The sequence below is a fragment of the Quercus lobata genome, chromosome 4, assembly GCF_001633185.2.
Source record: "Quercus lobata isolate SW786 chromosome 4, ValleyOak3.0 Primary Assembly, whole genome shotgun sequence".
In the NCBI taxonomy this organism is placed as follows: Eukaryota; Viridiplantae; Streptophyta; class Magnoliopsida; order Fagales; family Fagaceae; genus Quercus; species Quercus lobata.
The window spans coordinates 20621151-20693239 of NC_044907.1; the positions used below are offsets into that span (position 1 = coordinate 20621151).

At 36.1% G+C, this 72089-nt stretch overlaps 3 protein-coding genes across 3 annotated transcripts; 1 reads left to right on the forward strand and 2 right to left on the reverse strand.

Moving 5' to 3' along the window:
- The first annotated feature begins 6623 nt into the window (after positions 1–6623).
- On the forward strand, positions 6624–34338 carry LOC115986768 (LRR receptor-like serine/threonine-protein kinase EFR). The gene is made up of 4 exons (XM_031110047.1): positions 6624–7199; positions 30595–32615; positions 32843–33237; positions 33997–34338. Exons 1-4 carry the CDS (start codon positions 6700–6702, stop codon positions 34015–34017), a joined length of 2937 nt encoding a protein of 978 aa, XP_030965907.1. The 5' UTR covers positions 6624–6699; the 3' UTR covers positions 34018–34338.
- Positions 34339–43283: 8945 nt separating this feature from the next.
- Positions 43284–48119, reverse strand: LOC115987522 (probable LRR receptor-like serine/threonine-protein kinase At3g47570). The gene is made up of 3 exons (XM_031111093.1): positions 45144–48119; positions 44498–44909; positions 43284–43627 (listed from the first exon to the last, which is right to left on the reverse strand). The coding sequence occupies exons 1-2, from the start codon at positions 47830–47832 to the stop codon at positions 44533–44535; spliced, it is 3066 nt and encodes a 1021-aa protein (XP_030966953.1). The 5' UTR covers positions 47833–48119; the 3' UTR covers positions 43284–43627; positions 44498–44532.
- Positions 48120–56117: 7998 nt separating this feature from the next.
- LOC115984803 lies at positions 56118–57112 on the reverse strand. The gene is made up of 3 exons (XM_031107804.1): positions 56729–57112; positions 56386–56648; positions 56118–56334 (listed from the first exon to the last, which is right to left on the reverse strand). Exons 1-3 carry the CDS (start codon positions 57110–57112, stop codon positions 56118–56120), a joined length of 864 nt encoding a protein of 287 aa, XP_030963664.1.
- Positions 57113–72089: the final 14977 nt, after the last annotated feature.

The following is a 72089-nucleotide window of genomic DNA, read 5'->3' on the forward strand; positions in this document are numbered from 1 at the left end:
AAAAAGCAAAAAATTAGCTTATAAGCTATAGTGGAGAACCTAATTACAAGGCTTTTTTAATTATAAGCCACAACCAAAAAAATGTTTGTTGATAAACTTCAAGTTTCATTCAAACAAAAGGAGAAGAAATAACTGCAAATTAACAAATTACAGCATAAAGACTCTTTAGAAACTTGGGAATGCTTTGTTGTAGTATGAGCTGCAGAATTACACTATATTTTGACCCAATGAAAACAGCAATATTACAGACAAAACACAGTGCTTTTCCTCCCACAAAAGTAGACGAAACACATCATTCGCCAATCCCACCAACACCTCTAGTCACAGCCGTCCAACTAAGGTACCTTTCAAACTCCAACAAAGTCCAATACTCTCTCTCTCTCTCTCTCTCTCTCTCTCTCTCTCTCTCATTCTTTTTCTTTGATTTCTCAAAATTATGGTTGATTTTGATCGGTTGAGTGCTTGTATGATACTAATACACGTAACAGTACTGGGGTCTAACAATGCGAATAAGTCATGCCCATTTCCACAACTTGAATGAACAATTCATGAGTAGACTAAACGAAACACAATGTGAATGTAGGGCCATGACCATGAGCCGTCTCTGGAGTCTTGGATCAGAAGAAAATTGTATGGACGAGACTCATGAACCATTCCTTTCATTTTTTTTCTTTTTCTTCTTTTGTTTGTTTGTTATATTTTGATTTTACACCACGTGAACGAAGGGCCATGACCATGACCATCGGTTCGGCCGTTTTAGCAATGTGGTGAATAGCAGATAAATTTAATGTGTGTGTATATAGTTATAAGGGCATGTATGATTTGAATTTTTCAATGGGTTATTTTTATTATTATTATTATTAAATAATCAAATATCATGTTTAATTGTGATCTAATTAATCTGGTAATTTAAAATTTTGTTTTTGAAAAGAGAAATTCAATCAAGTTACTTATATTTACTAAAAGATTTACTAGCTGAGTTTCAAAGGACAAAATGGGCTTCTGCCCTTTTCAGCCAAATTAATTAGCCTTTTGTCATTCTTTCCAAACTAAATAGGGAAATACCTCTCTTTTGAAACTCGACTTTCTCAAAATCGAGTTAAAAAAAAAAAAAAAATTTCTGGATCCCTATAGTGACGTTTTTAAGGACTTATAGTGACGTTTTAAGAACCTATAGTGACGTTTTGTAACTTGATATCTAGGAAATCGAGTTATTGGCAATAAAATTGCCTATAACTCGATTTCCTGGATATCAAGTTACAAAACGCCACTATCCTTAAAAACGTCACTATAAGTCCTTGAAAACGTCACTATAGGGCTTAACTCGATTTTGAAAAAGTCGAGTTTTAAAAGAGGGGCATTTCCCTATTTAGTTTGGGAAGAAGGGCAAAAAGCTAATTAATTTGATTGAAAAGGGCAGAAGCCCATTTTGTCTGAGTTTCAAACCTCCCATGAAAGAAAAATATATTGGTGTCAAAATTCTTTGCTCCCTCTTATTATAAATAAAAAGAAAACAAAACTAAGGCTATGGATAAATAATTTTAGAGTCCGTTTGGAATCTGCTTATTTTGCTGAAACTGAATTTGTTGAAAATACTGTATATAAAGATAAAAGTTAGCTGAAATAGTACAGTGGGGCCCATGAATCGTATCAAAAAGTGCAGTGAAACCTATGAATAGTAGTAAAAATAAGTTAGCAAAAATAATTTTTGCCAAATAGACACTTAAGGTCTGTTTGGGATCCGTTTATTTTGCTGAAAGTACTGTAAATAAAGGTAAAAGTTAACTGGAATAGTACAGTAAAACCCATAAATAGTACCAAAAAGTACAGTAGGGTCAATTGAAAGCTCAGATTTGTGTGAAAACACACAGGCTTGTTTAGACCCCAAAATAAAAACTACGACTAGATTGCTATTACTCAAATTTAACAAAGTACGGAACAAGAGTAAATATGCACAATGAACCGATTACACTACTCTAAGCCATATCCATCCACAATTAAAAATAAAATGAAAGTTCAATGCATAGGAAAGAGAGATGCAAACACAAGATAACACCAAGATGTGTTATTAAAGAATAAATTGAAGAACTCGGCAAAAAATCTCTCTGTGACCCTCCAAGTTGTAACCAATTCACTAGAAAATAAAGTTGGAGTACACAAATAACCAAAAATCCTCCAAGCCTAGTCTACTCCATATACTTGAGCCTTTCAAGCTCTTGCTACCAACAGGCTTCTGGGAGTCTTATCTTATCTAACTTTTCGAATTTCACAATTCAACCCGATTGCATCCGCCACTAAATAGCTCCTTCCAATGCTTTCTAATAGTACCAAAATCTCACTTAACACTCAGATTGGGTATGGTAAGTGTTTGGGCTAAAAACCTCTCAAGAATCTAAAGATGGAGAGGTAGGAGTTGGAAAAACCATAACAATCTCTAACTCTCAAGTGTATTTGCTAGGGTTTTTCTCTAAAATGTATTTTTGACAATTCGTGGGTAATGAGAGTATTTATAATGTGGGTAAAGAATTTGGTAAAGTACTTTATCTTTTTTCCAAACAAAGAGTTTCGCAGGTACCCCTCGAGATGGCCCTTCTCGTGAAACACTCGCGAACTTGACAACCTGGCGTGACTCTTCAGCTTCCACTTATGTGCTTCACATGTGGCCTTTTCATGGGTTACTCTTCTTGTTAGGTAGTCGCAAACTGTATTGATTCATCTTTGAAGCTTCATTCTTCACCGATCTCTCACACTCATCCTTTACAAATAAACCCACATAAATATAGGGAAATGATTGAATAAATTATAATCAAATTTGGTACAGAATTAGAGACAACAAAAGCTAGTTGGAAATTACAACTTTACACCTATGAATAGTAGCAAAAATAAGCTAAATAGTAAAATAAGCCGGCTTTTTAATTTGGAGTCAAACACACACTTAGTATGAAAGTTTAGTCATTTTAATGATTGGTAATTGGGTGTTATTAAGTGTTGTTTGGATTTATAGGATAAATTGAATTGTTTTCAAAGTTTTGGTAGTACTTGATATTAGCTCTACCCCAATGGTAATTTTTGTAATTTACCCTTTATTTATGCTCTATCAATTGAAAATGGTGTACCTGTGCCAGTGAACAATTGCCAGTTGCGGTAATTTGAAAGGGCTGAAGTGTGTCAACTTTCAACGTTAGAATAATTGAAGCCTCGGCTCAGATAGGGGAATCTAGTAGTGGTGGTTTTGGAAAATTGGTAAATATTAGTATTATGGAGCATTAACTTTGGTAAAAGTACATTATAGTTATTGATTTGAGTAAAGACTATTTTAAGCAATAGAATTTGAGTAAAGACTAAATTAGGTCATTGATTATAATAATAATGTTAAGGGGTCTAATGTGGCAAGAGTCTTGTAAATCAACTTATTAATGTTGAGGGACTTATTTCGTTATGTACATATAGGGTTCTAAATTTCTAATCCCTTCACCCTCTACTAGTAAATAAAAAAGAATCTCTTAAAAATGACAATCTCATTTTATGTATGTTTTCGTTTAATAAAAATTCATATTTGGTGGGTTAATGATAATTTAGAATGAATATTGACAAAAGGTGCACACTTTTCTATATATAACAAGTCAGTAACCTGAGTAATGTATAGAAAATTTTTATATAATATCATCTTTTTATTTCCTTTATTATTATTATTATTATTATTATTATTATTATTATTATTATTATTATTATTATTATTATTTTGTCTAAAGATGGAATTTCAAATATAAAAACTTTTAAACCAGGTTTATAATATATTACATTAGTATTATTATTTTCGTATGTATTCTAATAAGTATTATAGTTTACTAAAAAAGAATGATATTTATTCCACATTGGTTGTGTGTCTAATGTCCGACGTTTATAACCTCAGTCTATAACTATAAATGTTAAACCCTTTTGTAGTTATATTCTGGTTATACAATGTATTATAAAACCGATTTAAAACGCTAGTATTACTATCGTTATATGGGCTTTGCTAGATGGACAACATGGGCTAATGGACAACCAATATCTCAAGCCCAGATTATATATTCAAGTATTGAAAAAAAAAAAAAAAAAAACCACAAACACATACAAAACCTTGTAGGGTCCGTTTGGTTAGAGGATGGAAAAGTATGAGGTTCAAAAATATTTTAGTTTTTCTCATTTGTGTTTTGTTGGAGATGGAAAATTAGATGGATGAAAAACTTTTTGTTTTGGTTGAGAAAAAAAAAAAGGGAGAATAGAAAATAGAGTTTATATAAATTTACTTATATACTTCTATTAGATTAAAAAAAAAAAAAAAACACATACTATATATTTTTTTATTAAAAAATTGCGCATAAATAAGAACTTCATTAAAAAATAAAATAAATAAAAAAGAGATGCACATAATAACCCAAAATATATAAGAAAAAAAATGAAAAAATAAGGAATGGTAAGTAGCCCCCCCCCCCCCACAGAAAAAAAAGACAAACAAAAGAGATGAACACACGCACAAGAAAGAAGAAGGAAAAAGAAAAAAAAATTGATAGAAGAAGAAGGGAACAACGAAAAGTAGTAGAAGAAGAAATAGACGAAAATATAAAATAGAAATAGGAAAATGAAGAGAATGAAAAGGACAAAAAGAACCATTTAAGCATAGTTAGAGAGGCATTTTTGTCCAAAGATTTTGTTCCTTTTTTTTCTCCTAGTTTCTCTCCAATTTGGGGAGATTATGTTTAGATGAATCAAGAAAGAAAACTCCTAGGCTTCACTAAAATCTCTCCCATTTTCCCTCCTCAATAAAACAGCAACTCCAACAATTTTCTCTTTACTTTTCTCTCGTTTATTTTTCATCCATCCACTTTTCACTCCAACCAAATGCTCTCATAGAACTTTTGTGACAAAGAGCTTCAACTGATTACTATTATTATTATATAGTATTTGACAAATAACAGTGATAAAATGCTTTGAAGATGTTTCACGTTTTTAGTAATCAAATTGATAAAGGAATTTTAGAGTATGTTTGGATTCGGCTAAAAGCGTTTGCATCTGTGTTTTTTTTTTTTTTTTTTTTTTCACGCGTTTTAGGGTTGTTACGGCTACTATTCATGCACTATTCATGTACAGTAGATGAAAAGTTTGACTTGTCAAACCATTTTCAGCCAATCAGTGCACACCGTGCATTGTTCATGGACCCACAAATTTCACTTTTCAACAACTTTTTCATTAAAAATAGGTCCCATGGTACTATTCACATATTTAAAAATTATTTTGCTATAGTGTTTTTTAGTTTTCAGTTTTCAGCTATATCCAAACAGAACCTTAGATGTTAAAAATCTTATGCGATCAAAGATGACATAATAAAAGTATTTTGCGTTTGGATGAATCCAATTAATTCAAATAATGTAACCTTCAAATAGCAGCTGTAAATTTCAAAAGCTTCTAAATTCTATAACCTACTCATTATTGTATGGTAAAATTATAAATTGCATGTATATAAAGTTTATCAGAAATCTCTTTCTCCCTCTTTATTAATCTGTGTTTATTCTCAAAACAACTAATTATTCTTAAAGTCCATCTAATTGAATCAGAATTGGTTTGAGTTTTCCGTGTTTAAATACTTGGGTGAAACATTGACATGGTCCATGGTCTTTGTCGTTCTCTCTTTTTTTCTCTTAATGGCCCCATGCATGAACCAATCTTACGATGCATGGGAGTCAGGATGGGTCGACTCAGACCAGAAAGTTGTGAGTGTAATTTGGGCATAAAACATGGCCCCATGCATGAATGACAGAATCCCGAGTTTTTTTTTTTTTTTGTTTTTTTGACTGGGTAAGTGTTTATGCAGGGGATAGAACCCCTGAGTTAGTAGATCATTGGGAGATCGGATACCACCAGGGCTAGAAGGCCCGGTGGTGACAGAATCCCGAGTATTGGCTCCAATCATAAGTAGGACTTTTATTGATTTGAACTGTGTTATCTAAAAAATTACCTTTTAAATGCATCATTTGCTTCCTAAATTTTAGACCATCAACGATTTTAGACATTGAAATTTAAAGTTATTACTCTTAGTCACTTTGATAGGGTGGTTAAAACTCTAACATGTCGTCACTTTATTTTATTAAGTAAGATTGTCACTTTAGGTTACAATTAATTTTGTAATTAAATTTGATTCTAAAATAATTACAATGATATTGTTTTAAAGAATAGAGTTTTCTTTAACATACTTTTCTAGAAACCCCAGTTTGATATACCTAATTATTTATTATTGTCCACGCGGTTCCTTACTGTCTCTAATATTGTCCCACACGGTTATTTGTTTGGTTCTATTATTCAATTTAGAAGTGGCCCGAACATCACTATTTCTTGGACTACTTGTCTCCTTTCCCTTGCTATAAATTTGCTTCTTTTTAAGCTGCAAAAGCAGCGAAACAACCATACATACACATCCATTTCAAAATTTGATAAACTGACGTCTTAGTTAAACAAAAGCCTTTTCAACCACATTTCATGGGGCCTAGTTCACACCTGATTTCAGCTCCACAATCATCTTCTTTTTCCATGCACACGTTCATCCTTCTCTGCTGCTTTGGCTTTTTTTTTTTCACCTCTGTGCTTGGTAAGAATAATGAGACAGACCGGTTGGCATTGCTCGACTTCAAGGCCAAGATTAGTAAAGATCCTCTCGGGGTCATGAGCTCTTGGAATGACAGCATCCACTTTTGCCAATGGAAAGGTGTTTCCTGTGGTCGTCGACATCGAAGGGTCACTGTGTTGAACCTGCAATCTCAAAAACTGGCAGGCTTTATATCCCCAAATGTTGGAAATTTAAGTTTTTTGTGGAAGCTAAACCTTGAAAACAATAGCTTTTATAATAAAATTCCTCCAGAAATTGGCCGTTTGAATAGACTTGAAGTCTTGCTATTGAGCAATAACTCAATAAGTGGAACAATTCCAAGCAATTTATCCAGTTGTGCCAACCTCACATTGTTTAATGCGGCTGGTAATAATCTGGTTGGGGAAATCCCCACAAAGCTTGGCACTTTGTCAAAGCTCCGAATCTTTGCTATTCATAAAAATAGTTTGACAGGAATTATCCCACCTTCTTTTGGAAACCTATCATCTCTAGAAGGTTTTTGTGCAGCATATAATAACCTGGGTGGGAGTATCCCTGATTCTTTTGGCCAATTGACCAAACTTAAAATCTTTGCTGTGGGAGTATCCCTCTATACTTGGAAACCTTCAGAATTACAAATTTTGGATTTATCTCAAAACAATTTCATTGGGAACATTCCATCCTCTCTTGGAAATTTAACAAATTTGTTTGAGTTGTATTTAGGAGACAATAATCTTCAGGGAAGCATCCCTACAAGTCTAAGTCAATGCCAAAATTTGATATCCTTAGTGGTATCATATCCTCGCAAGTTATTGGTCTCTCATTTTCACCAAATAGCCTTGACTTGTCTGGCAACCAATTCACTGGTGTCCTTCCCATGGAAATAGGAAATTTGAAAAATTTAGAACATTTGGATATTTTTGAAAATATGTTGTCAGGTAAAATACCGGCAAGTCTTGCAAGTTGTGTAAAGCTAGAATTTCTTGCCATGAGAAGAAACTTTTTCCAAGGGGTTGTTCCTTCATCTTGGGAATCATTAAGAGGTCTTGAACATTTAGACTTTTCTAACAATAAATTTTCTGGCATGATTCCAAAATTTTTGGAGACCTTTGATTTCTTAAAATTATTGAATCTCTCGTACAACCATTTTGAGGGTGAGGTACCAACAAATGGAGTTTTCAAGAATGCAAGTGCGACTTTGATTAAGGGAAATGGTAAGCTTTGTGGGGGCATACCAAAGTTTCAACTTCCTAACTGTAGCAACAAAAAATCCATGAAGAGAAAGTTGACTCTTACATTGATGTTAATGCTTTTCAGGCTTATTGGAGCAAATTTGGTCCTATCATTTCAATTTCTTTGTTCTTTAAGAAAAAAAAGGAAAGAAGATACCTCAAGTGATTCCATAAATCTGATTATGAATGTGTCTTACCAAAGTCTCTTGAATGCTACTGATGGATCTCTTCTGCTAATTTAATTGGTGTGGGTAGTTTTGGGTCAGTGTATAAAGGTATTCTTGATCAGTATAAACATACTGTTGCTATCAAGGTGCTAAACTTAGGGTGCCATGGGGCTTCCAAAAGTTTCAAAGCTAAGTGTGAGGCTCTAAGAAATATTAGACACCGAAATCTTGTAAAGGTACTCACGGTGTGTTCAGGAGTTGACTATCAAGGTAATGATTTTAAGGCATTGGCATACGAGTTCATGGGAAATGGAAATCTAGATGAGTGGTTACATCCAACTCCAAGAAAAATTAATGAGGCACTTGAGAAACAAAGGAAGTTGAGTCTTCTTCAAAGATTGAATATTGCCATTGATGTTGCTAGTGCATTGGATTATCTTCATCATCATTGTGAAACACCAATTGTTCATTGTGATCTCAAGCCTAGCAATGTTCTTCTTGATGATGAAATGATTGGACATGTAAGTGACTTCGGGTTGGCAAGAATCCTTCATGATATCATCCACGATTCTTCTACTAATCAATCAAGCTCCATTGGGGTTAAAGGAACGGTTGGTTATACTCCTCCAGGTAAATATATTTTACATGTCTAAAATTTAACTCTTTTTCCTTTTCTCATATTTCCTACTATAGAAGAATAGAATGCTTATAACAAAATTTTCTAGATATCTTTTTCCCCCTTAATTTTTATTTTATCCCATTGAAAAACATGCTTTGAAACTCTTAGGATCTGTTTGGTATGTGTGTTTAAACAACCATTTTCAGTTTTTTTTTTAAAATACATGAGGGTGAAAAAGTGTGTGGAAATACGAATAATGTTATTTGAAAACGAAAAACATGTGTTTAAACTTGCATACCAAACGGGGCCTTAATATTTTTTATTTCCCTTTTTTTATGCTATGAAATTATGTTTACTACATTATATGTTACATGCAATTGCAGAGTATGGTATGGGAAACAAGGTATCAATATACGGTGATGTTTATAGTTATGGCATATTATTATTAGAGATGTTTACAGGAAAAAAGCCTATCGATAACAGTTTCCACGATAGCTTGAATCTTCATGACTTTGTCAAAGCAAATTTGCCAGAACGAATATTTGATATTATAGATCCTATTCTTCTCCCAAAAAGACAAGGAGGGATAAGGATGAATGACACTTGCAATGAGAATCGAAATGGGAGTCTCAAAATTCAAGAATGCTTGATTTTGATACTTGGAATTGGAATTGCTTGCTCCACAGAATATCCAAGAGAAAGGATGAATACTAGTGCTGTTGTAGTGGAGTTGAATTCAATTCGGCAAAACCTTCTAAGAACCTGGATGCGACAGGTATTTTTTTTTTTTTTTTATAAAATCTTTGGAAGATATAATTTGGTAATGTATTTACCACAGCACGTGATCAAACTTAAAAAGGCCACTCCAAATGTTTTAGGGAATATCTAGGGGATCATATTGCGATTTGAAATTTGCCTTCCATTTAATATTTCTTTTTATTGTATTAAACTGAGAAGATTGGAAGCTACTTCTATAATAATTAAACATATGACTTTTGTTCTTTAAATTGCTTGTTCCAATAAATAAAATAAAATAAAAATCCAAAATGGTCTAAAATTTATTTTCATTTGGTTGATTTCCACTACCGGAGGGATTAAGATCACAAGGAATTGGCTTATATCCTATTACTCTATACAGAGGTCTCTGAAATAAGCTTAAATTATAGCCACATGTATGGAATTTCTCACACAGACATTTAAAGACTACAAAGTTAAATAATTTGTTGTAAAAACATTCCTTTTTTATATTCTAGTTATCTTTCAAGTAAATGGGTTGCCAATTCCATACTAATTGAATGAGATGGCAAAAAAAATTTTATACTTAAATAACTAGGTTGTAGGTAATGAGTTAAAGAACGTCTTTTAAATTCTTTTTACGGTAGAAACAACTTCACTCCTTGCATAGTTTAAAAAGAATTTTGAAGCTTATTATTCTAATTAAAAATTTATCTTTCCTCACCATAGGTGCACAAGACCAATGATTAATTATGAAGGCCAACGCCTACCGTTTATTCTTATAAAAAAAAATAATAATAATAATTATGGAGGCCAACACTGCTTGAGAATTCAGCGCATTTGGTACCTATTGCTGCATTTGGAGGTAACATAATATACACTTTGTTCGTTCGTTGGGTGAGCTAATTTGAGTTTGGCGCCATCTTCAAGTGTATTTGTCGCTTTTTGGTATATTTGGAGGTAGATTGGGGTAATATGCATTTGGCTTTTTGTTTTTTACTTTTTTGGTTGTGCTATAATTTTTGTTTAACACTTGAGGCTTGAGAGAAGTCTCGTCAAGGAATATATATATAAAATTTGTGCGTTATTGTGTCTCTTATTCGTTCAACTTTTATTCATTCCATATTCATTCTTGTTTTTTTTTTTTTTTTTTAAACTTTTATTCGTTCCTATTATTTTTTCGTGAGTTCCCACTCAAATTTATAATAATTTTCAAACAAAATTTTATGTGGGAGAACTTCTAGATGTCCTTTTGCACAACAAACTAATATCAAAATTTTTGCTACCACAACACTTTATCCCTATGCTATTTAAAAATTAAGAAGATGATGCATGTTGGGGAGAGAACACCTTGGAGAGACTCTTTTGTTGAGAGATTAATACAATATATAAAGATTCCACTTAACCCTAGAGCTAAAACTTATGAATTTGGGTCCAATTATGTTATTTTAACCATCACCTCTTTATATATGGGCCACAAACAAGTCTTACTAGCTTCTTCTCCTTATGAGCTTTCTTCCACTTGTTCATCGTCCATGGGAACCCTGTGTCAACCACAAATGCTCATCCATGGACCTAGCCCACACGTTTATGTCCATCAAAACCTTACGCCATACTTGTGCAATGCTCACTTGTGTGTGTTCCAAGTATAGCACCTTCTCCCCAACTATAAAAGGGGCCCTTGTTAACCTTGTCACCTTGCTGTGCACTGGCCTCAGCTCTAACACCACTTGCTAAAGAGAGAACATCACGGGGAGACTCCTTTGTTGAGAGGTTAATGATATATAGGAACATCACTTAACTTAAAAACTTAAATTTAAGAGTTTGGATTCAAATATATTATTTTAACCACTCATTTTTATCATTATTATTTCCTTCTCAGATCTATAATAATTATCTTATGTGGGAGAACTTCTAGATGTCCTTTTGCGCAACAAACTAATACCAAAACTTCTACTACCACAACACTATCTTTGTGCTATTTAAAAATTAAGATAATGATGCATGTTGGGGAAAAAACATCTTGAGAAGACTCTTTTGTTGAGAGATTAATATAATATATAAGGATTCCACTTAACCTTAGGGTCTGTTTGGATACAAGTTATTTTGCTGAAAACTGAAAACTAAAAACACTGTAGCAAAATAATTTTTAAATGTGTGAATAGTGTCGTAGGACCCATTTTTAATATTTTTTTTCTAAATAAAATGGTTGTGGGACATGTGAACAGTGCATGAATAGTGCACAGGTGGAAAAGTCAAAAATCACGGCTAAAAAAAAAAAGAAAAAGAAGGAAACGTGAAAACTCAAAACGCAGACACAAGATAATTCCTATCCAAACAAACACTTACAGCTAAAATTTATGAACAAGTCTTACTATCTCCTCCTCTTTATGAGATTTCCTTTCACTAGCTCATTATCCATTGAAATTAACCACATGTCAATCCCGAACACTCATCCATGGAACTGGCCCACATGTTTATTTCCATTGAAACCTTATGCCACGCTTGTGTGATGCTCACTTATGTGTGTTCCAAGTATGCGCGCCTTGTCCCCAACTATGAAAGGGGCCCTATTAACCTTGTCACCTTGCTGTGCACTACCCTCAAGCCTCAGCTCTAACACCACTTGCTAGAGAGAGAGCAACTTGGGGAGACTCCTTTGTTGAGTGGTTAATGTAATATATGGAGACGCCACTTAACCCAAAAGGTTAAACTTAAGAGTTTTGATCTAATTATATTATTTTAACAACTCATTCATATTATTATTAATTAATGTAAGACTTTACTCACATATGTATACTCAACAATAATGTCTTTTGAGACAATATTAGAACAATGCTAACCAGTCCCAAAAATGGTTCTCACGCATAAAATTAAGGTATCTCTTGAAGCATCGTCATGTTTGAATTCTATTGGCAACCCCTTAACTTGGTTTTCTTCATTAAGGAATTTTCCTAACACAAAGGACTGGTTTTCCATAATGATCGAAGGCTAGAAATTCTAAACCCTCTTGACCCTTAATGGCTTAATTATGCAGCTTGCATGAACCAATCCTACGATGATGGGGAGTCAGGATTGGTTGACTTGGACCTCTAAGTTGTAAGCGTGCATGATTAATAGCTCCTAGAAAGCTAGAGCTGGTGAAAGTCATTGGTGTGGTGTGTGTTGCAAATGCAATCAAGACATTTCTTGTAAATCTGTGACGGACAAAGAAAGACTTTGGTGTAACAGGGACAGGACTTCTTGGTCAAGCAATAAGTGCTTTGGCTTCTTCCTCTAGGTTCACTATCACACCCTTGTGAAGCATTAGAGATATTTCCATGGAGAATCTTAGCCATTCCATCATTCCAACCCCGATAATACGCTAACGTCAAGACACCACATCATTTTTTTTGGTTGTGAATGAAAATTCCACAGGTCTCAATCTATTTCTAATTCAGCTGAAGTAATTAATTAATGTACATTTTTTTTTTTTGTTAAAATACAATTTTGTCCTTCAAAATTTTCCCGAGTGGTTAATTTAATTTGGTATTTAAAATTTGAATACTATCAATTTGTTCTCCATGTTTTCAAATGTGATCAGTACAATCCTTCTATTGACTACTGCCACCATCAAGTACATATATGACACAATTTTTGTTTAAGTTTTACTAACAACTTTATTTATTTATTCATTTATTGATGATCATGGACTCATGTGCAAGTTGGAAGGATTTTACCAAAACAATGTCACGTACAACGTCAAAAACTAATTGCCGAAACCCACAGATATATATCCAACATTAGTTCTGCCTTCGTCCTCCTTAGTTCTGTCTCTCCCATGCCTTTGATTCGTTTTGATGCCAGATCTAATTTTGTTGACGTATGGGACGAGAGGAAATTTATAATTTATGAGAAGTACCCCTTTCTGTCTTCATTTCCCTTGTCTTGGGTGTTCAAAAACCTTCTTGAGTTCTAATTTTGCTTTCCTTCCTTCCACTTTGCACAACAATGCCAGAATCTTGCATGTTTGTTGATTTAGACCTTCTAAAATAGATTGTTTAACCTAATATATTAGCCAAGTGATTACTTAAGTTAATTATGAGATCTAGGTTAAATACTGAAAGATCGTATCATGCATACAACAGAAAAGTAAATAACACACAGATATGATCATCCAGGAAAACCAATGAAACGAACTGTTTCAAGGTAAAAAGCTGGGGAGGATTTGACCTAGCCATCTTCAAGGTAAACAAATCCACTAATAGAGAATTGAAGTTTTTCCAATAAGATTTAACCTTAAATATATTGCTGCCTCCATAGTAACTTACTGTCATGATCACAGGCAAGCTTCGAATCCATAGACTATTTCTCTCTTGGGTTTGCAACAAACAAGCTCCCATGCATATGACTTGAGATCCCACTCAAAGGTTTCAGATTACCACTTGTTGATCTTGAAGCAACTAGATTCCACCAGTACCTAATTGTAGATCTTGTTCCGATAGACACTTGTAGAGTTAGAAGATACAAAACCTCGTAGATCTCACAGGAGTAACTCACAAGTCTTCCAAGAGTCTTCAAAATGTAGTTAGGGTTTTCATTTTATACTTAGGAATGTTAGACTGAAAACCTAAACTTTTTCGCGGGCTTGGACCTGATTTAAATTTTGCAGAAATTATTTTTCTGCGATTTTGGATTGGTTGAGCCTAATCTTTAATCGATCGAGCTTCACTCTGTGGTCTCTCTTTTCCTGTGCTTCGAAGGTGGCATCATGTGAACACTATTAACCTATCTCTGTTGCGACTTTTTAAGGGACTTGAAAGAGCCTCCTGTTGTTGAACCATCATTAGCTTATTTCTCCTATGGCACACTTCAGTCGTTCTTGTGGCTTGTTGTCGTCTTTAGGCTTGTCTTTCGATCCGGTCCGAATCTCTTGCTTTGGCCTTTGAGATCTCTACATTTGTCCATGTAATGTCCATGATCACGGTGGTAGCGGCAATACTTTTTCTTATTTCGGGCATTGGGTGAATTGCTCAGTGACTTCTGCCACCTAAGTTGATGGCCGTCCTTAATCTGCATTAAAACTTGGTCAATGGGCATTACCAAGGGTGTGAAATTTACCATTTTTTGAGTTTTATCGTCCCTCCGCTTGTTCCTGTCATGGCTGGATGAGTGATCTTTCCTTTCCCTCTTTTGCCTTTTTGGGTCATCTTGAGCACCTTCTTTGGTTGTTTGAGGTTCTGCCACCTTTATCACTATGAGAGCATCTCCTGTATTCATATGCTTTTGAGCCTTTATCAACAACTCTGTCATCGACGCTGTGGGACTTTTTGCAAGCGCCATTACGAATTCTTTGGACTTCAACCCAGCCTAGAACGATGTCAATTGTACCTTGTCTTCAGCCTTGTCCACTTCCAGCACCTCTCTGTTAAACTGCTTCACATACGATCTTGATGACTCCCTTTCTCCTTGTTTGATTGTCAACAAGTGATCTGCTGGTTTTTTTTGGCACTGCCCACTTACAAAGTGGCACACAAATATGCTACTTAGTTGGTCGAAGATGGAAGATTGTGCTAGCTTGCTAAACCATACTCAGACTGCTCCTTTAAGGGTGGTTGGGAAGGATCGGCACACTATTTCATCTGGGGTTTGTTGTAGGCTCAGAGTCTTCATGAAGGTAGTGATATGATCTAGCAGGTCTTTCAACCTGTCATATGACTCAAGTTGCGGGAGTTGAAACTTTGGTGGCAAAGGGCAATCTAGGACCTTTGGCGTGAACGGTGAGTCAGTCCTTACCATCCTGTTAGGGTTATATTTTATTGTAATTGACTAATCCTTTGACAAAATACACTTTGCTTGTAATTAATTGGGTAGATCTAAGATGGGTTTGATAGGCCAAAAACGAATTGACTCCTTGTGATTAATTAATTGATTAATTATCTAAATTTATTAATTAATCAAATTAACATGCAAAAGCATGGTAGCATAAACAAATCACCAATAAACTAACTATGCAACGGAAAATAAATAACACAGTGATTTGTTTACAAATAGGGAAAACGTAACAGCAAAAACCCCACTGGATGATTTTCAGGTCACCACTCTCGAAATTCTACTATTATTAAAAAAGCCGTTACAAGTAAAGGAATCCTAGTACCTTATACCAACCTACAGTTGAACCCTTACTCCAATACCCAATTAGACTTATTCTGTAGTGACAATTTCCCCTTTTGATGCACAGCTCCCAAGTACGTGACTAACCAATGTGCGGATCCCAGTACACGACTTCAATTACCAACTAGAGAAAGTTGTTAGCTGCAAAGTTCTTCTGTTCATTCTAACAATGAAAATCAAGAAGATGCTTGGTCACAAAACCCTACGGTGCACATACACAACAACTTTTTCACAAGAATGATGAATTAGGGCAAAACTTTTTCTCCGATTACAAATTGCTTGAACAAACTTTGCTCAACACTTGTGCAACTTGTGTATGCTTTGACGGCCCTTAAAATAATCCTTTTATATGTCTAGGGTTAGAAAAAAAAAAAGCCCAAAAACATAATCACGGATTAGAGTCAAAACAGAACTGGAATTCTATATTTCATAAAGCTCGACAGTTACCTGTCTGTTGAGATGCTGTTGAGCAGCTGTCGAGCCACGGGGCTAGAACATCTTGTTAAGATCGATGGATAGCTAGCTATCGAGCTTTAATGAATAGCACTTCTTCAGCTTGAATCTTGGACAGACTTACATGCTTCAACACTTGATCTTGAAACATAGTTTCTTGAAGTATTAAACACATCCTAGATCTATCCAAATACAAATAAAGTGCGTTTTATCAAAGGATATGCCAATTACATAAAATAGTGACATATGTTCCTAACAAGTGAATCACATATGTCCTAACAGGGTTTATTATTTCAAGAAACATGTTGTTCAAGTCAAGTGTTAAAGATATGAAGATTGGTCCAAGAAACAAGTGAAGAAAATCTGTTTATTAAGTCTTGACAGATAGCTTGACAGATGCTTGCTATTGAGATTTAATGTAAAACTCGATAGATAGCTCGACAGCAGCTTGATCTATTGAGATTTATGATTTTTAGTTTTCTAGATTTGAAATTCGACTCAGGCTTGAATATTTGTTTAAGGTTTCTTTTTTTACAACCTTAGATATAAATATAAGACTTATTTTAAAAGCCGTCACACATGGATACAGAGACCAAGAGACTTATTTTCTCTGTGTGGAGCTACTGCATTTGTACGCCATAAAGTTTTGTAACCAAGTGCTTCCTGATCTTTATTGTTGATGAAGTGAAGAATTTTGTAGCCAACAACATCTATTCAAGTTGCTGGAGTTAGTCATGTACTAGGATCTATGTAAAGGGTTAGTCATAGATTGGAGGTTTGTGCATCGAAAGGAAAGAATGCTATTATAAGATCAAGTCTAATTGGGTATTAAAGCAAAGGTTCAACTGTAAGTTGGTATTTTGGGATAGGCTAGGGTAGTTGGTAAGATTCGTTGTACTTGAAATTGCTTGATTGTTACTTAGTGGATTCTTGGGAGTGGTGACCTTAAAATCACCCCGTGAAGTTTTTGCCTCGCGAGGTTTTCCCCATTTGTGAACAAATCACCGTGCCAAATTATTTTCTGCTACACTTAGTATTTTGGCAATTTGTTGGTGTCGTCACATTTTGCATGCAAATTGAATTTAATTAATCAATTGGGTAATTGAATAAATAATTGGGGTCAAGCTATCTTAACCCAACATATCCCATCCAAATTCTTTGCTGTTTTCTCCTTCATAGCATTCTTGAGCTCGTCCACTTCCCTCTTCATGCTTCTTAGGAGGTTGTTGCTTGCCTCATCGGACCATTCTGTTCTCCTTGAGTCGTCCTTTCCTTGGCTACCTTCTGGGTCTTGTGCTTCATCTTCATTCCTGTCGTTCTCGATTCTTTTTGGTAAGCAATTTTCTTCCTGTTGCAACTGTTGTCTCATCTCTTGGTTTTGCTTTTTGAGTTCTTCTCATGGTTTTAAAAATCGGTATGGTGAAAGAACCGAAAAATGAGCTACTTACTGGTTTTACGAACCGATGACATCATAAATAATTTAATTATTATTTATTTAAATTATATAAATAATTAATAATTTTTTAATATACTAAAACTACCAAACCAATAGTAATAAATATGTTTCCTTTTAAAAAAAATACAAGTATATAAGTATATAACATCTTTTTAAAAAATTTAAAATAATAACATTACAAAACAATCATCCTTAACATAATAAACTTTCAACAAAACCAAATAAATAAGTTCATTAATCATTACATTTACATCCAAATGGCAATAACAAATAAGTTCATTACATCCAAATAGCAAATAAGTTTTGTAAGGTTGAATTTAATCAACCATCTTGTTGGCTTTATTACGTGCCAAATTTGCTTGTATTTCAGTAATTAGTAACCCTATATTTAGGTGGGATTCTTGTAAGGGTAGTGAGTGAGATAGTGTGAAGAAATGCTAAAGAGTGTGCAAGAAAAACAGGGACTCGCAACTAGATCTCGCGGGTGACTCGTGGCTACAAGCCGCCAGAAGCTGCACATGTGCCATGCATGCCAGAAGTTGAAGCGTCATGCCAGCTGGAGCACTCCAGGACAAAATAGGACAACTGGTAGTTCAGTTATCTCGCGGCTGGAACTTGCGACTCAGTCAAGTTGCGAGGCCAAGGCGTGAACCAGCCCTGTTTTAAAAAACCTGACTCTTCACATTCCATTCTTACCCTAGTATAAATTCCCCTTATACCCACGAAAGAAAGAGAGCTTCCAAAAAGAATTTTGAGAGAGAAACCCTAAAGAAAAAAAAAATTGATTCATCCATAATCTTCATTAAAAGACTCTTCAAATTCCTCAATTCTCTTCCTCTCCATTGTTAAATCCTTGAAAGGCTTATTACCAAAACATTTTCTCACCATATCCATTTCTGTGAGAGGGCTGTTTGGTGCTTTAGGATGTAGCTAAGAAGGAACCAATTTCACATTGGTTGATGCTATGGTCAAGTAGCGGAATTCGGGAAGCTAGAAAAAAAATAGGTTTGGCACAACCTCATTGGAGCAAGAAGCTTGGAGGGCTTAAGTACACTGGGTAGATTAGGCTTGGAGGGTCTATTTTGTTCATGTATCCCAATTACATTTTCTAGTGGATTACTTACTACTTGGAGGGCGATGAAGAGGTTTTACGCCGAGGGCTTCGGTTTCCTCTTCGATAACACATTGTGTGTTGTCCTTGTGTTTGTATCTCTCTTCCCTTAATCTTTGCCATTTAATTTATGCTGTGGATGTGATTTTATTTGGTTTAGATTGTTTATCAATTCTGTATTAAGCTTATTCATGTTCCGCACACTTATTGTTTGTCATAAAACTTGAATTGGTAATTCTGTTATTGGAGGTCTAAACATTCATAGTGTTTTATACACTATTTGAACTTTCAAGTTTTAAAGTTTCAAACAAACAACTACTAATCAAAAAACCCAGCACTTCAGATGTCAGAAATCACAACCTATATTAACATAAACAAAATTCTCAAAATGGTAGCAATGTAAAGTGAAAAACCATACCAAGTAAATTGCAACCTTTGGCTCTAAGGTCTAGAAATTTCTCCTGCAAACGAGAATTGAAGCATGGAAATGAGAAATTGAAGTGAAAAAAAGAAAAGAAAGGGAATACAATAATACGTGATCGGGCAAAGAGATGATGTAGTTATTGTTTGGGGCAGAGCGAGAAGGGTCGCAGCAGAGGAAGATGTCGGCACCGTTATGCTTAAGGGCGTGGGTGTGGGCATGCATGATATTTAGAGAGGCAGAGAGAGTGAGCTTGAGTTGAGTGAGAGTAAGGTAGAGAGGGTGAGGTAGAAAGGTGAGATAGGCGTGAAAGGTGTGAGAAGTGAAAAATGAGATGAGAGTGTGTGAGTGTTAGGACTTAGGGTTATTTTAGGGTTAAATGACGTAGTTTTAGGTGAGACAGGACAAAAAATGACCAACTGGTTAGTAACTGGTTCAACCATGCCAGTTTCTAGTTCTCAGGTTAAACCGGCTGGTTTTCACTATTTATCAATTTTTAAGCTATTTTCGGTTTTTTGCCATAATCGGACCGGATTGAACATCAGTTCTTGGTTGAACCAGTCAAACCAGCCGGTCTAGTTCGATTTTTTTAAAACCATAGTTCTTCTACACTGGCCGTGACAGCTTGGATCTGCAAGGCCAAGGCAGCTGACTCTAGTTGTGCACTAGATTCCATCTGGATGTCAACAAAGGTAGGGCAACGTTTCTGACCTTAGGACTTGAAAGAAAGGTGTTTCCCACAAACGGTGCCAAATTAATGAAGCCAAGTTCGTTGGTAGTTGTGATCGTCTAGATGGTTTCGGGGTTGCCTACAAGATGAGAAGAAAGTAAATCGGATTGGTCACCGGCGTGGTGCCAGCCAATAAACTTTCGATGACAAAGTCAGATGTAGAGAGAGAGAGCAATAGTTGAGTATCTGTGCTGATAGGTGTGAAAATTGTACCTTTGCCTTAGGTTGGATGCACTTAATATAGGCTACTATTTTTCTAGCCATTGGGGGACCATTAATGGTGGCTTAATTACTTGTCTTGGTAACACCTCTAGGGGTTAATTTTGAGATATGGAGACCTCTGAGCCATTGTCCTCTTTACTTTGTCCAATCGTAATGGCTTCTGCATTAAATGTCTCATTTATGGCCCATTCCTCATCCATTATCATGTTTGAACGAGAAAGATTTCCTAACTCATCATATATATATATATATATATATATACACACTTAAAAAAAAATCTAAAATGGTCTAAAATTTAATTTAATTTGGTTGATTTCCACTACCGGAGTGATCAAGATCACATGGAATTGGCTTATATCCTATTACTCTAGACAGAGGCATTTGAAATAAGCTTAAATTATAGCCACATGTATTGAATTTTTGACACAGACATGTAAAGACTACAAAGTTAAATAATTTGTTGTAGACATCTTGAATTTCAAATTTGTTGTAAAAACATTGCTTTTTTATATTCTAATTATCTTTCAAGTAAATGGATTGCCAATTCCATACTAATTGAATGAGATGGCAAAAAAAAAAAAATTACTTTCCTGCATTGTGAATTTTCTCAAAGGTATAAAAAAATTTGATACTTAAATAACTAAGTTGTAGGTAATGAGTTAAAGAACATCTTTTAAATTCTTTTTACAGTAGAAAAAACCTCACTCCTTGCATAGTTTAAAAAGAATTTTGAAGCTTATTATTCTAATTAAAAATTTATCTTCCCTTAGCATAGGTGTACAAGACCGATGATTAATTATAGAGGCCAACACCTGCCATTTATTCTCGGGAAAAAAAAAAAAAAAAAAAAAAAATTTATGAAGGCCAATACTACTTGAGAATTCGGGCGCATTTGGTGCCTATTGGCGTATTTGGAGGTAACTTGGGATAATATTTACTTTGTTCGTTCGTTTGGGTGAGCAAATTTTAGTTTGACACCATCTTCAAGGGTATTTGTCGCTTTTTGGTATATTTGGAGGTAGATTAGGGTAATATGCATTTTGCTTTTTGTTTTTTACTTTTTTGGTTGTGCTGTAATTTTTGTTTAACACTTGAGGCATTTATGGCTTGCGAGAAGTCTCGTTAAGGAATACATATATATATATATATATATATATATATGTATATACATAATTTGTGAGTTATTGTGTCTCTTATACGTTCAACTTTTATTCATTCCATATTCAATCCTATTATTTGTTAACTTTTATTGGTTCCTATTATTTGTTCGCGAGTTCCTTCTCAATTCTATAATAATTTTCAAAACCAATTTTATGTGGGAGAACTTCTAGATATCCTTTTGCACAACAAACTAATATCAAAATTTTTGCTACCACAACACTTTATTCCTATGCTATTTAAAAAATTAAGATGATGATGCATGTTGGGGGGAGAACACTTTGGGAAGACTCCTTTGTTAAGAGATTAATATAATATATAAAGAGTCCACTTAACCCTAGAGTTAAAACTTATGAATTTGGGTATTATTTTAACCATTACCTCTTTATATATGGGCCACGAACAAGTCCTACTAGCTTCTTCTCCTTATGAGCTTTCTTCCACTAGTTCATCATCCATGAGAACCATGTGTCAACCCCAAATGCTCATCTATGGACCTAGCCCACATGTTTATGTCCATCAAAACCTTACGCCACATTTGTGCGATGCTCACTTGTGTGTGTTCCAAGTATACGCACCTTGTCCCCAACTATAAAAGGGGTTCTTGTTAACCTTGCTGTGCATTTCCCTCAGCTCTAACACCACTCACTATAGAGAGAACATCACGGGGAGACTCCTTTGTTGAGAGGTTAATGATATATAGGAACATCACTTAACTTAACCACTCATTTTTATCATTATTATTTCCTTCTCAGATCTATAATAATTATCTTATGTGGGAGAACTTCTATAATAATTGATTCAAAACTTCTGCTACCACAACACTATCTTTGTGTTATTCAAAAATTAAGATAATGATGCATGCTGGGGAGAGAACATCTTGAGAAGACTCTTTTGTTGAGAGATTAATATAATATGTAAAGATTCCACCTAACCTCAGAGCTAAACTTATGAATTTGGGTCGAATTATGTTATTTTAACCATTATTTCTTTATGTATAGGTCACGAATAAGTCCTATTGGCTCTTTCTCGTTATGAGATTTTCTTTCACTAGCTCATTATTCATGGAAATTAACTACATGTCAACCCCACGCTCATCCATGGAACTGGTCCACAAGTCTTTTTCCATTGAAACCTTACGCCACGTTTGTGTGATGCTCACTTGTGTGTGTTCCAAGTATACACACCTTGTCCCCAATTATGAAAGGGACCCTTGTTAATCTTGTCACCTTGTTGTGCACTACCCTTAGCTCTAACACCACTTGCTAGAGAGTGAGCATCTTGGGGGGACTTCTTTGTTGAAGGGTTAATGTAATATATGGAAACGCCACTTAACCCAAAAGCTTAAATTTAAGAGTTTGGATCTAATTATATTATTTTAACCACTCATTCTTATAATTATTATTTAATGTAGGACTTCACTCCCATATGTATACCTAATAATAATGTCTTTTGAGACAATATTAGAATAATGCTAACCAGTCCCAAAAATGGTTCTTAGGCATAAAATTTAGGCATCTCCGGAAGCATCGTCATGTTCGAATTCTATTGGCAACCGCTTAACTTGGTTGTCTTCGTTAAGGAATTTTCCTGACACAAAGGACTAGTTTTCCATAATGAGCGAAGACTAGAAATTCTAAACCCTCTTGACCTTTAATGGCAATCAGGATTTGTTGACTTGGACCAGTAAGCTGTAAGCGTGTGTGATTAATAGCTCCTAGAAAGCTGGAGCTGGTGAAAGTCACTGGTGTGGTGTGTTATGCAATCAAGACATTTCTTGTAAATCTGTGGGGAACAAAGAAAGACTTAGTGTAACAAGGACAGGTCTTCTTGGTCATGCAGTAGGTGCTCTGGCTTCTTCCTCTAGGTTCACTATGACACCCTTGTGAAGCATTAGAGATATTTCCATGGAGAATCTTAACCATTCCATCATTCCAACCCTGATAATACGCTAACATCAAGATACCACATCTTTCCTTTTGGATGTGAATGAAAATTCCACAGGTCTCTATTCCTAATTCAGCTGAAGTAATTAATTAATGTCCCACCTTTTTTTTTTTTTTGGTTAAAATACAATTTAGTCCTTCAAAATTTTCCTGAGTGGTTAATTTAATTTGGTACTTAAAATTTTAATATTATCAATTTGTTCCCCATGTTTACAAATGTTATCAGTACAGTCCTTCTGTTAACTTCTGCCACCATTAAGTACATATATGACACCATTTTTGTGTAAATTTTACTAACAATTTTATTTATTCATTTATTGATGATCATAGACTCATGTGCAAGCTGGAAGCCTTTTACCAAAACAATGTCACTTACAACACCAAAAACTATTGGCCGAAACCCACATATATCCAACATTAAACATGAGAAATGTATTAAGAGTTAAAACTAACAGAAGGCAAAGGAAAATAAAATTACAGCATGCATATTATTAATGCTGTGGTGCGCATGCAAAACATTTGGCTTCTGTGTTATGAATCTTAGTTTTTTATGTAAGCTTCTACGTGTTTAATCTTTTCAAAATAGGTTTACACGCTGCTTGTTTGCCCAATTTCTTGGTATCGATGCCTTAGTTCTCCTTGATTCTGTCTCTCCCATGCCTTCGATTCGTTTTGACGCCAGTTCTAATTTTATTGACGTACGGGACGAGAGGAAATTTATAATTTATGAGAAGTACCCCCTTCTCTCTTCATTTCCCTTGTCTTGGGTGTTCAAAAATACAACCTTCTTGAGTTCTAATTTTGCTTTCTTTCCTTCCACTTTGCACAACAATGCCAGAATCTTGCAATCTTTAAGGATAGTAAGCATACAGTTCTTGCATGCATGGGAGCTTCAACTTTGGTGAGTCGTGGATGCATGGGTTGACCTCAAGTGATGCAACAACATTCTTTCCGGTAAAAGAGTGTAGTCGGTCTTTATGTCCTTCACAGAGCTCTATTTTGGTTTCATTGGGCCTATCCTTACAAATGGTTATAACCAAGCCCAATAGTTTTTTATTGTTAATGTCATAGATTTGTACAGTCATGTTGGAGTGAGGCCGGGCTAGTGTTGGTTTGCAGAATGAGGGGCTATGGGCTCATTTCAACCATGAGAGAGAGGGAGAGAGACAGAGATCCAGTTCAAAGATGATATTCAAAGTTCAAATCCTCATTTCCCAACAATGGGATTATAAAAGCAAACGAAAAAAAATTAGGAGATTTCTATTATTTGTTAGTGTTAATGTCGCAAACGCAATGCTTAATTTGTAAGATTTTTATATTAAACTGAGGGTGAAACTCTTTTTATTTATTTTTTTAATTTTTATTTCTTTTTTTAAGTTAGGGGAATAGAGGGAGTGGGGGTTGAATGAGCACTACCATTGAAGTAAGTGAAGGGCTATTCTATTTTACACCACTTTTTGGGGTTTGTTTAGAAATTGTGTGATGTTACTTCAAGCTATGATTTACTTAACTTGGGAATAAAATGTCTTGTAAAAAATCAAGACTCTCTCTCTCTAAATAGAAACTGAATTTCATTGATTGAAAAGATTACAATCCAACTAAACTCTAGTGAACTATGCCTATCCTTTTATATACAATCATGTACAAAAGAAAGAAAACAATAACTAACTCCCCTGATTTCAAGGAGAAAACTCTTATAAGTAAAAACTGCCTAGCTATGACACGTGTACATTAATATGTAACTACCATCCCACTTGGATACATTTCTTGTATGGAATGCATAATCTGATCATGAGGAGGGATTGACTCTATTACGTCTTCTAAGTCTTCATTCCCTAGGATTACATCCTGTTTTTCCTTTGACTCTCTAGTGCATTGTGCCCTGCATCCAATTGCAGTCTTCCCTGCTTTTGTGGTGCAACACAGGATGCACCCTGATGCTGCAATACACGTTGAGATGCACAGACCTGCTGCTTCCCCTGATACTGAGTGCTAATGACCTGCTTGGAAGCTTGTTGCTGTAAAAGGCACACATTTGACTTAGGATTCCTTTTAACATGTCATGTTCAAGCTTAATTAGGTGTTGTCATTAGGATTGCTCCTGTAAATTAATAGCTTTGAAGGTCACAAATTCCACCCCTTAGCTTTGATTGACTGTTTTTCTTTAAACGACCACCTGCAAGTGATATGACTATTAAAAATTGAATTCTTTATTTTTGCCCTTACAAATTTCTTAATATACTGAATATTTATGATCATGCGCCTTGCACGCGATCGGTAATTTTAATTGTCAACTAGGCTATATGTATAGACATGAAAAGAGTTTCTTGGAGTGGCACAGGATTCTAGCTCATAACTGTTACATATCTAAGTTTCCTCCGAATTTGATCAAGAAATATGATCAATGGGCTCACATTTTATTTTATGCTCTAACTAACACTAATGGTGCTTTTGGATTAAAGAGATGGGAGGGAAAGTAGAGTAGAGTTGGCTGGAAATTAATCTAATTTATGGCCGATTCTGCTCTATTTCAATTCCCTTTGCTCCCCTTCTCTCCTTCAATCCAAACAGGCCCTTAATTGTCTTGAGAGTTCAAAATTCATCCTATTCCTGACTTTTAAATTTGCTTAATCCTCCTCCACTTCACACACTAATGCCAGAACCTCGTCATCTTTAAGGATATACATGAAGCACGCCATTCTTGCATGAGAGCTCCAACTTTGGGTAGGCGTGGAGTTGTGAAAAATATTCTCGTAACATTAGTCATCGACTCATCGATATTGCTTCCACTTTGGTTAATAATAATAATTGTACGGCACCGAGATCCCTGGCCCATACGGGCCCTGGGCCCAGCCTCATGCCGTCCTTGGGCACAGGCCCATACAGGCCCTAGGCCCGGTCCTATGCCGGCCTTAGGCACGGGCCCATCAGAAAGGTCCAATTCTCCTGAGCCCTTCTTGAAGCTTCCTTGATAAACAAACAAGTGTAAGGTATTGGGATCCAAGTGGTGGTCGGACAAAAGTTCCCGGCCATGTATATAACCCGTCCCCGGGAAGGTGTGATTTGCACAGGAAACTGAATTGCCGAACATACTCGGGCAAGATGGAGCCAAGTTCCAAGATCATAAATGCCGCACCGCCCTCCCACCTGAACCTCCACTTTAATCAGAAAGTATTGGACCTTCAGTAGCACTAACGGTGGCTGTAATCATAATCTCCCCACTAACCTTGGCTATAAATAGAAGAAAGTTGGGAGAAGATTGGGGTTCAGAAAATTTGAGGGAAAAGAGTTAAGGAGTGAATATCCACAGGGCGTTGTTTTGAGTCTCTCTGCCGAGAACGACCCATAGTAGGAAATCTTCAAACCCACTACAAATAGATTGTGAGCCCAAAGTGATCTAAGGCCCATAGGTCTTATACTTGGTTCTTACAATAATCTATGCTTTACAGAGATTAAGATTTTCTTAAGAAAAAAAATCTAGGACCCACACACTTTGACATACTTTTGATATATGCCAATTGAAAAATAGATTTTTTTTTCCTATACTAAATATTACTTGTGGGTTTGTGCATAAGTAATATGATCCAATCACACATTTACAAATATGTAAATCGTTATAGTGTAAACAAATGCGTGTCGATAAAAGAGGTGTTTTCTTAAGATATTCTGAGAAAAAAAGGAGAAATACTTTTACATTGGATTCAATACTTTTTGTTTAAACCTCAAATTTCAAGGCCACGCCTAACTATGTTGAATTTATGGTGGGAGTTGGGAGGAATTTTGCTTTCATTAGAAAGAATTATTTGTAGAGGTGAGCTAAAAGTCATAGATTGAGATATGTATTGAAGCTAGTGCAATTGTTTAATTACCCCTCACAAAATTTTTTACTCTTTTACATTTTAACTTTGTCTAACTTTATTTTATTCAATAGTGAAGATTGAAAGTTTCTTTTTTCAACTCTTAATCTTAGCCACTAAGAGCTATTGCATTAGGTGCAATACTTATCTCAATCCAAAAATCACGAGCATATATATGTTTCAAATAGTGGTGATAATTATAGGAATAAAGTCATTTCCAAAATCTTTGGAACTATAATTAATGGGAGTCTTTTTTTTTTTTTTTTTTGGTTGATAATTCAACAATTATAAGGGGTTGGTGGAATTTGAAGATCTTTAGACTCAATTAATCTACGCTTTTAAAATTATTTTTATTCTTAACATATTTCAATTTTATATTGTAGATAGTGTTTTTTAATTTGTAAAAATTTATTTTTAATAATATCTACTAGAAAATATCTATCTATCTATCTTGAGAGAGAGAGAGAGAGAGAGAGAGAGAGAGAGAGAATCTTAAGTTGGATCTAATAAATAAATTTATTACAATAATTTTTTTATAATGGAAATTTTTAATGAAAATATCACAAATATACAAAACATTAATTAAAAAAGAGTTAGAAGATTGTAATATAATACAACAAAAGGATAATAATGAAAATAATCATAATAATATAGAAATAGCTAATACATTAATTTTTTTTTGAGGAAATAATACATTAATTATCTTGATTATGTAAAAATACTAGATTCTTTTCAAAAACCATAAGAATTTTGCTGATAATAATTGTTGATCAATACTTTTTTTTTTTAATCTTTTTTTCCCCAACTGAAAATGGGCTTGAAACCTCAAGTCCAAAATGGACTAGGCGAGGCCCATTTGGGTTGACAAATGGGCTTGCAAAAAACACGGTTCCAAACTAGGCCCCAATGCTTGACAAAGAAAAAGACCAGGGTCACGGAGCTATCCTTGGTCGGGTCTTCTTTGTCATGCCATAAGATATTTCTTGTAGGTCTGTGGTGGACTTTGTGAAACGAGGACAGGTCTTTTTCTTTGTATTATTTATTTTATGTGTGAAAAATAGGGATTGATTTAATATTTGAAAGCAAAGTATATCATGTAAGGCTTTGTGCAATCTAGTTGTGTTCAATCTGGATTATGATCAGACCAAAAATAAAATTGCTATGATTTTCAATGAGAGATTATCTGAGACTTAGTCCATGGAGCGGAGGTTTGGGTCAATAGGCTCAAGTTGGAAATTGTTGTTTCGGAGATTAGGAGGCTGTTTGGCACATCATTTTAAACACATATTTTCAGTTTTTAAACAACATTACACACATTTCTACACTTTTTTACCTACACGTATTTCTTAAAAAACTAAAAACTGTTATTTAAACATACATACCAAACGGGCCCTAGAGTTTTGTGTGTTGTTTTTTAGAAAGAAAAATGTGCTATTGTATCTTGTTTTTTTTTTTTTTTTCTGTGAATGGTGAGATTCCTCCTTGTAACTCTATGGACGTAGGCAAATTGTCAAACCACGTAAATATTGTCTTGTATTATTATTTTCTTTACCGTATATTTTTTCTCTATTTTTACATCTCACAAATTTGAAAATTTCGTGTATATTTTCTTTACGTATATCCAGTAGACACTTGTGGTTAGTGTCTATTTACAAAATGAACCATGGAGCAATGGAGTACTCTCTACCGAGGAGCGCATTTCTGCGAAAGGTCCCGCATATAATTACAAGAAACAAAAGATGGACATTGTGTCTATATTCTAAGTTGGCTGCTTTACTCCCTTTCTCTTTTTGCTAGTCCGTCTGCAACTGATTGCCTCGCGGTAGGTATGATGTTGACGGACAGGTCGTCTCTGTCATGCCATAACTACTATGCCTTCTTCCTTGCGATTCCTCGCAATCACACGCTGGTCGGCTGGTGTAGACTATGCAGTACTATTAGTGATGTCATATGTCACATGAATCACTCCATTTTCCAACCCTAATAATACGCTAACACTAGAACACCACATGTTTTGTGTGTAGTGTGAAAGAACTATATTCCACGGTCTAATAATTATACATCATCGTGCCAAGTAGTGGATAAATGTGACAAATTAGTAAAAAAAAAAAAAGGCAAGAAACAAATAGGGGATAAGGTAAAAAATAAATAGTGAAAAAAAAAATGACCAAATAAAAAACCAATGAAGAAAATTATGTGGAGTTGATTATTTTATTTTGGGCTGATGTGGAAACTGGGAGCTTCAACATTATATGAGGCTTTACCAATTTGCAGTAGAATGAACCCAATTCGAAGTAAACAATTTTCTATTGTTTGGTACTAATGTTATTGATGTGATGTTTACTCAAGATCTGCAATTGAGAAGGAGGGAGGGTCTCCTTTTGGGATGTTCTATTTTACACCGATTTTGGGGTTTGTTTAGAAACTGTGTGATGTTTAAGCTTTGGCTTACTCTACTTTTGAATAAAATGTCACGTTTTAGCTTAATTGGGTGTTGTCATTAGGATTGCTCATGTAAATTAATAGCTTCAAAGGTCACAAATTCAACCCTGGTTTGATTGACTGTTTGTTTTTATTGATCACCTCATATGACCATAAAAATTGAATTCTATTTTGTCCTTATAATCAGTTAATATTCTAAATGTTTATGACCAAGTGACTTGCATGTTTGACCGTTAATTTTAACCATCAATTAGGCTACAAGGTACATAGTCGGAAAAAATTTCTTGGACTGGCACTGGAAGTCAAGGGGCTCACAGTCCATAACACGACCCTGACTACTACTAGTACTTGAATATTATTCAGGAAAAAAAAAAGATGAAGGAATACTAGTAGAATTATATTACTTCCAAATTATTCTTAAAATTTTGGAGTGGGTCTGAAACATCACTATTCTTGCACTAATACTCTTTTTTCCCTAGCTATAAATTTGCTTCTTTTTGAGCTGCAAAGCAACCAAACACGCAGTTGTACCATTTCAAAGTCTAGTTAACCAACATTTTAGTTAAGCAAAAGCCTTTTCAACCACATTGAATGGGGCTTTGTTCACACCTGAGTTCCGCTCCATCATCTTCATCTTTTTCCATGCACACGTTTATTCTTCTCTGGTGCTTTGGCCTGTTTCTCACCTCTGTGGTTGGCGGGAATAATGAGACAGACCGGTTGGCACTGCTCGACTTCAAAGCCAAGATTAGTAAAAATCCTCTCGGGGTCATGAGCTCTTGGAATGATAGCATCCATTTTTGCCAATGGAAAGGTGTTTCTGTGGTCACCGACATCAAAGGGTCACTGCGTTGGACCTGCACTCTCAAAAACTGGTAGGCTCTATATCCCCGAATGTTGGAAATTTAAGTTTTTTGTGGAAGCTAAACCTTGAAAACAATAGCTTTTATAATGAAATTCCTCCAGAAATTGGCCGTTTGCACAGACTAGAAATCTTGCTATTGAACAATAACACAATAGGTGGAACAATTCCTAGCAATTTATCCAGTTGTGCCAAACTCAGGGTGTTTCATGTGGCTGTTAATAATCTGGTTGGAGAAATCCCCACAGAGCTTGGCACCTTGTCAAAGCTCCAAATCTTTGCTACTCATAAAAATGTTTTGACGGGAATTATCCCACCTTCTTTTGGAAACTTGTCATCTCTGGAAGGTTTTTGTGTAGCTTATAATAACCTGGGTGGGAGTATCCCTGATTCTTTTGGCCAATTGACCAAACTTAAAATCTTTGCTGTGGGTTCAAATAGGTTGTCTGGTACAATTCCTCCCTTATTCTTCAATATCTCTTCAATAACAAAGATTGATGTAGCAGTTAACCAAATCCAAGTGCATCTTCCATCGGACATAGGTATCACTCTACCAAATTTAGAAACAATTACCGTCAGCAAAAACCAGTTTATTGGATCTATCCCTATTTCAATATCTAGTGCCTCGAATTTACATATACTAAATTTGGCCAAGAATAAACTAACTGGAAAAGTTCCTTCTTTAGAGAAGCTAAATAGAATGAGGTTGTTTTCCGTTGCTGAAAACCAGCTTGGAAATGGAGGAGCAAATGACTTGAGTTTTCTCTGTTCTTTGTCAAATGCTACCAACCTAAGAGATTTGGAGATAAATACCAACAACTTTGGGGGGGAGTTGCCTAAATGTATTGGCAACATCTCAACTAGTCTTACCCTTTTCTATTTGAATAATAATAAAATATTTGGAAATATTCCTAGTGTTATAGGGAATCTAATCAACCTGGAGGATATAGAAATGTGGAATAATACATTTTTAGGTAATATCCCCTCTATACTTGGAAACCTTCAAAAATTACATTTTTTGGATTTATCTCAAAACAATTTCATTGGGAACATTCCATCCTCTCTTGGAAATTTAACAAATTTGTTGGAGTTGTATTTAGGAGACAATAATCTTCAGGGAAGCATCCCTTCAAGTCTAAGTCAATGCCAAAATTTGGTAACTTTTCATCTTCCCTATAACAATCTTAGCGGTATCATATCCTCGAAAGTTGTTGGTCTCTCATTTTCACTAAATAGCCTTGACTTGTCTGGCAACCAATTCACTGGTGTCCTTCCCATGGAAATAGGAAATTTGAAAAATTTAGAACATTTGGATATTTCTGAAAATATGTTGACTGGTAAAATACCGACAAGTCTTGCAAGTTGTGTAAAGCTAGAATTTCTAGCCATGAGAAGAAACTTTTTCCAAGGGTTTGTTCCTTCATCTTGGGAATCATTAAGAGGTCTTGAACATTTAGACCTTTCTAACAATAATTTTTCTGGCATGATTCCAAAATTTTTGGAGAGTTTTGATTTCTTAAAATTATTGAATCTCTCGTACAACCATTTTGATGGTGAGGTACCAACAAATGGAGTTTTCAAGAATGCAAGTGCAACTTCGATTAAGGGAAATGGTAAGCTTTGTGGGGGCATGCCAAACTTTCAACTTCCTAATTGCAACAACAAAAAATCCAAGAAGAGAAAGTTGACTCTTACATTGATGTTAATACTTTTCGGGCTTATTGGAGCAAATTTGGTCCTATCATTTCAATTTCTTTGTTCTTTAAGAAAAAAAAGGAAAGAAAATACCTCAAGTGATTCTATAAATTTGCTTATGAATGTGTCTTACCAAAGTCTCTTTAATGCTACTGATGGATTCTCTTCTTCTAATTTAATTGGTGTGGGTAGTTTCGGGTCAGTGTATAAAGGTATTCTTGATCAGTATAAACATGCTGTTGCTATCAAGGTGCTGAACTTAGGGTGCCATGGAGCTTCCAAAAGTTTCAAAGCTGAGTGTGAGGCTCTAAGAAACATTAGACACCGAAATCTTGTAAAGGTGCTCACAGTATGTTCAGGTTTTGACCATCAAGGTCATGATTTTAAGGCATTGGCATACAAGTTCATGGGAAATGGCAATCTAGATGAGTGGTTACATCCAACTCCAAGAAAAATTAATGAGGCACTTGAGAAACAAAGGAAGTTGAGTCTTCTTCAAAGATTGAATATTGCCATTGATGTTGCTAGTGCATTGGATTATCTTCATCATCATTGTGAAACACCAATTGTTCATTGTGACCTCAAGCCTAGCAATGTTCTTCTTGATGATGAAATGATTGGACATGTAAGTGACTTCGGGTTGGCAAGAATCCTTCATGATATCGTCCACGATTCTTCTACCAATCAATCAAGCTCCATTGGGGTTAAAGGAACGGTTGGTTATACTCCTCCAGGTAAATATATTTTACATTTCTAAAATTTAACTCCTTTTTCTTTTCCCATATTTCCTACTATTGAAGATAGAATGCTTATATCAAAATTTTCTAAATATCTTTTTCCCCCTTAATTTTTATTTTATCCCATTGAAAAACATGCTTTGAAACTCTTAATATTTTTTATTTCCCTTCTTTTTATGCTATGAAAGTATGTTTACTACCATATATGTTACATGCAATTGCAGAGTATGGTATGGGAAACAAGGTGTCAATATACGATGATGTTTATAGTTATGGCATGTTATTATTAGAGATGTTTACAGGAAAAAAGCCTATCGATAACAGTTTCCACGATAGCTTAAATCTTCATGACTTTGTCAAAGCAAATTTGCCAGAACGAATATTTGATATTATAGATCCTATTCTTCTCCCAAAAAGACAAGAGGGAGGGAGAAGGACGAATGACACTTGCAATGAGAATCGAAATGGGAGTCTAAAAATTCAAGAATGCTTGATTTTGATACTTGGAATTGGAATTGCTTGCTCCAAAGAATATCCAAGAGAAAGGATGAACATCAGTGCTGTTGTAGTCGAGTTGCATTCAATTCGGCAAAACCTTCTTAGAACCTGTATACGACAGGTAATTTTTTATTTATAAAATCTTTGGAAGATATAATTTGGTAATGTATTTACCACATCACGTGATCAAACTTAAAAAGGCCACTCCAAATGTTTTAGGGAAGAGGGAATCATATTGTGATTTGAAATATGCCTTCGTGTTAATATTTCTTTTTATTGTATTAAACTGAGAATATTGGAAACTACTTCTATAATAATTAAACATGTGACTTTTGTTCTTTATATTGTTTGTTCCAATAAAAAAAAAAAAAAAAAAATCCAAAATGGTCTAAAATTTAATTTAATTTGGTTGATTTCCACTACCGGAGTGATCAAGATCACAAGGACGTTGCTTAGATCCTATTACTCTAGACAGAGGTCTCTGAAATAAGCTTAAATTATAGCCACATGTATTGAATTTCTGACACAGACATTTAAAGACTACAAAGTTAAATAATTTGTTGTAGAAATCTTGAATTTCAAATTTGTTGTAAAAACATTGCTTTTTTTTATTTTTTATGTTCTAGTTATCTTTCAAGTAAATGGATTGCCAATTCCATACTAATTGAATGAGATGGCAAAAAAAATTAACTTTCCTGCATTGTGAATTTTCTCAAAGATATAGAAAAATTTGATACTTAAATAATTAGATTGTAGGTAATGAGTTAAAGAACATCTTTTAAATTCTTTTTACAGTAGAAAAAACCTCACTCCTTGCATAGTTTAAAAAGAATTTTGAAGCTTATTATTCTAATTAAAAATTTATCTTTCATCATCATAGGTTCACAAGACCGATGATTAATTATGAAGGCCAACACTACCTGTCGTGTATTCTTAAAAAAAGATTATGGAGGCCAACACTGCTTGAGAATTCAGGCACATTTGGTGCCTATTGGCGCATTTGGAGGTAACTTGGGATAATATACACTTTGTTCGTTCGTTTGGGTGAGCTAATTTGAGTTTGGCACTATCTTCTAAGTGTATTTGTCGCTTTTTGGTATATTTGGAGGTAGATTGGGCTAATATGCATTTGGCTTTTTGTTTTTACTTTTTTGGTTGTGCTGTAATTTTTGTTTAACACTTGAGGCTTGAGAGAAGTCTCGTCAAGGAATATATATATAAATTTGTGAGTTATTGTGTCTCTTATTCGTTCAACTTTTATTCATTCCATATTCATTCCTGTTATTTTTTTTTTTTTAACTTTTATTCGTTCCTATTATTTTTTCATGAGTTCCTACTCATATTTATAATAATTTTCAAAACAAATTTTATGTGGGAGAACTTCTAGATGTCCTTTTGCACAACAAACTAATATCAAAATTTTTGCTACCACAACACTTTATCCCTATGCTATTTAAAAATTAAGAAGATGATGCATGTTGGGGAGAGAACACCTTGGAAAGACTCCTTTGTTGACAGATTAATACAATATATAAAGATTCCACTTAACCCTAGAGCTAAAACTCATGAATTTGGGTCCAATTATGTCATTTTAACCATTACCTCTTTATATATGGGCCATGAATAAGTCCCACTAGCTTCTTCTCCTTATGAGCTTTCTTCCACTAGTTCATCATCCATGGGAACCATGTGTCAACCGCAAATGCTCATCCATGGATCTAGCCCACACATTTATGTCCATCAAAACCTTACGCCACACTTGTGCAATGCTTACTTGTGTGTGTGTTCCAAGTATATGCACCTTGTCCCCAACTATAAAAGGGGCCCTTGTTAACCTTGTCACGTTGCTGTGCATTGCCCTTAGCTCTAACACCACTTGCTAAAGAGAGAACATCACGGGGAGACTCTTTTGTTGAGAGGTTAATGATACATAGGAACATCACTTAACTTAAAAGATTAAATTTAATTAAGAGTTTGGATTCAAATATATTATTTTAACCACTCATTCTTATCATTATTATTTCCTTCTCAGATCTATAATAATTATCTTATGTGGGAGAACTTCTAGATGTCCTTTTGCACAACAAACTAATACCAAAACTTCTACTACCACAACACTATCTTTGTGCTATTTAAAAATTAAGATAATGATGCATGTTGGGGAGAAAACATCTTGAGAAGACTCTTTTGTTGAGAGATTAATATAACATATAAAGATTCCACTTAACCTTAGAGCTAAAACTTATGAATTTGGGCCCAATTATGTTATTTTAATCATCGTCTCTTTAAGTATGGGTCATGAACAAGTCTTACTAGCTCCTCCTCTTTATGAGATTTCCTTTCACTAGCTCATTATCCATGGAAATTCACCACATGTCAATCCCGAACGCTCATTCATGGAACTAACCCACATGTCTATTTCCATTGAAACCTTGGGCCACGCTTGTGTGATGCTTACTTGTGTGTGTTCCTAGTATGCGCACCTTGTCCCCAACTATGAAAGGGGCCCCTATTAACCTTGTCACCTTGCTGCGCACTACCCTTAGGCCTTAGCTCTAACACCACTTGCTAGAGAGAGAGCATCTTGGAGAGACTCCTTTGTTGAGTGGTTAATGTAATATATGGAGACGCCATTTAACCCAAAAGCTTAAGCTTAAGAGTTTGGATCTAATTATATTATTTTAACCACTTATTCTTATCATTATTAATTAATGTGAGACATTACTCATATATGTATACTCAACAATAATGTCTTTTGAGACAATATTAGAACAATGCTAACCAGTCCCAAAAATGGTTCATAGAGCATCCACAGCATTGAAATTATTTTTTTAGCTATCTGGCACCACAAAAAGTTACTTTATCTATTTTACCTACTCATTTTACAAAACATTCAATAGCAGTAGATCTATTTTAGTTTTCAACACAATAAAATAATATAAACATTATAATAAAATAATATATCTATTACAATAAAATAATACATCTCACTGCCAAAAAAAAAAACACCACAAACCGATCATATGAAGATTCTGAGGAACAATAAACAAACCCAAAACCCCAGGCACCTCCACTGCCAACACAACCCACAACCCACAACCACCTCCACTGTCCACAAGCCACCATTAACACAACCTAAATCCATCAAATTTGCAACAAAATCATCTCAAAAACCAACCAAAATCACACATAAAACACCAAAATTCAACAAACCCACAAATCCAGCAACAACAAAAAAAAAAAAAAAAAACCCAGGGATAACTAACAAAAAAAACTACGTTGTCTTCGTGTATCTCTGGAAGCATCGTCATGTTTGAATTCTATTGGCAACCCCTTAACTTGGTTGTCTTCGTTAAGGAATTTTCCTGCCATAAAGGACTGGTTTTCCATAATGATCGGAGACTAGAAATTCTAAACCCTCTTGACCCTTAATGGCTCAATTATGCGGCTTGCATGAACCAATCCTACGATGATGGGGAGTCAGGATTGGTTGACTTGGACCTCTAAGTTGTAAGCGTGCATGATTAATAGCTCCTAGAAAGATAGAGCTGGTGAAAGTCACTGGTGTGGTGTGTCATGCAAATGCAATCAAGACATTTCTTGTAAATCTGTGACGAACAAAGAAAGGCTTGGTGTAACAGGGACAGGTCTTCTTGGTCAAGCAATAAGTGCTCTGGCTTCTTCCTCTAGGTTCACTATCACACCCTTGTGAAGCATTAGAGATATTTCCATGGAGAATCTTAGCCATTCCATCATTCCACTAACCCTGATGATACGCTAACATCAAGACACCACATCATTTTTTTTTTTGGTTGTGAATGAAAATTCCACAGGTCTCGATCTATTTCTAATTCAGCTGAAGTAATTAATTAATGTCCCACATTTTTTTTTGGTTAAAATACTATTTTGTCCTTCAAAATTTTCCTGAGTGGTTAATTTAATTTCGTATTTAAAATTTTAATATTATCAATATGTTCCCCATGCTTACAAATGTGATCAGTACAATCCTTCTGTTAACTACTGCCACCATTAAGTACATATGTGACACCATTTCTTGTGTAAATTTTACTAACAATTTTATTTTTTTATTCATTTATTGATGATCATGGACTCATGTGCAAGTTGGGAGCCATTTACCAAAACAATGTCACGTACAACACCAAAAACTATTGGCCAAAACCCACATATATCCAACATTAAATATGAGAAATGTATTAAGAGTTAAAACTAACAGAAGGCAAAGGAAAATAAATAAAGCACAGCATGCATATTATTAATACTGACCTGAGGTGCGCATGCAAAAATATTGGCTTCTGTGTTATGAATCTTAGTTTTTTATGTAAGCTTCTACGTGTTTAATATTTTCAAAATAAGTTTACACGCTGCTTGTTTGCTCAATTGCTTGGTATCGATGCCTTCGTTCTCCTTAGTTCTGTCTCTCCCATGCCTTTGATTCGTTTTCAGAAGTACCCTTTTTCTCTACATTTCCCTTGTCTTGGGTGTTCAAAAATACAACCTTCTTGAGTTCTAATTTTGCTTTCTCTCCTTCCACTTTGCACAACAATGCCAGAATCTTGCAATCTTTAAGGATGGTAAGCATACAGTTCTGGCAACTTTGGTGAGTCGTGGATGCATGGGATGACCCCAAGTGATGTAACAACATTCTTTCCTGTAAAATAGTGTAGTTGGGCCTTTATTTCCTTGAGAGAGAAAGAGAGAGCGGCCAAAATGGCCCATTAGCATTAATTTATGAAATATTTAGCAACAGAGCACTGTTTCGGAAATAATTAGGGAAGTACCACTTTTTCCGAAAACGCCGCTATAGGACCCGAAAACGTCACTATAGGGCTTAAAAAACGCCACTATAGGGCCCCTTGAACCTGTTATAGGGACTTATAAAAAAATTTTGCAGGAAAACGCCGCTATAGGGCCCAAAAACGTCACTATAGGGCTTAAAAACGCCACTATAGGGCCCCTTGAACCTGTTATGGGACTTATAAAAAAATTTTGCAGGAAAACGCCGCTATAGGGCCCGAAAAAGTGGTATTTCCCTAATTATTTCCGAAACAGTGCTCTGTTGCTAAATATTTCAAAAATTAATGCTAATGGGCCATTTTGTCCAAGAGAGAGCTCTATTTTGCTTTCATTGGGCCTAATCTTACAAAAGGTTAATAAACAAGCCCAATAGTGTTGGTTTGCAGAAATGAGGGGCTAAGGGCTCATTTCAACCATGAGAAAGAGGGAGAGAGAGATTCGGTTTAAAATAGATATTTAGGATCTGTTTGAATACAGCTTATTTTGCTGAAAACTGAAACGGAAAATACTATAGTAAAATAATTTTTAAATGTATGAATAGTATCATGGGGACCAATTTTTAAAATTTTTTTTTTTCTGAATAAAGTGGTTGTGGATCCTGTGACTTTGATCCTAAAAGCTGAAATGCGTCCATAAAAAAAAAAAAAAAAAAAAAAAAAAAAAAAAAAAACGCAAAAAACGCTAGACGCAGGAAAATAATCCCTATCCAAACGTATACTTAAAGTTTCAAATTTTCATTTCCTAAAAATGGGATTATTAAAAAAAAAAAAAAAAAAAAAAAAAAAAAAAAAAAAAAAAAGGAGATTTCTATTTTTTGGTGTTAATGTTGCGAAACACAATGCTTAAGTTGTAAGATTTTTATATTAAACGGCGAAACTCTTTTTATTTATTTACTTTAAAAAAAAAAAAAAAAAGTTAGGGGAATAGAAGGAGAGGAGGTTGATGAAGAAGCACAACCATTGATGTAAGAGAAGGGATATTCTATTTTACACCACTTTTTGGGGTTTGTTTAAAAATTGTGTGATGTTACTTCAAGCTATGATTTACATAACTTGGGAATAAAATGTCATGTTCAAGCTTAATTGGGTGTTGTCATTAGGATTGCTTCGAAGGTCACAAATTCCACCCCTTAGCCAAAAGCAAGCGCCTTTTTACATTACAGTGAGTCAAATCTGTAAAACTTTCTTGACATATATCAACCAATGTCACCTGATACTTGAGCACCCACTCAGATGAGGAATAATCTTTCAACATCCACACACTAAAATCTTCACCATGCACACACACATAATGGAGATATCCTTCTGAACATCCAAGAGTGAGTGACCTTGAAGCTTCGCCAGGTAACTTAATCACCTTCGAAAGCTCCCTTTCGACATCAAAACTCAAAATATGGCGGTTCTGAGTTAGCCAATTGAACCTCTTACCAACGAAAACTTTATTGTTTTTGTAAATTTGATATCTGCAATGGCAAACCTCTTTAGTAGTTGTCCAACTACCTGTCTGTGAGGAGTACACTGCAAATGAATACAAATGTGGATCCACTTTTGATTGTTGAATGCTTACCAACTTGAAAATAGGGCGAGTGTTTAATGAATAACCGAATGGATAGAAAGCTAATCCAATGCTATCACCAAAAACACACCCTTCTGGCTTCAATGCAATCCATTCTTTAGTCATTGGGTTGCAAATGTATATCACCAGTTCCTTTGCCTCCCTATTTTTCGCTCTTCTATAAATGTCATCAATAGGATGGATGCAACTCCGGCAACAGAGAAGCCCATTACACGAAGACATGATAACAACTTCCTCTGGAAGAAAATTCAGTATGTTATTTTGGATGAATGATTTGTTCTTGTGAATAGGAATGTGTGTGATAGGCTAGAAAGCACGGACGCGGCTGGGATGGTGTTGCACCCGAGTCCGACGCAGCCGTGTAGTCCGGCGCAGCGTGACGCAGGACGCGGCGCTCCGACACAGTTGACCACGCGTCGGTGCCGCGTCTGAGTTTTTTTTTTTTTTTTTTTCTCAGATTTGCGCCAACTTGACTCGATTCGCGCCGACGCGGCTTGATTTGGCCAGAATCAGGCCGTATCGGCCATATCGAGTCGTATCGGCCGGGCGACCGATACAACCGAAACAGACTGAAATCGATCTTGAAAATCACCGGCGCAACCGTAATTCTAACCTCAGACGTGTTTCTTGCCTTCTTCTTTCTTTGTTTTGTGAATCAAGTATATTAATGTGTTTTTTAAGAATATTTTAATAGTAAAAATATATAGAAAATATAAATAAAAATATTTTTAATAATTTTTTAATCGCCAAGTCCCGCCACACCCGCACCCAACTTTTTCAAAAATTGCCGAGTCCCGCACACGCACTGATAGGTCTAGAAACACAATCCACATTATCCTTGAACATTTGAAAGAATAGCCCAAAAGGTCCTTCTCGTTCTAACCGTTTAGAAAGTATACGCAAGAATGAAGGACTACTAATAAACGAATTCCATCCTTTAGAGACACACTTGCTTGAAGAAAGATCCTTCGCAGACAATCGTGACAAAACTACAGATGCAATATCAACATGAAAGAAAGGGATGTTTGCTTCTTCCATTGCTAGCAATTCTTGAATCATTAAAACTTAGATCATTATAAATTTGGTTCGACAGTTTAGTTTGATGAGAAAGACCTGTCAATAGGATTCAGAGGAATGAGTCACTCAAGAATGGCACTCTTGTAGGCATTAAATTGACAAAACCTGTTCAAATTTACAACTCAATACACACACCAGAAAAAGAAAAAGTTGTTCAAAGGGATACCATTTTTCACACAAATAAAGTTTGAAGTAAAAAAAAGTCACATGCACTAATGAGCCTATTTAAATAAATAAAAAGTAGTGTTGAGTATTGTGCTACATTGTAGAATATAAGACTAGATTGGAATTCCCGATTGTAATTATGAAGAACTAAGAATATAAATGAAGGAGTTGGTAAGATTGATTACCAATTCATACCTAACAGAAACTATCTTAGTCATGTGCGTACAATGTAAACGTTAAGATGGAAAGGTTGAAAAACAAATTGCCATAGAATCAGAATGGCAAGATAAAAAGTGGTAAACTGTGTTCAAAACAAGACAATGCTTTCTTCATAACGCACAATGCTCAAGCAAGACTATTAGAGATAGCGTAGCAGGAATAGAATCAAATGCATTCATTAGAAGAAAAACACAGCTCGAAGAGAAGAGAGCCCAAATGATATGGTATTTGACATGTTCATCAAGCCTGAGCCTATAAAAAAAATGAGAAGAAACATTATTCCTTACTTTTTTGGCCAATAAAGTTGCAAACTTGTCACTACAATTTTCAAAGCAAAAACAAAAACTTTACAAACCATATCATCATCAATTAATGTATATGGTGTAACGAAGGCAAAAAGACAAAAATTAATTGAGATTTCGGAAGCATGGACATGGACACCCTATAGGTACGAATACAACCTGGTTACCATAAGTAATTTCTAAAAAATTATTACATGACATAATAGGTATGTTACCGGTATGACATGAGTTCTGAGTCCAGTACCAGAAAAGAAATCAAAATTAAGGATCCAATATTACCTCAGCAATATCGAGAATTGAGAAGTGGATAGTCGCAGGTCTTGAGAGAGAAGACTATGCTGCTGCGGATTTTGGCTTCGGCTTTTGTATTTATACTTTTTGATGGGTTTTGGATTCGGCTTGGTCTTCTTTATCCCTTCGGATTAGGAGTTGGTTCTAGGATTGATTTTTTTTTTTTGGGCTGAACTTCTAATTGGATTTTGGGCCAGGCCAGATAAGAGTAGGTTACAAAAAGGGGCCTATGGGCTTATTTGATCCATTAATTAGTGAGAGTGGTAGGAAAAAAAAAAAACACAATTCCAAGGAGGATAAATTAATTAAAAGAAAAAATTAAGGAAAAAAAACTGTAAAATGAAAAGAAAAAAAAAAAGATCTAAAGGAGACAGGATAGAGTAAAAATAAAATAAAATAAAGGGAAACAAAATCATAAACTTAATTGGTAAAAATTAATCTTCAAAACTTTAACCAAAAAATAAAAATAAAAAATCTTCAAAATGATTTGGAGTAAATTCTTATATTATGCGGTGATTTGTAAAATTATTTACGTGTATTTTAAGTCACATGACATATTTAATCAATCGTGTGAATTTTTTAAATTATACATACAAATGATATGTACATTCCATGTAGAAGATAATTTTCTATTTTGTTAAATGAGGAAATTAGATTAAATGAAAATTACCTGCCTATATTAAAAACTGATTGATGTTTTAATTTAAACTATCAAGTTCCTTTTTTTTAATAAAAAAAATAACAAGTTCTTTTTTTTAATAAAAAAATTTTCAATTTTTTATTGTGCTGCCAGAAACACATATGCATGGTTCATGCTCGTACAACCCAATATCTTTTCGGGTTCATTTTAGACGAATACTGGCATTTATACTTTTTGATGGGTTTTGGATTCGGCTTGGTTCCTCTTTACCCCTCCGGATTCGTAGTTGGTTCTAGGCTTGGGTTTTTTTCTTTTTTTTTTTTTTGAAATTCTAATTGGAATACTGGGCCAGGCCCGCTATGAGTAGGTTTGCAGATGGGGCCTATGGGCTTATTTGATCCATTAATTAGTGAGAGAGGTAGAAAAAAAAATTTTGAAGGAGGATAAGTTAATTAAAATCGAAAACTAAGGGAAAAAACAGTAATATGAAAAAATAAAATTCAGAGGAGACAAGGTAGAGTAAAAAAAAAAAAAAAAAAAAGGGAAAACAAATCATAAGCTTAATTGGTAAAATTTTTCCTCCAAAACGATTTGTGGTAAATTCATCCAACAAAGTAGTGATTTGTAAAATTATCTATGTAAATTTTTAGTTATATGACCTATTTAATGAGCTATATGACTTCTTTAACTAATACACATAAATGATTTTGTAAATTCTACGTAGTGGTGAGATTTCTTCAAATTAGTTTAGAGAAAAACTTTGTCCAACCACATTTTAAAGGAGACAATTTTCTATTTTGTTGAAAGAGAAAATCATATTAAATAAAAATTGTCTAAAGTACATAACACACCAAGCATTGAAAATGAACTGTCTCACATATTTTTGTTAAAATACAATTTAGTCCCTCAAAATTTTCAAGAGTTGTTAATTTGGCCTGTACAACTTTTTAATCTACAATAGGTCGTATGCAACGTTTCAAAAGCTGAGATTATCTAATTGGAATTGTCTGTCCTGGCAGCCTGTTATCAATTTTATTTTGCAGAGTTTTGTTATCAATTTTATTCAAAATCGGAGCATGTAAATTATGGGCAACAGGGAGAAACTTTATTATATAACTTATATATAAACTATAACATCATGTACAATTTATAACATTCATCACCAACAGACTCAGTTGATTCTCAAAAAAAAAAAAAAAAAAAAAAAAATCAGCAACAGACCCAGTTAGTTGTGGAGACTGAGAATGACTTACAATATATTACTGGGGATACTAACTTGATACAAGAAAAAAAAAAAGTGCTGAATTAAAAAACTAGGGTGCTACAAATTATTTGCTCCAAATCCAATGTTACAAATCATAAACTTGGCAAACAATGATGGCAACCTCCATGATAAGTCATCAGCCATGTGCACCTGTGCATCTCCGCTGAAAGAAGATAAATTCCAATATAATAATAAGCTTTGGATTCAAATAATGATGATGTGGTGAGTGAGGTCTTTCCAATCAGGTAAAAAAAAAAAGAAAAAATTATCAACTCATTACCTACAACTTAATTTGTAAATTAAGTATCAACTTTTATTTTACCTTAAGAAAATTCATGGTACAAGAGAACAAATTTGTGCAATTATCAAATCTCAACTCATTTTATATTTATGGAATTGGCAATTCATTTATTTAATTAGGATATTTAGAATTAACACGTTAAATAAAAAGATTTAGAATTATAAGCAAGTAAAATGTGAATTTTAGTTAGCTCAACTGATAAAGTTTATTTTCTAATCATTATAGAGTGGGTGCCATAAGTTCTAAAAAAAAAAAAAAAAAAAAAAAAAAACAAGAAATTAATTTTTTTTCTTTTTCTTTTGAGAAAAAGATGATTGTCCAACAAATTAGTTAACTTTGTGATCTCCCTCGTTCCGATAGTGGAAATCACCCAAATGACAAAGCATTTTAGGCCGCTTTGGATTTTTTGTTCTTGAAATTTTATTTAAACAAGCTATATATTTAAAGGACAAAAGACACATTTTACATTTAGGTATTAATTGGGCTCATTCCTAATCCTATGTAGTATGTATAGCTGAATGACCATATCAATTTTTTAGTGGCTTCATTCTTCTCAGTTTTGCTAGGAAAAAAAAAAAGCACTAATATGAAAGAATGTGGCCTTCTAATCACTATATGATTCCTTATTCCCATCTTCCCATAAACATTTGGAGTTGCCTCATTAAGTTAGATCATGTGGTCTGGGTGGAGACATTACCAAATTCTATATCCCAATGAGAAAACAAAATTTACCTGTAGCTTGAAGTCGTTGCGTTGCGTATGCTAGTTTAAAGAATGTTTTGTCGAATTTTATGCAGCTCAACTACAACAACATTGATATTCATTCTTTCTCTTGGATATTGTGTGGAACAAGCAACTCCAATTCCAAGTATCGAAATCAAGCATTCTTGAATGTTGAAACTTCCATTTGGATCCTCATTTCGGGTGTCATTCCTTGTCTCTTCCTTTTCTCTTTCCCAAAGAAGAAAAGGATCTACAATGTCAATGATATGTTCGGGCAAAGCTTGTTTAACAAAGTCATGAAGGTTTAAGTTATCTTGGTAAATGCTATCAGTTGGCCTTTTTCCTGTGAACATCTCTAACAATAATATGCCATAACTATAGACATCACCATATATTGAAACTTCGTTTCCCATACCATACTCTGCAATTGCAAAAAAAAAAAAAAAAAAAAAAAAAAAAAAAAAAATATAATATAGGCATGTTGTCATACAATTAAAAGTGGGGAAAGAAAAAAATCTAACAACTTTTAAAGATTATACCATATTCTGTTTTCTAGATATAATACATCCTTACTAAAACTTTCTTTTCATGCTTGAAACTATAGTAAGGAACCATGGGAGAGAAGGGAAAAAAAACTTAAGAATTTAATATATACCTGGAGGAGTATAACCAATTGTTCCTCTAACCCCAATGGAACTTGATTGATCAGTAGAACAATCCTGGGTAGCATCATGAAGGAATTTTGCCAAGCCAAAGTCGCCTACATGTCCAACCATTTCATCATCGAGAAGAATATTGCTTGGCTTGAGGTCACAATGAACAATTGGCGTCTGGCAATGATGATGAAGATAATCCAATGCACTAGCAACATCAATGGCAATATTCAGTCTTTGGAGAAGACTCAACTTCCTTGGTTCCTCAACAGCCTCATTTGTTCTTGGAGTTGGATGTAACCACTCATCTAGGTTGCCATTTCCCAAGAACTCATATACCAAAGCTTTAAAATCACGACCTTGATAATCAATACTGGAACATATTGTGAGCACCTTTACAAGATTTCGATGTCTGATGTTTCTTAGAATTTCACACTCGGCCACAAAACTTTTGGAAGCTCCATGACGCAAAAGGTTGAGCACCTTGATGGCAACCGTATGTCTACCTTGAACAAGAATTCCTTTATAAACGGACCCAAAGCTACCCACACCAATTAAATTAGTAGAAGAGAATCCATTGGTTGCATTTAGGAGACTTTGGTAAGATACATTCAAATTTGAATCACTTGAGGTACTTCCATTCCTTTTCTTTAGTAAAGAATAAAGAAATAGAAGCAACAAAATCAAAGTTACTCCAAAAAGCCCAGAAGCTGTAGAGATTATTATCTTCAAGGTCTGGGCCATCTTCCTCTTCTTGGAATTTAAGTATTTGCATTTAGGAAGTTGAAACTCAGGTATGCCTCCACAGAGTTTATCATTTGCCTTAAGCAAAGTTGCACTCATGTTTTTGAAAACTCCCTCTATTGGTACCTCACCCTCAAATTTGTTGTAAGAGAGATTCAATATTTGCAAATCCCAAAACTCCAAAAATTTTGGAATACTACCAGACAAATTATTGTTCGATAGATCTAGAACTCCAATACCTTTCAATGATTCCAAAGATGAAGGAATGACTCCTTGGAAGAAGTTTCTTCTCATGGCTAGAAATTCTAGCTTCACACAACTTCCAAGAGTTGTTGGGATTGTACCAAACATCATGTTTTCAGAAATGTCTAATTGTTCTAAATTTTTTAAATTTCCTACTTCTATGGGAAGGACACCTGTCAATTGGTTGGCTATCAAGTCTAAAGTAATTAGGGAGAATGAGAGAGCAATAACTTCTGAGGCTATGGTACCACTAAGATTGTTATTATTAAGATACAATCTTAGCAAATTTTGGCACTGACCTAGACTTAGAGGGATGCTGCCTTGAAGGTTATTATTTCCTAATTTCAAAATTGTCAAAGCTGTTAAATTTCCAAGGGAGGATGGAATGTTTCCAGAAAATTTGTTTTGGGATAAATCTAAATATTGTAACTTATGAAGAATTCCAATTTCAAAAGGAATATTACCTGATAATTTATTGTTCCAAGCCCGCAAATCCTCCAAGTTGATCAGATTTCCTATCTCAGCAGGAATGTTTTCTGATATTTTATTATTATCTAGATAAAAAGCAAAAAGAGTAGTTGAGAAGTTGCCAATGCATCTAGGCAACTTTCCCCCAAAGTTGTTGCCATTTATATCCAAAAAGGTGAGATAAGTAGTATTTGTCAAAGAACAGAGAAAACTCAAGTCATCTGTTTCCCCACTTCCAAGATGGTTGAGGAAAAGGCTTAAAAATGTCAATCTATTTAGCTTCTCCAAAGAAGGAACTTTTCCACTTAGTTTATTAATACCCATTTCAAATGTATCTAGATTTGTGGCATTAGATATTGAAATAGGGATAGATCCAGTAAATTGGTTGTCAGCAAAGATAAATACTTCGATATTTGGTAGAGTGATACCAATGTCGAATGGAAGAGACCCCTGGATTTGATTTCCAGCTACAGAAAAAGTCAATAAAGAAGAGAGATTGTACATTGAGCGAGGAATGGTTCCAGAAAACCTATTATACTGCACACTAAAAAATGAAAGTTTCGTCAATTGACCAAAAGAATTAGGGATACTCCCACCCAAATTATTATAAGTTGCAGAAAATCCTTTTAAAAATGATAAGTTCCCAAAAAAAGGTGAGACAGTTCCTGTAAGATTATTCATATGAATAGAAAAAAATTGGAGCTTTGCCAAGGAGGTAAGCGTGGTAGGAATTTCTCCTACCAATTGGTTATAACCAACACGAAGGGCGACAAGGTTGTTGCAACCAGATAAATTGCTTGGAATTTCCCCCTGTATTGTGTTATTGTACAGTTCTAAGACTAGCAATCTAGTCAAATGACCAATTTCTGGAGGGATTTCTTTACGAAATTTGTTGTTTTGTAGGCTTAGATTCCTTAAAAAACTAAAATTCCCAACATATGGAGATATAGAGCCTACCAATTCTAGAGATTGCAAGTTCAATACGGTGACCCTTTGGTGTCGGCGGCCACATGTAACCCCTTGCCATTGACAAAAGTGGATGCTGTCATTCCAAGAGCTCATAACCCTAAGAGGATCATGGATTATCTTGGCTTTGAACTCAAGCAATGCCAAACGGTCCGTCTCATTATTCCCGCTGACCACTGAGGTGACAAATATGCCCAGGCACCAAAGAAGAATAAAAGCGTGGATGGAAAAAGATGAAGATGAAGCTGCACTCAGTTGCAAAAGCCCCATGCACTATGGTTGAAGGAACTTTGTTTAGCTAAGCGTTCTGGTGATTATATTTTGAAGGAAAAAGATTAGTTTACAAATAAGCAACTGTGTATGTTGTCCAGAGAGAGGGCTGATTTGGGTGTGTAGCACCCTAAGAACAAGCAAATATATAGCACGGGAAAGGAGAAAATTGGTGCAAGAATTTCAGCGTTCGGACCCACTCCAAAATTGCAAGAAAAACTTGAGGGTAATATTCAGGAAGCATATTGAAAAAAGTGTGACGGACACTTTCCCTTCTGTTTTGTTTTGATGGTGGGAGAGTGAGATTTCTTAGTTAGAAATATCACCATATGCTAGTTAAGTTATAAGGTTTTTTAACTTTGCATGATTGTAAAGTTTGCATTTAGATTCAAACGTAGCAATTTTTGTCTAAGTTTTAAGGGCATACATTGGTAAAACCTAGCTTTTTATAATGAAAAACTTTGCAGCTGATTCTTATTTCTATTAATTTAATGAAAATTTTATTTTATTTTGTTTGTTTTTTAATTTTAATTTTAATTTTTGAATTTGTATCTAGACTCACACCTTCACCATTTTGTTTTATATATATATATATATATATTTATTTATTTATTTATTTATGGAAGTGTTATCCTGGCTTTAAAATAGACTATTTCATATTCCATGTTTATGAGACACCTTAAAAATTTCATAGACCTATGGTGTGGTGAAATAAATATGAGACTTCCAAGTTTATGTCACGTCGCAACACAATAAGTCTTTCACCAGGATACTTTCATGGTGTCATTTGTATTAGTTAAGGGTGGATATTGTAATTATTAATACTTAGTAGTGACAAATTACAATACATCATTTTATTTTTTTTAGCTCTAATAATTGTGGTAAATTACAATAGATCAATATTTTATTATTATTATCGTGTTTTTTTTTTTTTTTTTTGGCTTTACATAAATCAATATAAATAAGTTGCCAATATTATTTGCAAAACAAATTAAAAAAAAAAAATTATAACATATCAATCCAAAATAAAATATGTGTCATCATTCCCCCAAACCTCAAGATAGGGGAATGTAAATGTCCCAAATTGGTATCAAGTCGATACTATTTGTTACAATAGTTATTACTATCATTTTTTAATGGAATCCAGCATGAAAGAATTAACAGTGTAAATGTTCTCATTTTATTAATTCAATTATATATATATATATATATATATATATATATATTCTCATTTTTGCGGCAAACGGTTGGTCAAAGATAAATTAAATAAATAATGTTATTTTTATACATCTTAACATATACTATATAATATAAAAATAATAACAATAACAAAAACTAAATGACAAATTATTCCTTTTTTTAAAAAAATAGATAACAAAGAACATGTTCCAAACTTTTAACCATAAAACCCATAACATCTTCTCTTTCTATATAGTGGAAAGAAAAAATATTATTGTATTCCTGCACCCCAAAACTCTCTAAATTAATGCAAATGAAAATGAGATTGTTTTTGGAAGAAAAGTACCTTTTATTAAGGATCTCTCTCTCTCTCTCTCTCTCTCTCTCTCTCTCTCTCTCTCTATATATATATATATATATATATATATATTGATGGGATCGACGAGAACACGTTGTAGTGACGAGGACACAGTAATGACGAAGATATCCCCTGATGACGAACAAACCATCAACGACGAGGAAATGAAAGTCATTCAATGGTACTAGTAAATAACCTGGGCAGTTACGAAACCAGTAAGGTAGACCGTTGAGGACTAATAAAAGCCCCATAATTGGACTTGAAGCGTTATGAAAGAAGAGCATTTACACTCCAACAGCTAGCAGTTTAGCTCACAGGTATAAAACTCTCACATTTCACAGCATAAGGTACGAGACAACAATTCTGAAAAGATACTTCTTACTGCTAGTTCTATAAACATCTTGATTGCTCTAACTTTGGCATCGGAGACGTTGTGGCAAGTACCACACCGGTGACCATCCTTCTTGAAGAGAACCAGACGCTAACGGGGAGTTCCATCTGCCTCTTGAGACTGACGAGTTTGCACCTCATCAGTTTGGCGCCGTCTGTGGGAAAGATATTCTCAGGTTCATATCTGAAAGCGTAGTTCCCATCAACTCTCTACATTCAGATGGAATCCAACCCTGACTCAGCAGCCTTGACCCAGCAAGTCCAGGCCCTTGCAGCCACCATTGAAGAACTCACCAAACAGAACCAGGAAATAAAGCTGCGGCTCCAGCAGGTTCAACAAGCTCAACAGGAAGAAAACCGGTCCAAGGGTAACACGGAGGGAGAGGGGGATAGCCAGCAGAGGGAAACCCCCCGGAGACCAACTAATCCGGATGAACAAAACTCAGATCTTCTTCGGGAAATGAGGAAAGAGATGGACGAACTAAGGAGCGCTATCAAAGAAAAGACGGACCGGAGCGTAGACAAAATGATAAGGGCTACAGATTCGCCCTTCACTGCAGCAGTACTTGATTGCCCTGTGCCGTCAAAGTTTCGCCTGCCTTAATTAGAGCCATTCGACGGACTCAAGGACCCTCAGGATCATCTTAATACCTTTAAGACGACTCTGGGTCTCCAGCAGCCACCTGACGAGATATTGTGTCGTTCCTTCCCTACAACTCTCAAAGGAGCTGCAAGAGAGTGGTTTACTAAGTTGCCAAACTCGTCCATAGACAACTTCGATCAGCTGAGTAGTGCTTTTTTGCGTCACTTCATAGGGGGAAAACGCCCAAGGAGACCAGTAGATTACTTACTCACCATAAGACAGGGAGAGAAGGAGACTCTGAGGTCGTATGTCAAACGATTCACCCGGGAAACTCTGGAAGTGGACGAAGCTGATGACAAGGTGCAGCTGACGACCTTCAAAGCAGGATTGAGATCCAGAGACCTTGTGGCCTCTCTTGCAAAAAACCCCTCGAAGACAATGGCTGAGATGCTCCTGAAGGCACAAAAGTACATGAACGCGGAAGATGCTCTAGCTGCCATAAAAGATACTGACAGGCTCGGGGACAAATCCAAAGGAGAGGACGACCGCAGAGGGCAAAAGAGAGACAGACCAGAACGTCGGAACAACGACGGGAATAGAAGGAGAGACGACAAAAATCCTCGTCAAGTAAAATTTACTCCTTTGGTTATGCCTGTTGACAAGATTTTCACGCAGATCAAGGACGAGCATTATCTCAAATGGCCCAGGCCATTACACTCGTCCCCCAACGTACGTGACAAGAACAAATATTGCCGGTTCCATAGAGACCACGGTCACAACACAGAAGAATGCAGAGACCTGAAGGAACAAATAGAGGAATTAATACGGAAAGGAAAGTTACAGAAATATGTAAAGAAAAGAGAATATGGCAAGTTCAGAGACGACAACAGGACCCAACATGAATCCTTTACTCGGGATGACGACCACCCGTCCCAGCCTCCACGCAAAGTGATCGGGGAGATAAACACGTTCACGGGAGGACCATCCTCAGGAGGATCATTTAGATCACTCAAAAAAGCATGCCACAGACAGGTGAACAGCGTCCACACCATGCCTCCGTCCAAGCACCGACGAACATACCAAGACATGTCCTTTAATGAAGGAGACGCCAGGGGAGTAAAGCAGCCTCACAACGATCTACCTCCCAGCCTTCCAGCAGTTGAGATTAGATCCAAAAAGGCTCCGTCCTTTTGACTCTCCGCTCGTCAGCTTCAGTGGAGACAGGGTTTACCCTAGGGGAATAGTGACTCTGACGGTGACGGCAGGGACCTACCCAATGCAGTTGACCAAACAAGTAGACTTCCTGGTGGTAGATTGCCCCTCGTCCTACAACGTCATCATTGGGAGGCCCACCCTAAACAAGTGGAAGGCGGCAACGTCAACCTACTGTTTGAAGGTGAAATTCCCAACAGACAGCGGCGTAGGTGAAGTGAAGGGTGACCAAGTCCTGGCAAGGGAATGCTATCAGGCCGTACTGGCAAAAAAGGAGAACCACACGTGGACGATTGAAGAAAAAGAGGAGGACGGGATGGAGACCCTGGAAGCAGTAGAGTTGGTAGAAGAAAATGCGGACAAGACGACCAGGATAGGGACGACGCTAAGTCCCGAGATGAGAACAAAACTCATAAAATTCCTTAAGGGGAATCTAGACGTCTTTGCATGGAGTCACGAGGACATGCCAGGCATATCTCCAGAAGTCATCCAGCACAGGCTGAATGTGGACCCCAGCAGGAAACCCGTTCAGCAACGACGAAGAACCTTCGCTCCAGAACGAGATCAGGCAGTAGCAGAGGAAGTAACCAAACTCTTGACGGCTGGATTTATCCGGGAAGTATATTATCCAGAATGGCTCGCCAACGTCGTCCTGGTAAAGAAAGCAAACGGAAAGTGGAGAATGTGTGTAGACTTCACCGACCTGAACAAAGCATGCTCAAAGGACAGCTTCCCTCTACCAAGGATAGATCAGCTCGTGGACTCCATCGCCGGACACAAGCTACTGACGTTCATGGACGCCTTCTCAGGGTACAACCAGATAAAGATGGCTGAAGAAGACCAGGAGAAAACTGCCTTCATTACAAGCCAAGGACTCTACTGCTACAAGGTGATGCCGTTTGGGCTGAAAAATGCTAGAGCTACGTACCAAAGATTGGTAAACAAAATGTTCAGCCAACAGATTGGCAGGAACATGGAGGTATACGTGGACGATATGCTCGTCAAGAGCAAGGAGGAGCTCGCTCACCTGGACGACCTGGAGGAGACTTTTGCAACCCTGAGAAAACACCAAATGAAGCTGAATCCAAGCAAATGTGTTTTTGGAGTAGCCTCGGGAAAGTTCTTGGGATTCATGGTTTCCCAGAGAGGAATAGAAGCAAATCCAGAGAAAGTACGAGCTATCATCGACATGGCTTCACCCAAGACCGTCAAGGACGTACAAAAACTTACAGGAAGGATAGTAGCCCTGAATAGGTTCGTCTCTAGGGCCACAGACAAATGCCTGCCCTTCTTCAAAACCCTCAAACAGGCTTTTGCTTGGACCGACGAATGCGAAGCTGCGTTCCAAGAGCTGAAGCAATACCTGAGCAGTCCACCTTTCCTGAGCCCGTCCAAAGGAGGGGAGAACTTATACCTATACCTGGCAGTGTCAGCCTCGGCAGTAAGCGCAGCCTTGATTAGAGAAGAAGGCAAGAAGCAACTCCCGGTGTACTACGTCAGCCAAGCCTTTCAAGGAGCTGAATTCAGGTACCCAAGGATCGAAAAGATCGTGTTTGCACTTATAGTAGCCTCGCGCAAGCTCAGGCCGTATTTCCAGTCAAATCCGATCCTTGTGATGACGGATCAACCAATTAAGAAATCGATGAACAAACCAGAAGCAGCAGGGAGAATGGTCCAATGGGCAGTCGAACTCAGCCAATTTGATATCGAGTACCATCCAAGAGCAGCTATCAAGGCACAAACTCTGGCTGACTTCATCGCTGAATTCACTCTGCCAGACGAAGATGGAATTACAGACGAAGTTGATAAATGGACAATACAAACAGACGGTTCGTCAGCCCAAAAGAGAGGGGGAGTAGGGGTTGTCATAACCACCCCCGACGGAGAAGTAATGAAATATGGGGTTCAACTGAAGTTCCCAGCCACCAATAACAAAGCCGAGTATGAAGGAATATTGACGGGCTTGAGACTTGGGAAAGCTCTTGGTGCAAAAAACTTGCTGATCCAGAGTGATTCAAGGCTGGTAATCGGACAGATCAGTGGAGAGTACGAGGCAAAGGAAGAAAGGATGCAAAAATACCTTAAACTGACAAGGCAGCTAACTCAAGAGTTCGACACAGTGGAGTTCGTCCAGATACCAAGAAGCCAGAATATTGGAGCCGACGAAGTATCAAAACTAGCGTCATCAGAAGAAGGGGAGACGAGCACAGATATGGCAATAGAGATCCAGAAACACCCGAGTATTGAAGAGGTGGCGGTGTTCTCCATCCAAAGCAAAGACACCTGGATGACGCCCATAATGTCCTTCCTCCAGGACGGGCACCTACCTGAAGACACTGAAGAAGCCAGAAAGATCAAGAAAAGGGTAGCCAGATTCACGATCCTGAATGACGTCTTGTACAAGAGGGGCTTCTCGATGCCCTACTTGAAGTGCGTCGACGAGGAAGAGGCCAGATACATCTTGGAGGAGGTACACGGAGGAATTTGTGGTGACCATGCCGGCTCCAGATCCCTAGTAAACAAAGTGGTAAGAGCAGGGTATTTTTGGCCAACCATGCAGGTGAACGCTGCTAACATCGTCAGAAGGTGCGACAAATGCCGACGATACGGGAATGTGCAGCGGCTTCCAGTAGAGAGAATGACGACCATAGCTTCCCCATGGCCATTCGCACAATGAGGAATCGACATCGTCGGCCCTCTGCCCCAAGGTAAAGGTCAGGTAAAATTCCTTCTTGTTGCTATTGACTATTTTACAAAATGGGTTGAAGCAGAGGCCCTAGCAACGATCACTGAGGCTCGGATCCAGAACTTTGTGTGGAAAAACATAGTATGCAGGTTCGGGATTCCCTCGACGATCATATCAGACAATGGAAGGCAGTTCGATAGTCAAGGCTTCAGGGGATTTTGCTCAAGCCTTGGGATCAAGAATCAGTTCTCATCCCCAGGGCATCCTCAGGCAAACGGACAGACGGAAGTGACGAACCGGACGCTGCTCAAGATTATCAAGACCAGACTGGACGATGCGAAAGGTGCCTGGCCAGAAGAACTACCAAATGTCCTATGGGCTTACAGAACTACCGCCAGAACCCCGACGAGAGAAACCCCCTTCAGGCTTACCTATGGTACAGAAGCAGTAATCCCAGTCAAAGTAGGGGTCACAAGTATCAGGCGTCGATCCTTCAACAAAGAGATCAATGACGACGAACTACGACTGAACCTAGATTGTCTTGACGAAGTGAGAGTCAACGCATCCAGCAAGATGACGAGGTATCAAAGGAAAATGGCCGAATACTATGACAAACTGGTCAAACTGAGACGCCTGGACATAGGGGACCTCGTCCTACGCAGGACCAACATGGCAACTAAAGACCCTACCCAAGGAAAGCTAGGTCCTACGTGGGAAGGTCCCTACCGAGTCACTCACTACTCAAGACAAGGAAGTTATCACCTGGAAACCATGGACGGACAAAGGCTCCCTCGACCATGGAACATTGAGCATTTAAAAAAGTACCACCAGTAAATGTAATAGACAAAGGCAGTCGCTCTTGAATTCAATAAAAATTTCTTATCCCTTGATGTCTTTATGCAGATAAGTCCAGTCAATTGTGAGTCAGACTAACAAGAGTCCACCTTGACGAGTGTATGTCACTGACGACAACACAAACGAATAAGATAAAAAAGGCTAAGTGATAAGATTCCGCTAAGACGGATGTAAATCACTGACGAGGCCCGAAGTGACGAGATTCCTTAATGGGATGTAAGTCACCATAAAAAAGGCTAAGTGATAAGATTCCGCCAAGACGGATGTAAATCACTGACGAGGCCCGAAGTGACGAGATTCCTTAATAGGATGTAAGTCACCATAAAAAAGGCTAAGTGATAAGATTCCGCTAAGACGGATGTAAATCACTGACGAGGCCCTAAGTGACGAGATTCCTTAATAGGATGTAAGTCACCATAAAAAAGGCTAAGTGATAAGATTCCGCTAAGACGGATGTAAATCACTGACGAGGCCCTAAGTGACAAGATTCCTTAATAGGATGTAAGTCACCATAAAAAAGGCTAAGTGATAAGATTCCGCCAAGACGGATGTAAATCACTGACGTGACGAGATTCCTTAAATAGGATGTAAGTCACCATAAAAAAGGCTAAGTGATAAGATTCCGCCAAGACGGATGCAAATCACTGACGAGGGACACGCGAATCACAAGAAGAGCAAGAAAAAGAGCAAAAAGAAAAAGAAGAAGGATAGACATCTACAACAAAAGATAAAGGATGACGAGTGAATCACAAGAAAATTGCACTAAGTACCAGCTCAATGCAAGGTACGCTAAGAAGTTTATACTAAATCACGCACATGTATAGATAACAGTATAACAACAGAAGCAGATAAACATTAAAATCATAGAAAGGCCCAAAAACATAGGGCAATTATCCTTGTTCTCATAACAGGACCAAAAAAGTATTGTTCTGAAAATGGAAATAAAAACAAAAAATTTTATACATCACCAAAAAAGGGCCTAAAACATAATAGGCAAATATAAGTGATAAATTTCCTAAGGATCAGGCTCGGGCGTCTGGGGCGTCAGTAACAGTATTAGCAGCAGCCGGAGGAGCATCGTCAGCAGCAGGGGCATCACTGTCAGGAGCAGAAGGTTGGGCAGCCTCGTCAGCAGCCATCACTTGATCCACCACTTCTAGATCTAGACTTGGCAGATCAACCCCTGTGGGGTACTTGACGAGGTACCGGCGGAGGAGTTCGAATCCCTTGAAGTACCAACTGAAAAGTACAGTGGAATACTCCTCCGTCTGCTAAAAGGCCTCGACGGACCTGGCAGCAACTGTCTTCAATTTCTCCTTGGTTGCCTGAAGCTGGTCATCCTTCTCCAGATTCAGCTGACGCTCAACCCTTAAGTCAGAGTTAAGAGCCTTGACCTTCTCCTTCAAGGTAGCAGACTCGTCCATCGACTGTATAAGGTCCTTCTTCAAAGCTGAATTCTCCTTCTCCAGAGCCTCCATCCTAGAGGTCAAGGAGGCCACCCTAGCCTCCTGAGTAAGACACTCAGAAGCCAGATGGAGACTCTCCCCCAACACCTAACGAAGCAAGATAAGAACGTCAGTAAAAAAAAAAAAATGAAAGAAGAGACCAAGGAAAAAGTTGTGAACAGCCTTACCTGCATTATCTTGTGGACGTGCTGACTCGCGACGACATTGACAGGAACCCCAGAAAAGACTTTCAGGTCCTCAGCTTTCACAATGTTGTGTGCCCGCTCTACAGCCACACCCTCGTCATCAAATATGGACGAGCCTGTTTTCTCCTTCTCTTTGTCCTTGGCTGAAATCCTCGGCCTCTTTGATGACGGAGTGGGGATTTCCTCGACGGAAGTGGCAGGCGAAGCTACTCGGACACCCTCTACCCCCGGGACAATCGGAGTAGCATCCACGGCGGACGAACCCTTCCCCGTCACACGAACTACTTTCTTGCCGATGCTAGCCAAGGGTTCATCCTTCTTGGCTCTCATTTTGGCATACATGTCCTTGTTGAATTTGGTAGTCATCTCTAAAAATAAAAAAAAAATAAAAAAAAATAAAAAAAGGAGTTAAGAAATCCAAAAATGCGTGATTAAAGGCTGGATGAAGCAAAACACTTACTCTTCTTTTCCTCGATGTTGATACTGCGCAAAACGTAGGGAGACGGATCCGGGCCCAAACAATAGAAAGCAAGTGTCCGTGGGTCCAAGAGGTCGTCCCAACTCTCGATCGATTGGGAGTATGTGATTGCCTTTTGAAGACGTTCCTGGTATTTGCTCTTCAACTTGGGACGCCTTTTTTGCTGCACACAGAAATGAGTAAGTTGTTAATGACGACCAAACATACAAGACGAAAAATAAACAGACGAGAAGGAACATAGACGCACCTAAAATTGGGGTTCCCCACCGACGAAGTAACCTTGGGATATCACCCCAAGCCTCACTGGAAGGGGTCTCAAAGTCATCCCCTGACACGAAAACGAAACGGGACTTCCAGTACCTGAATGACGAGGCTAGACCCTTAACGATTCTAGTCCTCCTCGTCCAAGGGACTAGTTCGTAATACCCAAACTCCTTTGATTCCTTCAAACGATAGATATGGACGAACTCACTCACTTTGATCAAATCCTCGTTGGCAGCCAGTCAAATCTCCATACAGTTAATGACTATCCTCCAGGAGTTCGGCATGAGCTGCCCGGGAGCAATGCCAAAGTAATCCAATAGCTCCATCACCAAGGGATGGACGGGAAACCTAAGCCCGGAGGTAAAAGCGGCCTCATAGAAGCACACTTCACCTGGGAAGAAATGACAAGCCCGATCCTCAGGACCAGGCCGACGAACCCGAACCCTTGCAGGGAATTGGAACCTATCTCTAAACCTGGCCACTGTGTCAGCGTCCAGCCCACACTCTTCGTTGAGAGCATAAAAAGCCCTAACTTGACGAGGGGTAGAGACGGCTGTATCACCCTCGATCGGACCACCGCTAGACGACAACCCGGTGTCTGACTCACTAGATCTCACTTCCGACATTCTCCTCGTCTCTCTTTCAAACCAAGCCAATGACTGGCCCAAAATTGGAGACAGCTCCCCCAGAACCACACTCAACCCACTACCTTCGAAAAGAAAATCCCCTATCAAAGGAAAAAAGTCCCCGGAGACACCTAAGGCCGCCCCTAAGCGAGCAAAAAAGAAAGAAACTGAGGGGCAAGCTACCCAAACCTCAGAAGAACTAACCATGAAAAAGGAACCCAATCCTAAAACGCCCAAACCCAAAAACAGCAAAAGACAAAAGAAAAATCAGGAATTTATAAAGGGCTCGTGAAGAAAATAAACCGAAGGATCGAAGAAACAACGTACCTTGGAAAAAGGAACAGTCGAGGGCGAAAAAAATGTGTCACCGGAGAAATTTGTCACCGGAGCAAAGTCAAAGTCACCGGAAGGAGATCGGAGTGATATCAGAAACGAAACAAAAAGGGAAAAATCAGAATGAAGGAAAGGAAAAGTTTTTTAAACCCAAAAACCCAAGGAAACTGAAAAGCAGCGGGAAACCCAAGAGGCATGCCATTAATACCCCCAATTAGCAGATGCCACGTGGCCACGTTCCATACCATGCCGCCATCTCTCATTAAATTTGAAGCGGAACCCCAAGCGTCACAGACAACTCAATGAACGAAACTCTTCACCTTCTGTGGTCCTCACAACACGTCACCGACGACCACAGAAGCTGGGGGGGCAATTGATGGGATCGACGAGAACACGTTGTAGTGACGAGGACACAGTAATGACGAAGATATCCCCTGATGACGAACAAACCATCAACGACGAGGAAATGAAAGTCATTCAATGGTACTAGTAAATAACCTGGGCAGTTACGAAACCAGTAAGGCAGACCGTTGAGGACTAATAAAAGCCCCATAATTGGGCTTGAAGCGTTATGAAAGAAGAGCATTTACACTCCAACGGCTAGCAGTTTAGCTCACAGGTATAAAACTCTCACATTTCACAGCATAAGGTACGAGACAACAATTCTGAAAAGATACTTCTTACTGCTAGTTCTATAAACATCTTGATTGCTCTAACTTTGACATCGGAGACGTTGTGGCAGGTACCACACCGGTGACCATCCTTCTTGAAGAGAACCAGACGCTAACGGGGAGTTCCATCTGCCTCCTGAGACTGACGAGTTTGCACCTCATCATATATATATATATATATAACCAATGATATTTGTGCGTGTGTTTGTTTCTCCCACATTGCTTAAAAGAATGTGTTGTATGAAGTATAACTTGACTCATCATTCCTTAAAAGTTATCAAGACTTTTTAGTGGAATTTGTGGTGTGTCTTTATATGAAATCACATTTCCCTCTCTTTTATGTGAGTATGGGTTTTCCTCTTAAAAAAAATAATATGAAAATGAATACGATTTGTAGACTTGAATCACATTATAAATGAATATTTGAATTATCTTTAAAAAAAGTTATTTGATATGAAAATAAATATAATTGGTGAGTTTCAATCACTTTATGAATGAATATTTAAATTGATTTTTTTGTAATTTGTGACATTTTAGTTTGTTAACTCCATATAATAAAGTTATAATATTTTGTATTTGACAAATATTAAATAAGAGAAAAAAATTATATTTTGTTAAACTTTTTTGTGTGCATTGAAGGTAAGTGACTAATATTTTTATAAAAATATGTTTTGAATGTGCCCAAAATTATTGAGATATATATGTTGCAAAATAATGAATAATAAAAGAAAAAAAAATGATACACTAACACTAAATGAGTATTTATGCTTGAAAAAAAAATTTGAGGAGGGCCATTACCTCAAGGAAAAAGTTTCTTTGCAATCTGAATTGGAGGAAGTCTCTCCAAACTGTGATGTGTTATTATCAGAGAGTGACACCTGTCCCACCCCACTAAGACTCAAATTCAAGAGATAACTGCTGTTAACTCAAACGTTAGCCACTCTCCTGTTCAATTTTTTCGCCTTTTAGAGCAACCAAACAGACCACACAATAGCCATTTTGTGGTTCATCTGACAGACTCAAAATCTTATTAAACAAAAATTCCAACAGAGAACTGAAAGGGCAAAGAGAACTCCAAACAAAACAAAAATTCAATACATCAAAATTCATAAAATTTTTAATGTATAAAAATCAGCAAAAACATTTTCGATTTTGAGGAGTCAAATTAAAGAAGTAGAATAAATTAGTGCACTTTGTTTTTGAAAAGATTGTTGTTTTTGTTATTTTTGGTGGTTTCAGAAATGGAGGCTTTGGGTGGAGGCCTTGGCGGGCTCTGGAACTCAAACCATCCCTTTAGAAAAAGACCCAAAAAACCTGATTCCAAATCCAAATCCAAATCCTCTTATTGCGCAGCTACAACCGGCAGAGCCGGTTACCGATTTCCATTGAAGCAAGCCATCACGGCTGGCTCACTCGCTCTCGCCGGTGACACCATCACTCAGCTTAAGGAGTGGTGGACTAAGCGAGAGCTTTTGAACTCTGATTCCAATGCTCTCACTGAAGTCAGTGGAAACTCAAAGCTGCTCCTTTTTCTTTGTTTTCTCCTTTTTTTTTTTTTTTTTTTTTTTTTTTTTTTTGTTATGGTGTGTTTGGTTGCTGAGAAAATGAGGGGAAAAAGAAGTGTGAACTTTTGAGAGTTATGTGTTTGTTGTCCTCTGTTTGGGTGCCAATGGAAGTGTTTATCTGAAAGTGGAAATAATTAACAATTTTCTGAATTTTGATGTATTGAATTTTTGTTTTGTCTGGAGTTCTCTTTGCCCTTTTGGTCCTCTGTTGGAAATTTTGTTTAAAAAGCTTTTGAGTCTGTTAGAAGAACCACAAAATGGCTATTGTGTGGTCTGTTTGGTTGCTCTGAAAGGCGAAAAATTTGAACGGGAGAGTGGCTAACGTTTGAGTTAACAGCGGTTATCTCTTGAATTCGACTCTTAGTGGGGTGGGATAGGTGTCACTCTTTGATAATGACATGTCACAGTTTGGAAAGACTTCCTCCCATTCATATTGCAGAGAAACTTTCTCCTCACCTCAAATATTCACTCATTATTTAGAAATTTTAAAAATAAAACAGAGGGAGAGGGAGCAATTTTGAAAAAAACAAGGAGGGTCAAAATTGATTGCCTTATTCTACCTCTAACCAAACACCATTTCAGAGTGAAAATAACAAGACGATATTAGGCATTACAACTATCCCAACTACCGTCATCTGAAAGTGCTGGTGCCTGTCAAAGTTAAAATTAAATTAAAATGGACCACTAGCTTTTGTAAAAGTCGCATGGTGGGGGTTGACTACGAACTTCAGAGCCAATACGGCATGAAAAACTTAGATATATATTTAATGTCAACATATCGAAAGAAAAAATTGTCAAAAATTTTATTTTCTAAGACATGTTGATTGATGAGTTTATGAGAGTTTTCTTTGAATATTTTTATACGAAATGTAGGGATACAAATATTTTCTCAACTTGTTATTATATTAAGGTTTACTATTTTTGAATATGTTTACAATTTAAAATGAGATTTTTCATATTTAATATCATTTAAATAAAGTTGTTTTTTTTAAAAAAAATTTATAATATTATTTGTAAGGACACAATTCTCTGGCGGCCCAATGAGGATGTTGGGCTCGCGCATGAAAGATCCCTCACAATATGATTTGTAGAGAGTGGGCTTGAAAAGCTAGCCGTTGGTCACGGGGCGGTGCCCGGTCCTGGTTTTAGAGGAATTCGTGTAGAAAAAGGATTTGGGCTTGAACGTTTAAGCCCTACGGCATCGCATCCTATGGGATGGGCCTCCTCGGACTTGATCCGAGGACCATTAGGGTCTTACCCCGGTTACCTGACGATGGGTTTTTTCTGTAATCTCAGGTGTTGTTGAGATGTTCTCACCCAGATCGTCTCCCTTTTTTGGAGGTGGAATGGGAGTCCCCCTTCGATTTACTTACTTTCTTCTTTTATACTCGTCTGCGTTAACTGTCATTCGTCCACGTGTAGGGTCAATCTTTACAAGACTGATATTTGTCCCATCAGTCTAATCCCAGAATTGTTGGGGATGGTTGATAAGGCTGCAGAGTACGGCTCTGTCAGGTGCAGAGTCTTATCTGGAAGGGTAGTAAGGATAACTTCCCCCAAGATATTTTGGATCTCCTTACAAATTCGTTCCTATACCAGTTTTACCCCTTTATTTCGGTGGGATTCTGGATTTGCCGAGGACTGAACTGTCCTCGGCTGCCTCCCAAAACTGTTTTGTGCTCTGTATTGTAGAGCTTGGGCCACAGCTCTCCTCGGCTTGAGCCTTCGGATTTTCCAAGAGCAACTGGGCCTGACCCTTAAATTATTGGGCCCCACATTATTTTTTATTAAAATATTTTTATAATATTTGAATTTTACATGAAATTCATTTTTATCATAAAATATTGAAAATTGAAGGAGCAGAATTTTTTATTTATTTTTCAATAGTTAAGAGATTAAAAAAAAAATTAAGTGAAAAAGTGTAAAATTTTAAATAATTCAGATGTGAAAATCGTATTTTATAAAATTTTATCAACAAAAAATAAATGCAAACTTTAGAGATGAAAACAATATTTTTAGCCAAAAATTTATATTTTATAAATATTATAAATAAAAACTATCTAATGGATATTTAAATAAGAAAAGTGTCACTTAAAATTATCACCTTGAATCTCAAACTGTATCAACTATCAACTATCAAGTTGCTCTTGTTACAATGATTTTTACTATCATATTTTGTTTTTATAGATAATATTTCGAATTTATAATATTTGGTGTTTGTCCTATGATAATTAGTTATTTATATCATTTTTGAATAATGGAGTCGGGCTTGAAAGCAAATCTGTAAACTAGTCTCATTTCTGCGGCCCAGTTGATCTAATGTTCCTCAACTCTCTAAAAATCCAGAGCTGGTTTGTAGCCATAAGTTTAGTCCTCTGCCTTCTTCTTCTTTCTTTCTTTCTTTTTTTTTTTTTTTAATTTTTTTATTTTTGCCCATAATAAATCATTGGCTAGAGAATTTTTTTTTAAATACTGGTGTCTAAACTTGAATTGAGAAGCTTCTACTCAAACTCAAGACAATCACTTTAAAACCGAGTGCCTAACTACTGGACTAACCCCACTGAGTATAGTCCTCTGCCTTCATCTTTACGCATTTGTCATCTAATCAAGATACTTTTGTAAATACAAAGTGGAGTTGGTATAACAAGATAGCTATTTTGAGACCGTTGTCTTTATCCTTACGCATTTGTCATCTAATCAAGATATTTATGTAAATCTGTAGCGGAGTTGGTATAACAAGACAGATCTTCTTTGTCATGTCGTAAGGATAATAATAGGCTAGGCGGGGAGTTATTGTCAATGTCAATGTCACTGATGCAGAAATATCAATGTCAACTGTCCCAACTACCATTATTTATTCAGGAAAGAAAAAACAAAAAAAAAACTGTCCCAATTACCATTATTTAAAAGTGCCGGTGCCTGTCAACGTTAAAATTAAATTAAAATGGACCACTAGCTTTGTAAAAGTCAGATGGTGGGGGCTTGAATGAGTTGCGGAATTAATGAGGCAGGAAAAAGTTTGATATATATTTAATGTCAACCTATCGAAAGAAAAAATTGTCAAAAATTTTATGTTCTAAGACATGTTGATTGATGATTTTATGAGGGTTTTCTTTAAATATTTTTATAGGAATTGTGGGGATACAAATTTTTTCTCAACTTGTTATTATAGTAAGTTTTATTTATTTTTGAATATCTTTACAATTTAAAGTGAGATTTTTCAAATTTATATAATTCAAATAATTAAAGGTTTTTTATTTTAAATTTTTATACTATTAGTTTTTATTAAAATATTTTTTAATATTTGAAGTTTACGTGAAATTTAATTTTATCATTAAACTTTCAAAATTGAAGGAGCAGAAACAGTTTTTTTTATAATAAAGGTTTTTTTATTTTAAATTTTTATACTATTAGTTTTTATTAAAATATTTTTTAATATTTGAAGTTTACATGAAATTTAATATTTATCATTAAACTTTCAAAATTGAAGGAGCAGAAACAGTTTTTTTTTTTTTTTCAATATTTAAGAGATTAAAAAAAATTTAAGTGAGAAAGTGTAAAATTTTAAATAACTTGGTGTGAAAAGAGAAGTTTTTAAAATTTTATGGACAAAGAATGAATGCAAACTTTAGAGATGAAAACAATATTTTTTAGTCAAAAATTTATATTATAAATAAAAATTAACTAATAGATATTTAAATAAGAAAAGTGTCAACTACCAAGCTGCTCTTGTTACAATGTTTTTTTACTATCATTTTGTTTTTATAGATAGTATTTTAAATCTATAGTGTTTGGTGTTTGTTTTACAATAATTACTTTTTATAATTAGGTCAAGACACTAGTTAGTTCTTATTATCATTTTTTGAATAATGGAGTCAAGCATAAAAGCAAAGGTGTAAACGTAGTCACATTTCTGCGGCCAAACTGTTTTGAATAAGTGAGCGTTTGGATTCAACTAAATCCTGCGTCCATGTTTTTCAGTTTTTTTTTTCCTGCGTGTGAACAGTAATCTCACATAGTTCATTATGCAGGGACAAAAATCACTATTTTGTTACTGTTCATCACTGTAGCATCACTGTTCACATACTAAAAAATATTAAAAATGGGTCACACAGTACTATTCATATATTTAAAAATTATTTTGCTACAGTGTTTTTAGTTTTCAGTTTTAATAACAATAAGTTTAATCCAAACGGATCCTAAATGGAACAAGGCATGAAAGAAAAGGTGTAAAGTAAACGTAGTCTCATTTCTGCGGCTAAACTATTCGAGCGTACCCAGTTGGTCTAATGGTCCTCAACATGATTTGTAATCCAGAGCTGGTTTGTAGCCATATAAGTTTAGTCCTCTGCCTTCATCCTTACGCATTAGTCATCTAATCCAGATATTTTTGTAAATCTGTAGCGGAGTTGGTATAACAAGACTGGTCTTCTTTGTCATGTCGTAAGGATAATATATAATACGCTATAGGTGGGGGAGTTATTGTCAATGTCACTGATGCAGAGAGGATGATCTAGATATGTTTGAATTTGAAATCTTTGCCACCAAAATTTCAATGGTCCTTGCTAAGCTTTCCTCCATTAAACACGAAAAGTTATTATGAAGAAAGAGATTTGAGAGCAGGGGTTTACATCATAGTGCCAAGTGATGGGGACAAGCGTTTTAAATTGGGGAAAAATGGGAAGAAATAAATGGCTAGCTGAGGGGATAAGGTAAAAACTAAAAGGTGGAAAATAATAAATATGACCAAATCAGCGAAGAAAAATATGTGGAATGGAAGAAAAATATGTGCAAGCCATGTTTTGAAAAAAATCAACAATTTAAAACATCAAATTATTGAATTTCATTTGTGCATTAGTATCGCATGTGCTGCTGAACATTGATGCATAGACATTTCCCTAAAGACTGCTGGGATTGGCTCTGATAGTAGGAACTACGAAATGCAAGTGGCTTGTACAAAATTTTAATCTACATTAGGTCATATGCAATGGATCAAAAGCTGAGATCATCCCACTGGAATTGTCTGTCCCGGCAACCTGTGTGGATTAGCTTTGCAGAGTTTTGTCTTGTTGTATTGATCATTCTATTGTTTTCTATAATTTGTTTAGTCTTCCAAAGGGCTTTACCAATTTGCAGTAGAATGAACCCAATTCGAAGGAATCGATATTCTATTTTTGGGCCCCTTTCAAAACCTTAGGCTTCCTTCTCTTCAATAAGCCTAACTAGTCTCACCCAAATAGCAACTGTGGGGCCTGATAATTTGCGGCCCAAGCTCACTCCTCGTTTGGGCCCAAGGCCCAGGCCGAGGAGAGCTGTCTTCCGAGGACGCCTAATGAAAGCCCAAGAAGGGCACGAGGACATGGTCGAGGACAATCTTACACTCGGCACCTCCCAAAACACCCGGAAAAAGAGGCAAACTTGGTACAGGGGAAGGGCAAAGGAAAAAGCCGCCAACATAGTAATACAGAATTCTGCATCTGACAAGCCCATACTCAAAACCATTCCCTTATGCTTTTCCAGCAACCCTCAACCACTCTAGGTATGGGTTGACTGAACAGGCCTGCACCCCAAAAGGTAAAATTAACACGTGGACACAAGAAGGGGAAGGAAACACTAGTATAAAAGGAGAAGAAAAAAGAAAGAAAGAAAAATCTTACAACCCTTGCTAATGGAGGGTTTAGCTAGTCAAGCCAAGCCCGTCCATACAGAAATTCCCATAGGAACTACGACTAAATCGTTGACCTATGCCCAAGGTCATACCTTTCAGTCCCACTCTCTACAAATCATATTGTTGGGGCCTTTTGCATGCGAGCCCAACGTCGTTCATGAGTCGTTAAAAATCGAAGCCCTACAGCAACTATCAAACCAAAAAACTAACAAAAATAATAAAAACATTCGTAATGGTGATTGTATTTTAGGAAAAAAAAAAAAAAAAACTATTTTACCACCAAAAAACCAAAAAATTATGTGTTCATTGAGAAGCTAAAACTATTTGTTTTTTGCAATTACAGTAAACTTGTATAAATATCAGTTGACTGTAGTAAGTTGTTAAAAATAAAATACAATATTTTATTAAGATTACATCTCTTCATTCAATTAAAAAACTTAAATTTCCTCTCTTTCTTTATTATTTTAATGAGTTGTTTACATTATTTTAAATGAAATGATAAAAAAATAGAACATTTGATATCGGGTATATTGTAAAGTGAGGTGATAAAATAAATAAACTAGTTTTTTGATGTGCTAAAAGCTAGAATTTTTAGCACTGCCACTATGAATGCTCTAATTTCAAAAAAAAAAATTGTTTTTGTTTTTGTCTCTTTTGGTAAATAATTGCATCTTAATATATTTTGAAACAATGATTTTGTGTATTTTAATTTTTTTGTTAGAGACATATTTTATGTAATTGTCAAATCTTTTGATAAAATGCACTTTACTTGTAATTGGATAAATCTAGGATGAGTTAAAGATTTCAAGAAACATGTTGTTCAAGTCAAGTGTTAAAGCCATGAAGATTTGACCAAGAAACAGGTGAAGAAGAGCTGTTCATTAAATCTCGACAGCAATCTCAACAAAAAGACTTCTATCGAGATTTAAAGTCGAAACTCGACAGAAGCTGAATCTGTTGAGATCTACGAAATTAGAATTTTCAGATCTAATTTTTGGCCCTAGCTGACATGTATGTGTAGGGTTTCTTTTCTCACAACCCTAAATATATATAAGGTTTATTTTAAAGGCCGTTATATATGGAGAACACATGCAAAAAGTGACCTAGTTCATTATTCTCTTTGAAGAAGCTACTACATTTTTATATCATAGGGTTTTGTAACCAAGGAGCTCCCTGATCTTTATCATTGATGAACTGAAGAACTTTGCAGACAACATCTTCTTCAAGTTGCTGGTGTTAGTCACGTACTTGGATTCGTGCATCATTGGTTAGTCACGTATTGGGATTCATGCATTGAACTAGAAGATTGCCGCTACAATACAAGTCCAATTGGGTATTGGGGTAAAGGTTCAATTGTAGGTTGGTATTTCGGGATAGGCCAAAGGGTTTGGTAAGATTCCTTATATTTGTAATCGCTTGTGATTGATAATAGTGGATTATTGGGAATGGTGACCTGAAAATCATTCAGTGGGGTTTTTGTTTTGGAGGTTTTCTCCATTCATAAACAAATTACTGTGTCAATTTAATTTTCGTTGCATTTAATTTAGTTGTTGATTTGTTTGTGCTACCACACTATTGCATGTAATTAAACTTAATTAATTAACTTGGGTTATTAATTAATTAATTGCAAGTGGTCAATTCATTTTAACCCAACATTTTTAATACTATATAGATGCCTATTTGGAGTTTTTTTTTACTCCGGCCCCTACTAGATTAAAGTCCTAAGTCCGTCCCTTTTCAAGATAGTTGGTTAATTAATTCAACATGTACTCTATGAATTAAACTATGTATTAAATAAGCTATATGTGCTCAAATCCTAACTAACTCATCCTAATCTCAACTAACTAACTAACTAAAGGGATTAGAACAACGATGAGGAGACTACAAGGCATATGAAATAATTTAGAGTTCCTATCAAGGTCACAATAAAAAATTGGTTTTTGAAACGATGATGAAGATAATCCAATGCAATGACAGCATCAATGGCGATATTTAGTATTTGAAGAAGATTCAACTTCCTTGGTTCCCCAAAAATCTAATTTGTTCTTGGGGTTGGATCCACATGTATTGAATTTCTGACACAGACATGTAAAGACGATGACGTTAATTAAATAATATGTTGTAGAAATCTTGAATTTTAAATTTGTTGTAAAAACATTGCTTTTTTATATTCTAAATATCTTTCAAGTAAATGGATTGCCAATTCCATAATAATTGAATGAGATAGGAAAATTTCATATTCCCACACAAATTAGCTTTCCAGCATTGTGAATTTTCTCAAAGGTAAAAATAAAAAAAAAATAATAATAATACTTAAATAACTAAGTTGTAGGTAATTAATGAGTTAAAGAACATCTTTTAAATTCTTGTTACAGTAGAAATAACCTCACTCATTGCATGGTTTAAAATGAATTTTGAAGCTTATTATTCCAATTAAAAATTTATCTTTCCTCACTATAGCCCATAGGTGCACAAGATGGATGATTAATTATGAAGACCAACACTACTTGAGAATTCAAGTGCATTTGATGCCTATTGGCTCATTTGGAGGTAACTTGGCATAACACTTTCTCAAAAAAAAAAAATATATATATATATATATATAGAGAGAGAGAGAGAGAGAGAGAGAGAAACGGGTTCAAGTTACACCATTTTTTACACCGTAGATTTCTAAAAGATCTAAAGGTTAAAAAAAGTCATTAAATGCTATTACTTTCCACCCCATTCCTAATTAATACCAGCAATTTTTTCTCTCTCTCCTTATTTAATGTTTTATTATTTTTCACTTGATTAAAGGCACATGCCATTTTCAACAACCTAGAAACCATACTAATCTACTTCAGAGCCAATGCACAATAGCCAAAGCTTTTTGTTGGGATGATTCTTATTCTTATTTTTGCCGAAGCACTGGCTCTCTGTGGTCTCATTGTTGGCATCATCCTTTCTTCCCAAGCTGGTCAGTCTAGAGCTGACTGAAACTAAGAGAGCACATTCTTCTGGGTGGTTGTAGTTGTGGTTGTGTGGTTTATTGCTATTAATTTGGAAGTGTTTTTTTACTAGAGATTCTTGTGGCTGAGGGTGAGTGCAATTGTTCTACCAATATATGTTTTAGGAAGTTGCCTCGCTATGGTGATAGGATAAAGAATTAGAAATTAGTTTCTACTCTTAAATTTTAATAAAGTCTTTTCTCATCTTTGTGATTCGGCATTGTGAGGATTTAAATTTAAAGTTAAAGTTGTGTAGAGATTAGTGGGAGAGGGGGTTGATGGAGGAGGACAACCGTTGAACTAAGTGAAGGGATATTCTATTTTACACCACTTTTTGGGGCTTTGTTTAGAAATTGTGTGATGTTACTTTAAGCTATGATTTACGTAACTTGGAAATAAAATGTCATGTTCGAGCTTAATTGGGTTTTGTCATTAGGATTGCTCCTGTAAATTAATACTCTCTTCGTCCTAATTTGTTTGTCCTGTTTAAAAAGTTAAACTTTTTAAGGGAACATCATTTATTGTCTTGTCTGCTTTATAAAAATGTATAAGTTTACAAAACTACCCTTAAATAAATTTATCAACTTTTTTTAAAAGAGTTATTCTTAATAAGGCAACTAAAAAGGTAGCTCAATTAGATTGATTTTTTAAAATATTTGTTAGTTTTCTTTTCAAATAGTTTTGAAAATAAAATAAGGTATTATAGGAACATGAGTATATTAATTAATTTTATTTTTAGAAACATGACAATATTTTGGGACATTCCAAAATGGAATAGAGGACAAACAAACTGGGATGGAGGAAATAGCTTCGAAGGTCACAAATTCCACCCCTTAGCTTTGATTGACTGTTTTTCTTTAAACGACCACTTGCAAGTCATATGACTATTAAAAATTGAATTCTTTATTTTGCCCTTACAAATTTCTTAATATACTGAATATTTATGATCATGTGACCTGGACGCGATTGGTAATTTTAACCATCAACTAGGCTATATGTATAGACATGAAAAGAGTTTCTTGGAGTGGCACATGATTCTAGCTCATAACTGTTACATATCTAAGTTTCCTCCGAATTTGGTCAAGAAATATGATCAATGGGCTCATATTTTATTTCACTCTCTAACTAACACTAATGGTCCTTTTGGATTGAAAAGATGAGAGGGAAAGTAGAGTAAGGTTGGCTGGAAACTAATCTAATTTATGGCCAACTCTGATCTACTTCAATTCCCTTTGCTCCCCATTTCTCCCTCAATCCAAATAGGCCTTTAATTGTTGTTGAGGGCCATTTGTGAGAAAGAAAGCCCAATAACAATGGCAACAAAGAATTGACAAAGTAGGTAGCAAAACCATTAGGTCCAAGCGACAGGAATAATGGATCACAGGCCTAAGAAATAAACAAGTGGATCTTGAAGAGGCAAATGGGCTCAAAGAAGCTCGGAAAGAAAGAAATAGCATCCCATGGGCAGTGTATGAGGTAGAAAAGCGAGAAAGGGCCACCGCAGGCCGAGTGTAATGTAAACTAAGAAAGTAAAGGGTTTATGGCAGGCCCATAAACCCCCAAGGATGAGAATAAGGTTATTGGGTCAGGGAAGCCCAATGAAGTTAGTAAAAAGCCCATGAGAGTGTGGAATTAGCAAATGGGCCGAGAAAGCCCAAAGAAAACAAACGGGCTGTGGATGCCCAAAGGAAAGCCCAAAGGGACATAGGAGCCTATAAGTAAAAGTAAAACAGTGGCCATGTCAAGCCACTGAGAGAAGGAATAAACGACTGGCCCAAAAGAGGCCCATCAGGATTAAGTTATTACGGTAGGAATAACAGTACAACATTGCAAGAAATAAAGAAAACCAAAGAGTGGGCCAAAGAAATGTAAGGCTTATCATCAGACAAAGTCCATCTCTTGAATGGTGCGAGAAAACAAAGAAAAGCCCACATAAGAGGTCAAAAAACACGGATAGCGAGCCTCCAGATCACGGCAAATGCATGAGCAGCAGGCAGATTTTTGGACATATCTGAAAGGAAAACACGCGCAAGGCTCAGGCACCACCAGCCTGTACCCAGCCAATATGGGACATGGTGGGGTTATGGGCCAGAGGTAAGAGGTAAAGGGGGTATGGTTTGGTGGTGGGGAAAGGGGAAAAGACCTATTTTTGTGGCTCCTGCCCAAGCCCTTTTGGGAGGTACGTCCTGCTAGGATGACAGACCACCCAAAAGAGGCAAGGTTGAGGGGGGAACCGTTAGGTGCATGCCTTGAGGGAAAGAGAGAGAAAGCATTTATGCTATGGCAAATAAGAGTGCTACGGTGGACTGGCGAATGAAATGAACCTGCCTTTGTCTGGCAAGGGTGAGTGGCACACAGACGAACCCTTTGGTGGTCGGCAAGTACGCCTAGACCAGACAAAGGTGGTTAAGGGGCAAAATGGTAAAAAACTGGTCACGGCAGGCACTATAAAAGGACCCTTGCCGTGCCCTAAAAAAGGATCGAAAAAACAGAGGGTGTTGCGAAGTAAAAAGAAAACAGAATAAAAGAAAACAAGAGAAAGAAAAGAAAAAGATAAGAGGGAAAACAGAGGAAAAATAGAAAGATAATACAATGGACATGCACTAGTAGGTCGATTTCCCTCTCTCCCCCTTCAAATCCTGCTCTCTTCCAAAACATAACAAGGATTCCTTTTGGGCATTAACCATTCAGGTCCGACTCCCTCAAAGCCATTAATCCCCACGGCAAGATCTTTTCCTGGGAGATTATTTG

Excerpts from the sequence above, each read along its gene's own strand:
- LOC115986768 (XM_031110047.1), top strand. The coding sequence starts at position 6,700 with ATGAGCTCTTGGAATGACAGCATCCACTTTTGCCAATGGAAAGGTGTT. Across the intron at positions 32,616-32,842 it reads GGTTGGTTATACTCCTCCAG|AGTATGGTATGGGAAACAAG; the intron begins GTAAATATATTT and ends ATGCAATTGCAG. Across the intron at positions 33,238-33,996 it reads TTAGAACCTGTATACGACAG|GTTCACAAGACCGATGATTA; the intron begins GTAATTTTTTAT and ends TCATCATCATAG.
- LOC115987522 (XM_031111093.1), bottom strand. The coding sequence starts at position 47,832 with ATGGGGCTTTTGCAACTGAGTGCAGCTTCATCTTCATCTTTTTCCATC. Across the intron at positions 44,910-45,143 it reads AATTGGTTATACTCCTCCAG|AGTATGGTATGGGAAACGAA; the intron begins GTATATATTAAA and ends TTGCAATTGCAG.
- LOC115984803 (XM_031107804.1), bottom strand. The coding sequence starts at position 57,112 with ATGACTACCAAATTCAACAAGGACATGTATGCCAAAATGAGAGCCAAG. Across the intron at positions 56,649-56,728 it reads ACGTCCACAAGATAATGCAG|GTGTTGGGGGAGAGTCTCCA; the intron begins GTAAGGCTGTTC and ends TTGCTTCGTTAG. Across the intron at positions 56,335-56,385 it reads TTGAAGACAGTTGCTGCCAG|TTGGTACTTCAAGGGATTCG; the intron begins GTCCGTCGAGGC and ends TGTACTTTTCAG.